This window comes from Helianthus annuus, chromosome 3 (assembly GCF_002127325.2).
Source record: "Helianthus annuus cultivar XRQ/B chromosome 3, HanXRQr2.0-SUNRISE, whole genome shotgun sequence".
NCBI lineage: Eukaryota > Viridiplantae > Streptophyta > Magnoliopsida > Asterales > Asteraceae > Helianthus > Helianthus annuus.
Window position 1 is genome coordinate 1,412,743 of NC_035435.2, and position 68,053 is coordinate 1,480,795.

Sequence of the window (68,053 nt, forward strand, 5' to 3'; positions counted from 1 at the left end):
CCCTCTGGAACTGCTTGCAGTTCATGATTAAATGATTCAATTTTACATAGAGGATGATCTATCCAAAAGAACCTTCCCATCTCTTCAGGGATTCGAAACTCCAAAGAATATTGATGAATATCTGAAGCTAAAGGGCAAGCAAGCAGAATATCAGGCAAAAGAAGAGAATAAAGGGCTAGGAGACACCAACTTATCAGGTTGCATGCAACATTGGCTTAGTCAAGTCAAGAAGTTAGAAGATTTTGCTAGAGACCTGAGTAAGAAAATGTCAAATCTATCACCAAATGCTGAGCTACAAAAGACATTAAGGAATGATTTCTTGAACATTATCATGGATACCAAGCCCTACGAATCCTACAGGTCTGATTTCAAATACTGGCCCCTTGAAGCTCTTAAAGAGGAAGTTAATAGAATTGAAAAGATGAATAAAGATCCTCAAATGCAAAAATCTGCTCCCAACTGGAAACAATACAAAAAGGTTGAAGTGGATGAAGTGTTGAAGTACAAGAGAATGAGGGCAGAACTTGTAGTAGCTAAGTATGGGACTGCTAGACAAATTCGAAAATGGTCTAGGCAGTATATTGATCAAGCTTACAATAAGCTAGAAGAGCAAAGAAAGACAGATCCATCCCTTCCAAAAATGCTAGTATACAAAGATGAAACCACTATTAGACGTCGGCAGACCATTACCTCTAAAAAGTTGTTCTCATCAGCAGATGTATCCATTGCTGTCTTGAACCAAAGAAAAAGACAACAACTGATTGATGAGGAAGATGAAAAGAGAGAAGCTGAAATCAGAAAAGAGTCTATCAGAAATTAGTTACGATATGGATTGGATGATGCTTCGTTGCAATTACAAGCTCAAGTTGCTCAAACACTTCAAACGTTGGTAACTAGGCCTCAATCGCCAAACTCCTCTCAAATAAAACTTCTCCTAAGAAACCCATTAGACCCAAAAATACTAAAGTGGAAGTCTGACAAACAGACCCATGAATTGACTTTGATCAAGTCTGATAGTAGTGTTGAAAAGATATCAAGGGAGAATGCATTTGGTCTGAATCCAGTTGACCTCCAAGATCTTTTTAACCTTCAGCTTGATAGGGATGATGATACTGATTCCTTGGATTTTGAGCTCCAATTCAAAGGGCAAATCCGGGAAAGATTGATGAGAGAATAAAGATCTGCTGACTTCTAAAGTCTGCCGATTCCTTGATTTAGCTTTGCTGAAAGTTGTTGAGGCAGGTGATTAGTTAATGTTTGTTGAAACTTCAGTTGTATTCAAATTCTATTAAGTTTTGTTAGACATCTTTTATATGTACTTATGTCTATAAACAGTTTATATTGTCTTTTTGGGTAAACAGTTTACATTGTCAATGGGTGGATACGCGCTTTTTTTGGATAAGAGAATGGAAATAATCGTATGTAACTGATATATTAACCGATAATCTTTGTTTGTAGTTGTCTTTTAGCTAAAATAGATAATACGTTTTGATACAATATCTATATAACTATCTATACTTTCTATCAAAATGTGTTATGCATGGTTTTCTAAAAGCCACCCGTGTTTGCACATGGGTCTTACCGCTAGTATATATATTACAATATAAATATATACATAACAACCTTTCTAGTTACGATTATGAGCTTCTCCTCCTTATGTCACATTTACATCGACCCTCTATTTGTTCGGATATCTTATTATACTTAACATCATGCATATCATCATCCTCATCATACTTAGTAAATCCCACCAATAGCAAAGTTAAGGTAGGGTCTTCGGGAGGTAAGATGTAGACACCTTACCTCTACCTGTTAAGAATCGAGAGGCTGCTTCCAGTGAGACCGCGGGCTCGATAATAGTTTTGCATCAAGCCTTGGACATAAGACACATAACACTCAGCAATTAAGACAAAGGCCGATTAGTGCATGTACTCCCTTGTCTTTCGACTATCAACGCCACCACGTGATGCACGATTAACCACCCCCTCTTTTAAGTGTTATTTTCACGAAATTAGTAAAATAACGTTAACATTAGTGCACTTTCACTTTTGCCCCCGAGCGCCCACACATATATACATTAAAATTAGTGCACTTTCATTTTTGCCCCCCGAGCGGCCACACATATATACATTATATATACATCATACGTATTACAATATAAATATACACATAACAACATTTCTAGTTATGATTACGAGCTTCTCCTCCTTCTTTCACATTTACATCCGCCTGTATTTGTTGGGATTTCTTCCCTTATTCAAGACACCCTCTCTCTTATAGTTCTCACAGATGATTTTATCTGGAAACAAATACATGTCCCCCTTCGGCTCATGGACACCCTTTAGAGTTGCTATAAGTAAATATAAAAGGTTCACAAATACATAATCATTGGCGGACCCACCTTTTGGCCAAGTTGGGCGGTCCCACCCCTTAAAAAAATTAGTGTATATTTTAGGCAAAAAACACGGCCACACCCCTTGAAAGTAAGGTTCAAGACCTCATCCGCACCCTAGCAAATAATTATTGAATCCACCACGGTACATAATCAACATTATATTATATTAATGTTCATCGTAAATCATGATACATAATATTTCATATAAGAAAAAAGCGAATAAACAAAAACTACTAGCCTGTTATATTTTCGCTCTATGTCTTCCTAAGAGTTCGTTCTCATCCCACGTATTTTACTCTCTCATTTGACTACCTTTCAGGATAAACATTTTTCAAGCCTCTAAGACCATCTCCAATACAAGATGAAAATTTTAGTATAAAATTTTGCCACATCATCTTCTTATACACTCTTTTTCATGTTTCTCTTTTTTTTTCATTTAATACCTTACTACTCACAAACCTTATTCTTTCTCTCTACAAATGCATGTATTTAGCCAAGAACATTTCTACCCTCTCTATTCTCTCTCCTCCAACTCATCATCCATGTCACAAATACACCTAAAATGCATTGCACTGCATTGGGTTTGGTCTAAGTAACACCACTTTTTGTCAGAAATTTCACTTGTTTTTTTCTGGAAGCAAAGTTTTTCATGTTTAATTTTGGCTTCCTTTGCATTTACTTAAAGCTGGTGTATCAGTATGTTACTTGTTTCCAATAGACCATCCAAAGTCATGGCCCTCAATGGCGATGATATATAATCATGATTTGATAAACTGACTTATAATAATAAATAAATGTTATAGTTGTTATAAATAGATTTTGAATTACATCACTTGCTTGCTTCACCTCTTCTTCCTCTCCTTCTTTTCATTGCCGTCGTCAACCAGGTTGCAGAATCACGACCCTTCACTGCCACTGCACGTTTCATCACATCACCACTGTTCAGCTCATCGCCGCCCTCCAAGACTCGAGTTTTGTGGCAGTCAGTCATAATCCCTGATCTAACATCGTATATATAATATAGGTAAGGGTGGAGGGAGTGGTCAACCACTAGTTGAGTGTTTGAGTTATTCTCTAGCCAATAATATCATGTTATATCAAGTCCCCATTCTACTCTACATTTTGCACTCAATCACTAGCAATGGTCAAACACATGGTTGATCTATTTTTTTTTTTATATATTTTTTATTTCTAGAAATTACGCATTAATAAATAGAACAAATTCTAAACTAAATAAAAGTACTTTTAATTAAAAAAACACATTACATAAAATTAAAATAAATAAAATGACATTAAAATATAAAAAAATAAAAAAAAAACTAATTTAACTATTCTCGTCGAAATCCGCCAAAAGGTGGGGTAAATCTTGTTCTCCAAGATGCTCCACAAGATCATATTTTAGTTTATAATGTGTATCTTCATCAATGAGCTCGTTATAAACAGTGTCTTCGAAAACAGGCTCGACTGGACGATCCTGAATATGTACCGGTGCAATCGTGTTTCCACGTTTCCGTCTCCCGCGTCTAAATCTTCATCCGCCGGTGCCTCTTCTGGTTCTTCTTCAGGATCCTCATCTGAATCCTCTTCCGGCTCTGGCTCAGCTGGAGGTGCTGGTGGTGCGGGTTATAACAACCCTCCTAAAACCCCTTAAAAACAACCCTAAACGTTCCTAGTATACCCCGAATATACATTAACGGGCCTAAATTACCTTAATATTCATAAAAATAAAATAAAAAAATTATACAGGTCGCTCGCGGGCCGCGACAGGGTTCCCCCTGGGCTTTACGGGGCGCGACCGAGTAACACCAGGCGAGCCCTCAAGCCGCAACGTGTCCACCTGCGTGGTGAAGCTACTGTGTAGCCTAGGGTCCTCGCGGGCCGCGAAGAACTGACCTCAGTGGGTCGCGGGGCGCGAGCCGCCTTATATCCAGCCTATAAAAGGGGTCGAAGGCCTCATTAGTTCACCATTCAAAAACTCTTTCTCTCTCTCTCTCAATTCTTTATAGGCGAAAATACTCGGGTGTGATACCCCTAAAACGCGAAGCTTTGCCTCGTTGTAAGTATTATAACCTCCGATCACGTATTTGTTATCCTACCCGATTGATCAAGGGCTCCGTAACGCATGTCAAGACTTTACCTGACTCAGTTCGTTGGAGTTTTGTCTCGTGTTGTATGGCTAATGTGATTTGGGTTATCTTACAAACACGTGTGCATTGTTTAATTTTAATAGATAATAACCAGGAGAATCATCAGGAAGCAATAGTATTATCTAAGTCTACAATGTGAGTACATTCTCTTTTTGTAAACCCTTTTTGTGAGTCATTTTCTACCAAACTGTTTTACCAAAACCTCAAATGTTTTAAATTATACTTAACAGTGATTGAGTCAATGTATTATACAATTGTTGCTGGTATGTTGGGGTTTTGTTTACATTACTTGTAATCTGTTACTATTGGACGACGAGTTAGCCAATGAGTAACATGACCACAAGTCATGGATTTGACAATACTGAATGAGTATATTGGTAGATATAAACATTGTAATCGCTCTCAATACTGTAAAGTTATAAAAGTTGTTTTGATTAAACTGGGATGCACTCGCCAGTATTTCTTGCTGATAGAACTTTTTAAAACGCGTTTCAGGTAACTTAATGTGAAGCTAATAGAAGCCAGCTGGAGAGCACTGAAGGCTTAAAGAAGTGGCTATAAAAGTTACCTAAATAAAAAGGAGATTCTGTTTTCAATAATTAGGGTTTATCCCTATAAATGCATTGTAATGGAAACTTGGGTTTTATCCCATTTATTTATTATAAAAGCTTGGTGTTTTAAACTCCGATACTATTTCCTAACTACGGTCCTCATGTTTAAATTCCGCTGCCAAATTAATAAACACCGATACCACCGGCTCTGTGTGTCTCGCGGCCGCCCACTCCCGGGGTAGGGGTCGGGGGCTGCGACACGGGTGCTGGCAATCGGTTTTCTAATTCGTGAATCCTCCAAGTGGCTGCCTGCAACTTCGCTCGTAGTGTCCCGAGTTCCTCTCGGTCAGCAATTTGGTTCATTCGAAGGCCTAGATTTACCTTACGGCGCTTCTTCGATTATTCTCTCAACTTGAGGACCGGTTTTCCCGGTTCAATGATCCGCTTTTCCATTTCAATGTCCAAGTTGAGGGTAGTTGGGTTGACTCTTGTTGCCAAAGTGGGTGTGGAAGATGCTTCCCCACCTTGAGCAAGGCATTTCCTTTTAGCAGCTCGCGTCTCCACATGATGTGGCGGTGAAATAGGTAACTCGGGGGGCCTTCCCTGGCACCTGTCGGAAGTAGTAGGATGAGGAGGATGACGACATGCCTGTTAAGTTAGTATGATGAGATACGTATAAAATAGAACAATACGTTATAAATGATGTCATGTGTTTGTGTTCGAGAAGGTTAGTACTAGTGTCGTGTTTGTGGCTATAGTCTAGGTCTACTACTATTGCAAACCTAATTCTCTATAACCAGTGGCTCTGATACCAATCTGTCACACCCTCAAAATCCACCCGCGGGGTTTTACCGCGAAGCCGTGACAAACCAGGATCTAGGTCGCCAGTCATATTGAATGACCTCTATATGAGAAAAATGTTTTAAACCAAACAATCGACGAAAGTAAAAGTAATGCGGAAGCGTAAATAAATGTAACGTAAATGTATGCGCCAAAACAAACGCCCAAATCAAACGGAAAATAAATGTAATAATGGATCGTCAAGAAAGAAAATGTTTTGACACCCATGTTGTGCACCTAAACGGTGAGCAAGTACCTTAGCGACCTAAGGAAAACATGTAAGAAACATGTGTCAACAATTATGATGAGTGAGTTCACAGATTGAGTTTACAGTTATAACATAATTCGTTTTTACAAGTTTCCACTGTTTCAATCCAAACTTTAAGTTATAGTATCTAATAGTTTATTGTTATATTAGTATGTAGCTAACCCATGTAACGTCATGAAAGAGTTCGAAACCGAAGCTGACTGTTGTTTCCTTTGTTTGCCAGGTCTATCACTGACCATGGCGATATGTTAGGCTAATTCTACACCTGTTGACCATTACCGGTCTAGCTAGCGCGACTAGCTCGAGTGCGGTTTCTCGGGCCCAGTAGTACTACTCAAAATTCCCCCGCTATCCACCCAATACTAACGGTCCGAGGTTTACACGTACTTCCTTTCATCTCTAACTCTGGGTCTTGATCGAGTCTTGAATTGTACGGATCATTGATCACGTGAGCACACGGGTTTGAGTTTGAGTACTCACCTCCTTGTACTCGTTTCACTCAAACCAGGGCTCTGATACCAACTTGTAACACCCTAAACGTGTTTTGACCCAAAACGACGCAGCGTAATACGAACCATAAAATTTCTTCCTTTATAGTTGTTCTAAGGTACTTTAAACCATTTAAATCAACTTTCTTTAACTTAAGTACATCATTCATTCTAGATTAAGATAACTACGTTAGCATATAATTACAACTACGTGACCATTTCTCCGTACAATCCATGATCTTCAACTTGATCTTCGTCCACTTATCTTCCATGATGATAATGATGATCTGACTAACATGCGGTCACTCTATACATAACCAACACGTTAGTAAAAAGTGACATCATACATAATTAAATGAATATATAAATAATCAATAACTACATAGCGATCTTACTATGTTTACTACTCCATAATTATATCCTTCTAAATTCGTTCTCTACACCGGACCTCGCACCTTTGAAAGCCCAACACTTACATACCTGCATTCCTGTTACATTCTCAAGCATTACGGTTAGCAAGACATAATCTCAACGTATTGAAGACCTGCAACTTCGCATAAGCACATACCATCGAACTCCATTCAATAAGTTACAACATGTGTTTACACTTGCACGTATCCATATACATACATACCCATCGCATACAAACGTCTCACATACAAATACCCATGACATGTACCCACTACGACTCTGTACCTAAATACATACATGCAAGTCACGTTCACTTGTTCACATTTAATTACCGTACTTAAATCATACACTCACTGTTCATCAATAATCACACATGTAAATAAGTTAATCCTTTCATGCCTATAAAACATTTGCTCCATCTGAGTTTTAATCATACAATTACATAATTATATATATGGCACCTACATATGAAACCACGATCATTATGCATATTTCAAGACTCATACTTTCACATGTACTTTTTTTACTTTTCTTTATGTTTAATATTTTAGTTTTACGTTCCTTTTTCATTAAAAGTTATATTTAAGATAACGTTTACGCTTCCATTTCAATTAATTTAACACTGGCTCGTCCCGCTATCCAATTTAAATTTATTTTTATGGTTTTTTGGTCGATGTAAAACATGTGCCAATATTATTTTGAGCATATTTCTTTGGGTTGTACTGAACCAAAATACACATCGACCAAAACCCGCAACGTAGCGCAGGTAATCTTACTAGTTTTATACATATACCATGACATGATGCTTACAACTATAATTTATCTTTGTAGACACCAAACAAGCTATTGTTTATTTATAATATTAACACTAAAACTTATTAAATCGTTTAAAAATTTCTACCTTAACTAATCAGACTTTTTAATTAATGCACCATGTGCATGTATGCGTAGGTCAACCAAAGTTGATATATATATTCAACACCCTTGCCCCTCTAAAAACTTGTCACAAAAATGACTCTTTTTCTCCCTTCAATATTTCTTTTGATACTATCTTCACTTGCCCATTTTTCATCTTCAAACCAAATTCAACACAACTTCCATGAATGTCTTTCTATCATCCAAACCCCCAACACTTTCTTCACCCCTCAAAGCCCTAACTACACCATAATTCTCAATTCAACAACGGAAAATCTCCGTTGCATAACCCCTTCGAATCCCAAACCCGAGCTAATTTTCACCCCCTTGAACGAAAGTCATATTCAAACCGCCATTATTTGTGCCAATAAGCTCAAGATTCAACTCCGATTTAGAAGTGGAGGCCATGATTATGAAGGGATCTCTTACACGTCCGCTATGGACCCTCCATTTCTTCTTATTGATTTGTCGAAGATGCGTGCCATTAACGTTGATCTTGACGACAATTCCGTTTGGGTTGAGGCTGGTGCCACAGTTGGTGAACTTTATTATAGAGTTGCGGAGAAGAGCAAAACACATGGGGTCGTGGGAGGGCTATGCACAAGCCTCGGCGTCGGTGGTCATTTCACAGGAGGCGCGTACGGCTCCATGATGAGGAAATACGGGCTAGGAGTCGATAACGCGCTTGATGCGAAAATCATCAATGCCAGGGGTGAAATCCTGGATAGAAAATCAATAGGCGAGGATGTTTTCTGGGCGATCCGAGGTGGTGGAGGGGGGAGTTATGGAGTAATAGTTTCATGGAAACTAAAACTCGTCCCCGTTCCTAGCATTGTCACAGTTTTCAATGTTCCAAGAACATTGGAACAAGGTGCCACTAAGATTCTTTACAAATGGCAATATGTGGCCCCACAAATTGATGATGATCTTTTCATGAGAGTATTAATCCAAAACATGAATCTACCAAACACAACTAAAAGAACCATAAGTACATCTTACAATGCGCTCTTCCTAGGAGGAGTTGACCGGCTCTTAGAGATCATGAACCGAAGTTTTCCCGAGTTGGGTCTGGATAAAACCGACTGTTTCGAAATGAGTTGGATCGAATCCGTCATGTTCATTGCAGGTTTCCCCAAAACCGTCCCGGCCTCCTTCCTACTCACCGCGAAACCAGCTTTTATTAGCCAGTTCAAAGCTAAATCAGATTTTGTTAAAACCCCGATCCGGGAAACAGGAATGGAAGGGATTTGGAAGAGACTATTACAAGAAGAAAGGCCACTCATGGTGTGGAATCCATATGGAGGAATGATGGGGCGGATTCCAGAATCAGCAACACCATTTCCTCATAGAAATGGGGTTCTTTTCAAGATTCAGTATGTCAACAGCTGGATTGGGGATAGTAAAGATGCAATGAAGAAGCATTACAAGTGGATCAGAAAGTTTTACAAGTACATGGGTCAGTATGTTTCAAAGGATCCAAGAGAAGCTTATGTGAATTACAGAGATCTTGACCTTGGAATGAATGAAAAGAACGGTGATAATACAAGTGTTGTCAAGGCAAGTTCATGGGGAAGACGGTATTTTAAAGATAATTTCATGAGGTTGGTAAAGGTGAAAACTGAGTTTGATCCTGACAACTTTTTCAGGCATGAACAGAGCATTCCATTAGGCTTCTAATAACACATTTTCATGCCAAACTTTGTGTTTTTATGAGAATAAGGAATCATGGTTTGTTTATAATGATAAATCAAATATAATGATTCTGAACAATTCTGAATCAAATATTGATACCTGCTGCTACACTACTGTGTTGCTAGACATATGCAACGTACCATAATTCAGTCAGCAGTTGAACAACGGAGCAACTAGATAGATGTTGACCAGTCCCTCATGACCACTTGCCTGCAACAAGACCAACAGTCTTCCATCAATTAAAATTAACTTACATCACCAATCATTCAAAAAAAGCTAGTTTTAAGCATCTAATTATGTATATATACCTCCAAATATAAATCTTGCAAACTGCAGCCGCAAAAAAAAAAAAAAAAAAAAAAAAAAAAGATACCTGATAACATTTCAGCTGATCTGTACAGAAAACTTGAAGAAGAATATAATTGAACAAAGGGTATACATATGAACCAATAAATTTTATTATTAGAAATATAATTTGTATGTACAAGAGGCACCGAGGCCTGTTCAGTAATTGCTACAATATACTAGGTAGCAAAAAGCCGACATTTACAACCTAAACAAACTATCTGACAAAACCTAAAACACTCGTTTTTCTTCTTGGAAAAAGAATCATAATAGCCTAATGTCACCTGAGCATGACACGTGTCATCTTGTAAGTGAGTATACTATACAACATAACAAAATTTTAAACCATCATATTTAAGTCTGTTAAATCATCCATTGGAATCTCGAGTCCCATGAAATCGTCATCATGTGGAAAAATATCATCATCGATATTTAACCATGAACCTATGTCTTCCCCTTGACCACCAAAGTCAACCATTTCAGGTAGTTGCAGGTGGGACAAATCAAGTGGTTCCTCCTCTTCCGTTAACAGACACTCATCCTTTTCGTTCATGGTGGGCTTCGGAACAAAAGATGCTTTTGCCCTTGGGTGATCTGGAAATTTACCATCAACAGATGAAGATAATTGAGTTGTTTTTTGTTTCAGTTTCGATTTAGCCTTTGCGGGTCGCCCAACTTTAGGACCTCCGTTTCTAGGGTCCCTTTCACTTCTCTTTCCTTTTACACTGTTTATAATTACTCTTCCTACCCCTGGAGAGGTACAAGTCATACCAGCAGGAACATCATCAAGGTACAACTCTCTCTTCTTACTCCTGCTTGACCATATGTTGTTATCTTTGCCAACACTTTGCTCAGATGGATGCATGGAGCTTAATTGTGTACCTAATTTATTTGAAATAGAAAAAGAAAAAACAAAAATTACAAGGCGTAGATATCATATGAGCTCACCTATTGAAATTGTCAAGCACTTGAGTATAGTACCTGAAAACTTTTCATCGGCCTTCCTATATTGATCATCGGTGACATCATCATCAACTTGTGTATGATTTAAGCGTGAGTGGAATATATCCTTAAACAAGGGCTCAGAAAAGCAGCTTTTGCCAGTGGTTTGAAATTCACGGCATCGGTTTAGTGTCCGTTTGACAAAATTCAAAGCGGGAGCTTGTTTAGCCATTTTGCCGCTAGTACTCTTACCCCAACAGCTCTGCAGAGCATTGATTGATTAGCACACAAAAGGATAAATAAAACTACAAAAAAGGCACTTAATGTTCTACAATTAACGCAACAATTACCATGTATTTCTGATATGCCATTTCTGTGAGCTTTTCAAGAGAAAGTCGTTCAAATTCCCTACAAGTAAATGGTCAAGTAAGAATTATGATGCACAGTCCTTTAATAACTTAAGAACAAGCAAAAAAAAAATCAAAAGCATTGAAAGAAAGCACTTACTTCTGATGTTGCTCCCTTGCTTCCTCAGTAGACTTTAAAAGTTTGTCGAGTAGGTTTTTCTTCCGGAAAACCTAATAGTCAACCATATTAGAACACAAACATCTATATTCGGAAACAAAGATAACATCATTAAGCATATTAGATTCTTCACTTTTCCTAATAGTCTTTCTTTCCAAATATATAAGGTTGTTTACCAAATGGATATCTCTAAAATATCAATATATTCTTCACTTTAAAGTTTCCACTTTCCACTATCAAAACATACTTTATACCTGTTGATGATGCTTTTCTTCCAGCCTACTGATATCGTTGTTGATGTCTTCATCTCCACCGTGTACCAAGTCCGGCTGAAAGGACATCAAATAAGAAATCATATGTTTCGTAAAAACTAATCAGAGTTTTTAAACTTTTCACACAGACGTAGAAACAGACAATTACCACAGGTTCTGGGTAGAGTCCAAGACTGTGAATTTCCATGACAAGTTTTTCATCAAAGGACGTGTTACTATACGAATCCAAATGTAAACCGTTGTAGCAATCGTCAAAACCTGTACCAATTGCTGAATCCACCTCATTACATGATCTTAATGTATAATCTATCCTGTAACTGCTTGAAAAGCCTCCGCCAATTAAGTCTGTTTCCGCCTCAAACGCAGATCCATAAACACTACAGTTTAATTCTTCATTGTTATCATCTTCCGAAATAAGGGCCGCAAGAAGCCTCCGACACAGAGAAATTCCCCTAGGAGACGTTAAGTTCCCTGAGCATTCACTACTACTTTCTGTTCCATTTTTTGCATCACAATTATCAATAGGGTTTGTGATGTCAACAGTAGATCGTATGCTTCCCTGTGAAAAGGTAAAAGAGAAAGAAGTAAGAATTTGCATCAAAATTTTAACTAGTTACATATTTTCACAAAACCGAAAAAAAAGAAGCATCACCTCTTGCTTTAAGTAGGTGACTGCTGCATCAGATACAAAACCAAAAAGTGGGTCCATCTGCCTCCAAAAAGGGCTGGACGATGTATAAACTGCAATTAACCAACCCATCACTTAGAATCACATAATAATGTATGTATTCTAACGAGAATCTGGAAGGAAAAATAAAAGCACCAGGATTAATAACAGCATTTGCAGCAGCCAAAAGCTCTTCATGTCCATCATCTGAAGTGTATAACAGAATTTTTTTGGTTGAAAGAGGGTTAAGGTAAAAAAAAAACAATGGAACCCATAAATCAAACACTTGTAACTATATAGTTAGCAGTTATTATACCGACAAAATCCGTAGCAGCAGTAAATGCAAAATGCTTTTGACGGGTATAAGCTTTGCGACCAGAGAGTTTCCTAGTGGGAGGTCGACCTACTTTACTGTGAATGTTGCATGAAATATAAACGTTAATTTAAGGATCACACACGCACACTCACTCACACACATATATACCTTTTTATTTGAACTTCTAGAAGGATACACACACATATGTATATACGTGTGCTTCTAAGAGTTCAAATATTCATAAATCAAATTTACAATATCAAAACACTATAAATATCATATCTACACATTCCATGGTAGATGAAATAAAATCAATTAATTATAAAAGTCTCTTTCACTAAAACATCATTGTGAATAATCTCAACGCATAATGTTTTATTCATTTATTCAAAAAAAAAACAATGTTTTATAAGTCACTAGTTCTATTTTATTCACTATGGAATGGGTAAATATAATGAAGTCATGTTTTTTTTAAAAGAGTAAATAATGATATGTAATTTGAAAGGATAAACACACACACACATATATGTGATTTCGAACCATTAGAAGGACATGCATCCTTCTAAAAGTTCAACATTTCATACATATCGATCTAAATTTCATAATATCATATTACATTTTTTTTTAAAAAAAATCATATTTACCCATTCCATAACGAATTTGATAAAATCACTTATAACTTGTTTCAAAGAAAAAACAAAGAGTTATGGGCTAACAAGTACCTAATTTGATTTTGTTTACAATGGAATGGGTTAAAATGGTATTTATAGTGTTTCCAATAGGTAAATACGATATTATATATATGAAATTTTATTAAAAACATCAAAAGATGTAAAACCTTTCAGGCTTATCAAAGCCAACTCTGTCAGTTCTAAGATGTTTTTCTGTCCCCACATTGCCAACAGATCGCACAGAAGCAAAACTCCTTCCATTTCTATGTTGCTTCTGGTTCATAAACTTATTTTTTCGTGTGGGGAGGACTAAAGTTGACATCTTTTGAACATTAAGCCCATCTTTATCTTCAACTTTAACTTCAACAGACTTGAAATTATCCGTAGGTCGGATTTCAGCCACCCCCGATTCCTCACTTTCTGATGGTGTAGATGACTGAATACTACAAACACCTTTTGATTTAAACTGTTTAGGAGAATTGGTTATAACTCTGTTACCCGAAGGTGGAATTTCGTCATTGGTAGATAGAACAGGGATAAGGTTGGTCCGCCTTGCTGTACGTGAGATCTTTTGGGGCCTACGGTCAGCCCACTGGGCTACAGGTGGAGATGAAGACCGTGTTGACAGACCACGCTTCCGGTTGGTCGAGCCGTTGGAAACAACTGGGTGTTGGCCATGGGTCAATTTAGGGACCACGCCTGACCCTGATCTTGGACCCCGAGCAATTGCATGCACTTTAGGGGTAGATGAGGGTGTACCGGAAATGAAGTCTTCTCGGTCATTGCCCCTGGTTGTCAGCAATATATAAGATAAAAATTATGTCTTTTATCAACTTTTAAGGGCGTTATCATCATTTGACACTTTTTTTCAAGAACTTGTATGAATAAAACCAGGTGGATCTAAATGATGGTAGAGATGAGCTACATACTTGTTAAAAGCTTTCACAACTGTTCTTTCATGCTCCAAGTTAGTAGTTTGATCTTTTTTAACATGCAGTAGGGGTGTGTTCGGGATGGAAGAACGCGTAACTCCATTAGCAACTCCTGGCCTGCATCAAAAAAGAGTTGGTGTCACAAGTCTATCACCCATATATGCAAAACATGCTTGTGTGAAAAAAAAAATTAAAAAATTAAAAAAAATAATGAGTAATCAAGAAACATATTACCTGAACTCGTGGAGATCATTTGACCTTGACCTTGGATGCATCCTGCTACGATCAATAGGTTTTGCCAACACTGAGCTAGTACTTGGTGCCACATCAGTCTTAATTCCAGTGCGCTTTTTCTTCATTTTGGCTTTTTCCCAACCATCAGCTACAATTGGCAATGCTCGATCTACACTCTCAAGGGTATTACTGTTTGGGAGTCTTGCAACTTCTCTAACCCTATCTACAGATCCAGATGATCTTGCAGGAGTGTTTGGTCGCACATCTGTCTACAATTCCCAAAAACATAAATCAGGCTTACGAACAAGAAACTAGTAACAATCATAGAACTTAAAGATTTAAAATGTGAAGATACGATTAACAGGAGGGATACAAACCCTTTGATCCACCATGGAAGTTCTGGTTCGTTTGTTGGGAATACCATTTTTAACCCTCTCTTCTACCTTTTGCTGGTCAAAGTCAAAGACACTAGTAACAGCATGGTTTTGAGTACTAGCCATCTTTCCAATAGCAGAAAAAGCATCTGGTCGAGATCTCTTTCTTGAAGGTATACACGGAAAACACTTGTTGATCACTGACAAAACATCACTAAAAATCTTCACTCTCTCCCTGGCTTTAATTGTTGATTCACGCAAACCAACCTTAAATCGTTTAAGATTTTCAGGTGAAGAAAAAGGCCGCTTGCCTTTGAACAAACCAGATGGTGAATCATCTGGTGCACACAAGGCAGCAGTTGCAAGTCTCTTGAAATCCCCATGTCGGTTACACTTATATTCAGCAGCCATTGACTTTAGGTCAAACCGCAAGCACTGAAAAAAATTAGTCACGTCTCCTTGACTTACATTTACACTACTTCTAGACATGCTTGGAAGGGAAGATAAAATTGGATTTTCCATGTTGTCCCCCCGAAAACTTGCTGATCTGTCCATTGCGGCAACTGTATGGGACCCACGTTTATATAGTGGCCTTGGGCTACAAGATGAAAGATCAGATTTACCAGATGATACCATTGCACCAATTTATATGCTTTATATGTGTTACAAACACTGTCAACACAGTTGTGCATGACAGTACTGAAGTGTCACAGCACATAAAAGCAAAGCTTGAATTTTGTGGCGGCCCTAAAAGAAGAAAATGTATACGAATCAGACCAATAACATAGGCTTCAACACATTATTCATAAGTATACATATGCAAGTAGAGTTATAATGGAAATATACCAACTAAAAAAGACGAACATTGCCAATTTAAAGATTCTAAGTTCAGTCTGAGGATCTACAAATATATCCCCAATTCTCTACTTGTCCATATCGCATCAAACAATGAGCGAACTCATAGGCACATAAAACAGGGTATAAAGGTATAAAGCTTACATTCTCTCTCAGGATCATGACCAAAAGCACAGCTAATGTTCATGCATTCAAAAACTAAAACCGATTCTTTTTCCGCTACTTATCACTTCCAATTCAAACGATCTCGATAGAACAGAGCATGACAATCCAATTCATAATCTCTATTATGTCTATCTAAAAAGCATAAATCTTTGATCAAGACAAACATCCAGTAAATATTCTCCTTAAAACTCAGTAAGTATTTAAATGATGTCAATTCAGGATCAGGAAACAATAATAATAATACATACATACACTTGTGATCTCGGCTTCTAGTAAATAAACGCAAATTAAACATATACAAATGATCAAACAACTGGATACGCCTAAATTCTCCAAATTCGTGCTACTTGAAACCCTAAAAAGGTCCAATCGACCGACTTAAACTAGATTAAACAGAATGATGCAAGTAAATCGGTGAAAGAAAATCAATCAAACAGGAAAAGAATAGAGATAGATATACCTTAAGTTGGAAGTGATTATCGTGTATCGTTGAAGGTAGGGTTTATACGAAGCTTGATCGAATGGTTGAGGAATTCAACATTAGGTTTTCTTTCTTCTTACAATTTGGGGTTTGTTCTGTTTTTGTGAACGATTTTAATTTTAATTTTAATTATTATTGTTATTATTATTATTATAAGATGACTATGAAGCTTCAAAAATTAAAAATAATAAAAATTAAAAAGTTCGTTCGAAGCCATGGCCCTCTATAGTGTTATTAATGAATTTACTTCTTTGCACATCAGTAAGGGATGTGGTATACCGCCCCTAGTCACATCATCTTCGTAAGCGCCTCTCAGCCACCCTCTGCCCGCCAAAGAAGGGAGCCATTGATGGCCCGTCAGCACACTAACGAGCGCTAAAGGGTGTGTGTGGGTGGGCTTTAAACCATCAACCAATCAAATATTTTGTTTAACATGGGACTTTTAAACCATTGCATGCAAGTTAAAGGGAGGGGTTTTAAAACTCCTATATGACTTGACGTTGACATGGCACTATAAAGCCCCTAGGGGCTTTAAACCATACCCCCAGCCTTAAAGGTTGCATTATGCCTAAGGCCTTACGGTGATGTGAGGGTGGTTCATGGGTTGATGTGGCACTCGTGGCTACTAGTGGATGGTGAGGAAGGGTATGATGATTCCCACAAAGGCCATGACAGAGAAAGAGTCATTAGGGGCGAAGGTCATTTAAAAAATGAATTTACCTTTTACGAACTATTTAATCAAATGAACTTTTTTCAAATTTACCCCTTTCTATCCAATTTCTAAACCATTTTTAACGTCACCATTCTACTATATGTATATACAATGAATCCAACCTGATCACCGTTTACACCACCCGTATATTCGTCTATGTATTCATTTGCCGATTTTAATCAAGCTCCAAACCCGTTTCAATAGCATGTGCAACAAATGCAATTGCAACAACAATGCCCATACATCAACCTTCTCATTAAGTCAAGCACGATTTTGTTTCTCTAACCCAAACGATGAAGAAGAAGTAGTGTCCGAAACACAACAACAAAAACCTATGAAAACCAAAGGGAAAAACAAGGACAAGATGAAACGGGCAGCAAAAGAGAAAGCATAAAAGGGACGACGGTCAATGATGAAGTGTTGACACGAGCGTGGGTTAATGTTTCTCAAGATCCAATAAAAGGTTTTTCTTCAATTATATACATATTATTTTTTAACTTAAAATTTCCAAGTAATGTTTATTGTTTTCTATGGAAATGTAGATAACGCGCAAACAGGTGATGATTTCTGGAATAAGGTTACGGACCAATTTCATATGTTGATGCAACGAAAGCCATACCGACAATTTAATTATATTAGCTCGAAGTTTAGAGACATGAATAAAAAATAGGATGGTTCGCCGATTACTACACCAATGCGTTTATCCATCGCCCGCGTAGTGCAAGTGATGATGTCGTGTTGAAAGCGGCTCTTAAAACATACAACATGAAACATGTGGCTTTTCAATTTATTAGGTCGTGGGAATTTTAGAAAGCCTGTTCGAAATGGGCTCTAGTGCCAAACGAAGTGGCATGAGCAAAAAGGTTTAAGACAACGGAGTCGGGGGATTGCAGTGTCGGTAGTACAGATGCACATTGCAACATTAATGTTAATGTTGATCACGAGTTTGACAAGGACATCCCAACTCCCATCAGGATGGACAAAGAAAAAAAGAAGCATGTTTAAAAGATCAATCACCTGGTGAATCGAAATTAGACAAGTTAATGAGTAGGTTCTCTGAATTTCAAAAATCACAAGCGGATAGGTTTCGGATGAAGAAACAAGAGAAGCAAGAAGCGACGGGGAGGGAAACGGAGAGACTTTGGCTAAAGAAATGTAACACCCCGTGTTTTCAAAGTCAAAGTCAAAGTTTGACTTTTATCTGTAATTAGTCTATTTTAATTTTTGTATTATGTGGAGTAAGTGTTGTCTAATCTAAATAATCAAATGTTAATCATTAATCGACTTGGAATAATAGGAAGTATCAATGCGATAAAGTTAATCAATCAATAATCAAACTAATCGAATCAATCATCGAACTCGAACCTCGAATTATGCGAACTTTGGTATTGTTATACGTGTGTGTGTGCCTTACGTGTTACTTGTGCGTGATTACTTTCTGTTGATATGTGTGGTGATCGATCAAATCGAATCGAAACTTGAAAAGCAATCGAACTCAATCGAAATCGAAACCGAAATGTGAAACTAGGATACTTATGTCAGATATAGTAGTTGGGACTGAAAGTAATTTGATTAGGAGATTCTATCGTATCCGTATCATCGTCTATCAAAATCGAAATATCAAAAATCGTCACGAAACACTCAAGGAGGGTTCCTGATCGAACAGGAATCACTGATCGAACAGGCTAGCCGATCGAACGTGTTGTTCGATCGAGCAGCCCAGTCGACCAGAAATCCTGGCCGATCGGTTACCACTTACCTCTTTTGGAAGCCTATAAATAGGGCTGTCATTGTCTTCCTTCCCACTTTTGGAAAGCTCTGACCGAACCAGTCCTTGTTCTTCACCTTTTCTCAGATTTCTCTCAACTCCGGTAAGTTTTCACTCTAAATCTTGTACGTTCTTAATCATTACACGATTCTACACCTTTCTATCTTTCAAATCTTGATTTCTAACCGTGAAATCACCAAGATCTAGGTGTTCTTGGATGATGTCATCATGGTGTTCTTGAAGAACATCATGTTTTGGCCTCATTCAACCATGAATAGCTTAGATCTAACCGATTTCCACATAAACAAACTAAAATCAATCATAGATCTAGACATTTCACGGTGTGAAAGATTGAAAGACGGATTTTCCAACTTTCTTTCAACTCTTTTACACTCAACACCTTAAAACTGGTAGAAACGGAGCTTGAACCAGCTCACTAATCATTCTAACAATCACGTGGTTCAAGATTCGAATTCAAACTAACGAGGTTCACCGATTTCGGGTTAAACGTTAAACTGCCGTTCCGAACAGTTCACTGGCCGGACTTGGGTGATTCCTGTCCGAACCAGTGAAACAAGTAAGAACCCGTGTTCTATGGTTCAACTCGTTGTCAAAATACCTCAAAATCCTATCAAAATAAGCAAACAGCCAAGTGTTAGACGAAAGGCCGACCAGGTCAGAATTGCTGGCCGAACGGCTAGATTGTTTGAACGAACAGTCCAGCCGATCGGACACACCAGCCGACCGACCGGTCCAGCCGATCGGCTAACACATGGACCCACATCTTTCAAATTCATGAAGTATGGAATTGACGAAGCGATGTTCGATCGAATATGCTACTCGATTGGTAAACATTACTCTTCGGATCATAAGATACTATGCTTCAACACTTAACCGTTTTTAAACTTGTCAGGCCTTAGAATACTGTTCGATCGGACATGCCGTCCGATCGAGTGACCATTCATTGAGGTCTTGCAACTGAAGTGACTAACCGATCGGTTGGGCCGACCGATCGAACTACCCGTTCGATCGATCGATCGACTTGAAAGGTAAGAACGCTTCAATGTTTTCAAATAATGCTGCAAAAACTTCAAAAGTTCAAACCATCATACACAAACACATCCTTCCTAAAGGAAGAAACAATCCACTTGAACTGTCCAAGCCGATCGAGCCATCCGGCCGATCGAGCAGACCAACCGAACGGTTAGGTTGTTCGATCGAACGTGTCGTTCGATCGATTAGACTGTTCGACCCATTACATTTATTAGCATTTCCGTGTTACTCATCGTTGCACTATCGAACTATTCAGGCTAACCCTACTCTCAGCGCTCCCTTCAATCCATAATCAATCACTGTGAGTATACTCGATCCCTTTTTGCTTTCAGCACTTTTGGGTGTTACATACGTTACTTATCAAATCACAATCGAACACACTATTCAAACTATTTGAACGCTAACCGATCACATGTATTACTTGACTAAATGAATGCTTGTTTATTATGTTTACACGTGGAATGCTTTCTACCTGCCTTAGCAAAATAGTACTATAGTTTGGACTCAGCACTCGTTCACACGGGGGTTGTTAAGGACAATTACTTGCATGGATTACGGTGGTATTCATGTATTGTGAACTGTCTCGGACAGTAAACCCGCAGTCGTTGATATCGATGGTCCCATGTCGATAATTAACATGCATCGTTTTCCTCTGTGTACGTGCTGGTTATGCGTAAACTATTCGAACTCTATATGCTATTATCAAACTTGTATGCTCACCTTTACATTGTATGTATTGACTTTGTTTTAACGTATGTGACAGGTGTTTAAGGTGTAAGCTTGCTAGGAAAGCGAGGCTAGAATAAGTCTCTAGAGGCCCCCAACAAATAGTTGTGTGTCAAGAACAAGCTTTTAGTGTATAATTGTTTGTAGATCTTGTCAGTCTGGGTCTTTAGGGGTATTTAAAACAATATTCGGTTTCGTAATAACTAAATCTGAGTTGTCGGAACAGGATTTATTTGTTTGGATGTTATCTGTAATAGCTTGTTTATTTATTCGGGATACGGTATGGGACGTATCATTTAAACTGAATTAGTATTAATAGTTGTTGTGGAAACTTCTGGACAATCTGTTTCGCTCAGTGCCATGCCCCGATGATTCCGCCATCGGTTGGGGTGTGACAGATTGGTATCAGAGCCATAACTATAGGGAATTAGGTTAGACACGACCTAGTCCGGGTCGTTGTCTTAGAGACCTAGACTATAGCTAGGAACCATCAGACCAAGTTTATGTGCCTAATTCTGCAATTCTTCGCTATCACTGCACTCGAATTTCCAGTTTAAGGTCAAGTGATTTAGTCAGGATTAGGTGTGAAAATCGCAAACTCCTGACCAAATTGCCTGGCTTATGCTTACTTTATTCATTATGTTCATGTTTATCCTGTTATTTTCACTAACAAACGAGGAGAATTATACCAAATCAGGAGTGAAATCCCCATTTTGATGAAAATTCTTCTTAGATTTTCTTAAAAACAAGGAAGAAATTGCTAAGCCAGGGGTGAAACCCTAACCTTGACAATTTGTTCCAAGCATTATTTCATTCCACCAAGACATTCGACGGACTCCAACGACCTGAACTCACAAGTATGACCTAGGGAACGCGTGTGGAATGCCCAAGAATCGAGGCAGAAGCACGATCCCGAACGTCGAAAGTGACGACAAGTCTACTGTGAATAGTCAAGATGCCTTGGTTAGTCAATGTCTAATAGCCGCAGACAATCTATCTCTCGATTTTATGTGTTTCGATTCTGAGAACCGCAATCGCGTACTCTGATGACTCGTCGATTTTATGTGTTTATGTGTGCATTATCTGTTTATGTGTTTATATTTCTGAAAGGTTATTCGATTTTGCTGTCATTTCCATCAACACACACGACTCGCATTGCTATTCTATCTCAATTTGATATCCAGTTGTTGCAATCTAGGCGATACTATGCTATGCTATGCGATACGACTAAGTTAGGCTATACTATACAATGCTACTCGATATGCTATACGCAATCGCTATACGAACGACACGCGAACTTGGAAGGATAGGTTTCTGTATTAATGTATATGTGTTTATGTGCTTCTGTGAATCTGTGCCCTACTTGTCTACGTGCTTCTGTGGTTATGTGGATTTTGTGCCTTTGGTGACTATGTGCTTATATGTGATTCTGCCTTGTTTGTGTTCCTGAGCTTTAGTAGTCTAGACGTGTGAGGTGAGATTCGATTACGTTGTGTTGAGTCCTGTGACGATGTCTGTTGCAGACCATGTCGTCGTTTGGATCCCGACACCATCTGACTCCTCAAGAGAAGAGAGACAAGCGTCTCGCCGCCATCATCGCCAAAAGTGTGGCAAAAGTTGTGAGCAATGTTTACGAAAACGTCAGCAAGTCGACTGATGAATCACGAACAGACGCTCCCAAAGATGCTAGCAAGGCTGCTTTCAGCTTCAAGCAGTTCAAAGCATGCGGACATAAAGAGTTCACCGGAGAAGATGGCCCTACTGCCATGTTCCACTGGTTCGACTCAGTCGAAGTCACTTTGCGCCAAAGCGGATGTCCTGAAAATCTCCGCACTCTCAATGCTACAGGCGTCTTCCAGTCCCGTGCTCTAGACTGGTGGACGGCCGAACGAAACAAGCGCGGAAATGATGCAGCTTACGAGCTGACATGGGAGGAGTTGAAGGCAATTATGATCGACGAATCCTGCCCTCCTCATGAACTGACGTGACCGTGTCGTCCCGATCAGTCAAAAACCCAATTAAACCTAGGTAGCTAGGGTAAGTCGGGTATCGTATCCACGAAGAGCATGTGGTCAGTATCACACTAGTTGTTCGATTAGCAAAAGTATTTACAAACAAGTGTACAAATTGATTATGAAGTTTGCTAATTTTTTTTATAAGTTTATTTGGTTGGAAAATAAATCGGAGTGACCCGACAATTGATATTATCTAAAACACTTGTGATTAACTAAAATTGCAACTAAATTACTAAATGATTAAAACAAGAAATTAGAGACAAGTTCCACACCCGGTTCGATTATTGCAAGACCTAGGGTTCCTACATGTTTTAACTTGATTCAATTGCATATAGTGATTAACGGATTACTATCACGAAACTTAGGTGCCAATTGCTATCTACGTCATAGACAACGGACCACAATGCACTTCATTACCTCGGACATGTAAATCCTAACCTAAGATAAGGCATAATTGCACATAACCATTTCGCAAAGTCATAACTTTATCATCGTTCGACAATTCACGAATTCGAAACAAATGCAAGACAATTATCCGAGGTTTCAAATACTAAACAATTTGTCACAAAACCAAATTAAAATACAAATGCATAAACCCTAGAAAATCTTACAACATCTACACCGGGGTGAAACCGAAGAGACTAGCCGCTCATGGTTGGATGGACGCGATCACCGGGCGATGAACACGAGCACGGAGCCATGACCTTGAGTCTTCAGGAATGGTGGAAGTTAGGGTTTGAATGGTGATGATGTTAGGTGTGGGTTAGAGATGAAAGAGATGTGTTAGATAGTGTTTTTTTTTTCAAATGAATGGGAGTTGAAGTAATAATAAAGTGTAACTCCCATTTTTCCAAAATTGACTTTTCTCTAAAAAAATCCCGTTTTTACTAATCAGCTGGTGTGCAGCAGATAATGCATCAATTTCTGGCCTTTCAAAACCTTATATTTTGATTCGTCTCGTCGAGCTACCCTAAATGCATATATTATAAGCCCCGAAACTCATTTTCTAGCTCAAGATAAGCCAAAATGAAGTTTGGACTGTTTCTGGCGCAGAGTTCGGCTCAGTTTTGCCTCTTTTTGCATTTTCTTCAATTATGTTCTCTCTAGCATCCACCCAAAGCTTCAGTAAATCTCCAAAATGCACATTAAACCCGTCAATGCCTGCAAAACACAAACCATATCAAAGTAGTGTATTCTAGAAAGTAACTTCGTGTAATTAACCGAAATTAAAACCATTAAGCTATGGAATTTTACCAACACATCACATCCTCACACTTGTCTTTTGCTTGCCCTCAAGCAAATCTGTTTTTCACTTTCACGTGGGTCGCACGAAAAACACACTTCCCATTCTTGAGACGTAAGTTAAGGTCTAAAGTCATACCCGGTTCAAACTTTTTACAATTTACGAAATATCTAACAGTAAAGTGAATAATCACATATAAAATGGTTATCCAAGATTAACTCGCCCTTGAAACCAATAAATCATGCACATCCCTCACAATGTTCTCTCCACTCGGTTTAAAATTTGGCTAATTAGATAATGAATTAACACTTTTAAGTAATCACTCAAAACCGATTAGAACACGTAACCGCATATGCTTGCAACTCAATCATTCTCCACCACCGAACACGAATACTAAGCACAAGTCAAAAGGTCTTTAAAGGGTTGTAACGGGGCTAGGCGAAGGGTAGGAAATAGGATGTTTTAAAGTGGCTAAGGTGATGAAAACTCGATTTTTATTACAACGGCTACTCTAAACAAAACTAAACTATAAACATCAACTACAAGGCAACAACTTTAGCCTTTTATTTCTCAAACTAAGAACATATATTTTTGTTCTTTTCTCAACAATTATCTATTCTTTTTTTTTTCGCAACATTTTCTGATTGAATTTTTTTTTTTTTTTTGCAAACACAACTATACAAACAAATAATCCTACAATCGAATTTTCATCACACGGGTTTAAAAGAAAAGGTTTAACGGTTATGGGCTAAACGGGTTGTTAAACGAAAGGTTTAGGTTCAAAGTGGGCGACTAGGGGATTTGTTTGGGTAAGGATAAATAATTGGTTTTAAAGGAAAAAGGTTCACCTAATGCCTTAATCATTCTCGTGCTTGTATTCAGTCTATGGTCTCAAACGTATCAAAAGATGCAAGTTCTACAATACATGACTAATGGTCCACTCAAACAAAGAAACATAAATATGTAATTCTATGATATAAAAGTGGCTCAAAACCTCACATATCTAAAGGGTATGGTATGTGACATGCATGATGTGCTAGTTTCTTAGGCGAATTACTCCCAAATAACCACCCGCTAAATACCGTTATGCTATTAACTTGAACTTGACCATGTCAAAAGACCAAATGGGTTGTGTCATCCCTCGTTGACTTAGTTACTTGTGCTTTTTAGATTGCTTCAAACAAAGACATTTTTGAAAAAAAATTGAAATTTCCCCCCCATCCCCACACTTGAGGCAAACATTGTCCTCAATGTGTAGTGTTTAAATGAACGGGTCAAAAATCAAAACTTTTTACTAACTCCCCCATCCCCACACTTGAGGCAAACATTGTCCTAAATGTGTGAAAACTAGAGTTTTTAAATCGCACAAGGGATGTGAAACGGTTAACCTCCTCAAAATTTTACCCCGAAAATAAACTACAATTTACAATCCACTTATTTGCTAACTAAAAATCAAAAGTAAAAAGGGAACGTATGCACCTAATTTTTGGAGCTCATTCCTCGTGTGCTCTTCTTCTCTTCAAGAAAGCGGTCGTCCCACGAACATAATGTAACTACAAATCTTAACCCTTGTGTAGAAGCATGCTTCTCACAACCATTAAAATTTATTAGCTACCTAGTTCTATCACTTTTATGAAAAAAAATTACCAAGTCATACATTTATTTACTTTGATTTATGTGGAAAAATAATTTACAACAATAACAAGCCTAACTCACTTTCGTAGGAATCACGGTTGCATTTAGCTTATGCAACAAGCCCTTTTAAACCACCCGATAGCTCGGGAGGACGAGTAGGTCTCGTGAGGGTTATATAGGGAACACACCCACAACGTTCATTTAACTAAAAAAAATAAAATAAACGAATACTAGTACAAACTCTACAACAATAATACCTAATTTACCTCTCATGGTGGTCGAAGTGCACATTTTCCTACCGAGTTGCCTACATACGCTCGGTATTTGGCATGTCGGATCCATTCTCTTTTTATTTTACGCGGCATGCGTATTAAGCTACTTTGGGGTCGTTCCTTGACGAATTGGCCAATGTCTTGCAACGCCACCCTTCGAATCCTTATGCCCGAAACCGCATCCCCAACTTTGTTGGTTGGAGTGATAAGTTTGGGAGAAGGGTGAATATGAATGTGAGCTTCTTTCGAATCCGATTTGTCTTGCGGTGTCATGTCTTCCACTCGGTTCAAACATTCAACTTCTTGCTCCGAAAGATCTCTAACCTCTTCCACCACATCACCATCCACCATTGTACCATTAGCCAAAACCTCCCGCTCGCGTTTAATTTGGGCTAATTCTTCGGCGAGTTGACCCACTTTCTTTGCCAAGGATTCATGAGCTTTATCTCTTACTTCAAACTCTTTCTTCATTTCAATTTTAATTTCTTGATTTGAATTCCGCATTTCAGTTTTAAGTTCATGATGTGAGTTGGTAAGAGCATTCATGATGGCATCGAGCTTGGAACTTATTGAGTCTTGAGGTTCCTCGTATGCCGGTTGAGGGTATTCATTATAATAATCATCATACTCCTCCTCCCGGTAACTTGAGAAATGTGGCAATTCGGGTTTATAGTAGTATTCTTGATAATGTGGTGGTGGCTTGTAACCAGACTTTATTTTTTCTTTCCAAAACACTGGATCTTTCCAAAACACTGGGCAATCTTCATGTATGTGAACTTTTCCACAACAAGGACATGACTGATAAGCGTCATTTTCTTGCTCCGGTGGTGCAGGCGGTTCAAAGTTGGGATAATAGAAGGGAATCCCGTCATCATCATAGCAAACCCTCACATATCCTTTTTCTCGCCTATATTCAGAGCAATACCTCCCACGATTTCCGTATTTAACTTCAAACATCGGACAATCCTCAACCCAGTGACAGTTGCTCCCACAACATATACATGGGTCATCATCTACCCAATTCATGTTGAAAAATGGTACCTGCAAAACATATACCTGCACAAACAAGCTCGACCACCCAAAGTAAAATCACGAATATACAAGAAAGAACGAAAAAAAAAAAAAAACTAAACTAAAATCGAACAAGCAATGAAATACTAAGCGCACTAGCTCCCCGGCAACGGCGCCATTTTGACGTGACCGTGTCGTCCCGATCAGTCAAAAACCCAATTAAACCTAGGTAGCTAGGGTAAGTCGGGTATCGTATCCACGAAGAGCATGTGGTCAGTATCACACTAGTTGTTCGATTAGCAAAAGTATTTACAAACAAGTGTACAAATTGATTATGAAGTTTGCTAATTTTTTTTATAAGGTTATTTGGTTGGAAAATAAATCGGAGTGACCCGACAATTGATATTATCTAAAACACTTGTGATTAACTAAAATTGCAACTAAATTACTAAATGATTAAAACAAGAAATTAGAGACAAGTTCCACACCCGGTTCGATTATTGCAAGACCTAGGGTTCCTACATGTTTTAACTTGATTCAATTGCATATAGTGATTAACGGATTACTATCACGAAACTTAGGTGCCAATTGCTATCTACGTCATAGACAACGGACCACAATGCACTTCATTACCTCGGACATGTAAATCCTAACCTAAGATAAGGCATAATTGCACATAACCATTTCGCAAAGTCATAACTTTATCATCGTTCAACAATTCACGAATTCGAAACAAATGCAAGACAATTATCCGAGGTTTCAAATACTAAACAATTTGTCACAAAACCAAATTAAAATACAAATGCATAAACCCTAGAAAATCTTACAACATCTACACCGGGGTGAAACCGAAGAGACTAGCCGCTCATGGTTGGATGGACGCGATCACCGGGCGATGAACACGAGCACGGAGCCATGACCTTGAGTCTTCAGGAATGGTGGAAGTTAGGGTTTGAATGGTGATGATGTTAGGTGTGGGTTAGAGATGAAAGAGATGTGTTAGATAGTGTTTTTTTTTTCAAATGAATGGGAGTTGAAGTAATAATAAAGTGTAACTCCCATTTTTCCAAAATTGACTTTTCTCAAAAAAAATCCCGTTTTTACTAATCAGCTGGTGTGCAGCAGATAATGCATCAATTTCTGGCCTTTCAAAACCTTATATTTTGATTCGTCTCGTCGAGCTACCCTAAATGCATATATTATAAGCCCCGAAACTCATTTTCTAGCTCAAGATAAGCCAAAATGAAGTTTGGACTGTTTCTGGCGCAGAGTTCGGCTCAGTTTTGCCTCTTTTTGCATTTTCTTCAATTATGTTCTCTCTAGCATCCACCCAAAGCTTCAGTAAATCTCCAAAATGCACATTAAACCCGTCAATGCCTGCAAAACACAAACCATATCAAAGTAGTGTATTCTAGAAAGTAACTTCGTTTAATTAACCGAAATTAAAACCATTAAGCTATGGAATTTTACCAACACATCATGAACGCCAAAAGCTGGAGGACGAGTTTTGGACCATCAAGCAGAAGGATGGAGACAACGCTGCTCTCACTGCTCGCCTCAAGCAGCTTAGCATCATATGTCCCGATCAGGTCAAGACCCCAGATCAAACCATCAAGAAGTACATTCGAGCTTTGCCAGATTGCGTAGCCGATTTTGTTCATGCCGCCAAGCCAACAACAATCGAAGAGACTTACCTACTTGCCGCTGAGATCAACGACAAGCGGGTTAAGTCTGGTTTTTAGGATAAGCAAGCCAAGTCTCTGCATCAAACCACAACAGCACCCACCGACACCGCCACTGCTCAATCCTCCAAGTCTTCAAAAAGGAAGAAGAAGAAGAAGAACAGCTCTAGCAACAAGAGCTATGCCGTTGCAACCACTGCTGCTCCTCTCCAGGCTGTACCAGCTCAGCAGCAACAACACCACCGCTCAGCTCCAGTGATCAATGCATCGCCAGCAAAGCGTGCATACACAGGTCCTCACCCGCTCTGCCCGACATGCTCGTACCATCACCCAGTGGGTCTAGCCTGTTGTTTTTGCGCTCACTGCAACCTTTACGGTTATTTCACTGCAAACTGTCGCTATGGTCCCCGTCAAGCCCCAGTTCAAGCTACTGTCAACCAAGCTCTACTCCCTGCCCCTCAAGGCCAACCAGCAGCTCAAGCACCCGTGATCAATGCTCGAGTCTGCTTTGCATGTGGTGATCCTAACCACTTTGCAAACAGGTGCCCGAACAGGGTGGTTAAACAAGAGCCCCAACAGCCTCAGCAACAACAGCAGCCTCAGCAACAGCAGCAAGCAGCCCATGCCCGAACCTTCAACATCAATGCCCGTCAGGCTCAGGCGAACAACAATGTGGTCAATGGTACGTTCCTTGTGAATGGTATTTATGCATCATGTTTGTTTGATACCGGAGCCGATAACTGCTTTGTGTCATTTGAATTCGAGAAGCTCCTTAGTCGTAAGTGCTCTTATCTTTCCTCGTCATTCGAAGTCGAAATCACTACTGGAAGAACTGTCACCGTTAACTCTGTTCTCCGTGATTGTACCCTCGAGCTCAACAATCACATCTTTCCGATCGACCTTATTCCGATGCAACTCGGAAGTTTCGACGTCATAGTAGGCATGGACTTTCTTCGTGAAAACCATGCTGAAGTTGTGTGTTTTGATAAGATGATCTGATTCTCGCTCGCAAACGGAGATCTGCTATGTGTGTACGGTGAAACAGCTTCGCAAGGTCTCAAGCTCTTGTTGTGTATTCAAGCCAGCAAGTATCTCCGCAAGGAATACCGAGCCTTCTTGGCCAACATTGTAGTAGCGGAGAAGGAAAAGAAAAAGAAAGCCGAAGTCAAGGATGTTCCAGTGGTCCGTGAGTTTCCTCAGGTGTTCCCTGATGATCTCCCTGGACTACCGCCAAATCGTGATATCGACTTTCGTAATGACCTCATTCCTGGAGCCAACCCTGTTGCCAAAGCTCCTTATCGTCTCGCTCCATCCGAGATGCGGGAACTCTCGAACCAACACCAGGAATTGCTTGAAAAAGGCTTTATTCGCCCGAGCACCTCTCCTTGGGGCGCGCCGGTCCTTTTCGTCAAAAAGAAGGACGGGTCGTTCCGAATGTGCATTGACTATCGGGAGTTGAATAAGCTAACCATCAAGAACCGATACCCTCTACCCCGAATCGACGACTTATTTGATCAGCTGCAAGGTGCCCAATGTTTCTCGAAGATCGATCTGCGTTCTGGTTATCATCAATTGCGGATTCAAGAGGAAGACATCCCCAAAACCGCTTTTCAAACCCGATATGGCCACTATGAGTTCGTCGTTATGCCTTTTGGTTTAACCAACGCACCCGCGGTTTTCATGGATCTAATGAATCGCGTGTGTAAGCCATTTCTAGACCGTTTCGTCATTGTGTTCATCGACGATGTCTTGATCTATTCCAAGTCGAAAGCCGAACACACGCAACATCTACGTTTGGTTCTCGAGTTACTTCAGGGGAACCAACTCTATGCCAAGTTCTCCAAGTGTGAATTCTGGTTGGAGGAGGTTCAGTTTCTTGGTCACATCGTGAATAGTCAGGGAATACACGTCGATCCCGCGAAGATTGAAGCAGTCAAGAGTTGGATTACGCCTAAGAACCCGTCTGAAGTTCGTTCATTCCTCGGACTAGCGGGCTATTATCGACGATTTATTGAAGGATTCTCTAAGATCGCTGTGCCGTTTACTGCCCTTACTCATAAAGACAAGCCTTTTGTGTGGGGAACTACACAGGAGACTGCCTTTCAAACCATCAAACACATGTTGTGCAACGCTCTGATTCTTACTCTGCCCGACGGAAGCAATGACTTCATCGTCTACTGTGATGCTTCCAACCTTGGTCTTGGTTGCATTCTTATGCAACGGGACAAGGTTATAGCTTACGCATCTCGTCAGCTCAAGATCCACGAGAAGAACTATACAACCCATGACCTCGAGCTAGGCGCAATTGTCTTTGCATTAAAGATTTGGCGACACTACCTGTATGGTACCAAGTATACGATCTTCACCGATCACAGGAGTTTGCAACATATCTTCAATCAGAGGGAACTTAATATACGTCAACGCCGATGGGTAGAACTCCTCAACGATTACGACTGTGAGATTCGTTATCACCCAGGCAAGGCGAATGTTGTTGCCGACGCACTCAGCAGAAAGAGTTACGTGCTCAGTATCCGCAACGTTCAAGCCCAGCATGACCTCGAGTCCCTCATCCGCGAAGCTCAACATGCTTGCTTTAACGAGCGTACATTGAAGAAAGATAGAATCTATCACGATGGAGCTTAGCTGGTAAGCAAATCCGATGGGATCTTCTATTTTCTCGACCGAATTTGGATCCCTAAGCGGACCGATTTGCGAAAGATCCTAATGGACGAGGCCCATAAATCCCGATACTCTATTCATCCCGGTGCCGACAAAATGTACCAGGACCTTCGCTATAAGTATTGGTGGCCGGGTATGAAACGGGATATCGCTCTATACGTTGGAAGTTGTTTAACTTGTGCAAGAGTTAAGGCTGAACATCAAAGACCTTCTGGCTTACTCGAACAACCGCCGATACCTATATGGAAGTTGGAGAGTATAGCTATGGATTTCATAACTAAGCTCCCGACCACGCCATCAGGTCACGACAGTATTTGGGTCATAGTTGATCGTCTGACGAAATCAGCCCACTTTTTGCCAATACGAGAAGAGTACAAGGTAGAACGACTAGCCCAAATCTACACCGACGAGATCATTTGTAATCCTGGTACGCTTGGCGACATTATCTCAGACCGTGATGTTCGGTTTACCTCGAGATTGTGGGAAACATTTCAATCAGCGCTTGGCACGTCGCTTAATCTGAGTAACGCATTCCATCCTCAAACCGACGGACAGACTGAGAGAACGATTCGTACTCTTGAAGACATGCTCCGTGCGTGTGTTATAGATTTTGGTGGTAGTTGGAACAAATACCTGTCATTGGTCGAATTCTCGTACAACAACAGCTATCATGCCAGCATCCAGATGGCACCATTCGAGGCCTTATATGGAAGGAGATGTCGTTCGCCTATTGTGTGGCACGAGATCGGTCATTCGCAATTAACCGGTCCCGAGATTCTACAAGAAACGACTGACAAAATCCACCAGATTCGAGATGTAACACCCCGTGTTTTCAAATGTCAAAGTCAAAGTCAAACTTTGACCTTTATTTGTAATTAGTCTATTTTAATTTTTTGTATTATGTGGAGTAAGTGTTGTTTAATCTAAATAATCGAATATTAATCGAGTATTAATCGAATGCGAATCGTTAAACGACTTTGAATACTAGGAAGTAACAATGCGATAAAGTTAATCAATCAATAATCAAGCTAATCGAATCAATCATCGGACTCGAAACTCGAATTATGCGAACATTGGTATTATTATACGTGTGTGTGTGCCTTATGTGTTACTTGTGCGTGTTACTTTATGTTGTTATGTGTGGTGATCAAATCGAATCGAACTCGAAAAGCAACCGAACTCAATCAAAATCGAAACCGAAATGTGAAACTAGGAAGCTTATGTTAGATATAGTAGTTGGAACTGAAAGTAATTTGATTAGGAAACTCTATCGTACTCGAATCATCGTTCATCAAAATCGAAATATCAAAAATCGTCGCGAAACACTTGCTGATCGAACAGGACATCCTGATCGAACAGGCCAGCCGATCGAACATGCTGTCCGATCGAGCAGCCCATTCGACCAGAAGTCCTGGCCGATCGGTTAACCCTTTCCACATTAACAAACTAAAATCTATCATAGATCTTAACATATCGCGGTGTGAAAGATTGAAAACGGATTTTCTGACTTTCTTTCAACTCTTTTACACTCAACACGTTAGAACTGGTAGAAACGGAGCTTGAACCAGCTCACTAATCATTCTAACAATCACGTGGTTCAAGGTTCGGATTCAAACCAACGAGGTTCACCGATTACGGGTTAAACGCTAAACTACCGTTCCGAACAGTTCACTGGCCGGACTTGGGTGATTCCTGCCCGAACTAGTGAAACAAGTAAGAACCCAGGTTCTATGGTTCAACCCGCTGTCAAAATACCTCGAAATCATATCAAAACAAACCAAACAGCCAAGTGTTAGACGAAAGGCCGACCAGGTCAGAAATGCTGGCCGAACGGCTAGACTGTTCGAACGAACAGTCTAGCCAATCGGACCTACCAGCCGATCGACCGGGCCAGCTGATCGGCTGATACACGGCCCCACATCTTTTCAATTTCATGAAGTATGGTATTGACGAAGCGATGTTCGATCGAATATGCCACTCGATTGGTAAACATTACTCTTCGGATCATGAGATACTATGCTTCAACACTTAACCGATCGAGTGACCATTCCTTGAGGACTTGCAACTGAAGTTGACTAACCGATCGGTTGGGCCGACCGATCGAACTACCCGTTCGATCGATCGATCGACTCGAAAGGTAAGAACACTTCAATGTTTTCAAATACTGCAACTAAAACTTCAAAAGTTCAAACCATCATACACAAACACATCCTTCCTAAAGGAAGAAACAATCCACTTGAACTGTCCAAGCCGATCGAGCCTTCCGGCCGATCGAGCAGACTATCCGAACGGTTAGACCAACCGAACGGATAGTGCTGTTCGATCGAACCTGCTGTTCGATCGACCAGACTGTTCGACCCAATTTCACTTGTTTGCATTTCCGCGTTACTCATAGCTATGCTATCGAACTATCCAGGCTAACCTACTCTCAGCGCTCCCTTCAATCCATAATCAATCACTGTGAGTATACTCGATCCCTTTTTGGTTTTAGCACTTTTGGGTGTTACATACGTTACCTATCAAAATCACAAACAATTACACTATACAAACTATTTGAACGCTAACCGATCACATGTATTACCTGACTAAATGAATGCTTGTTTATTATGTTTACACGTGGAATGCTATCTACCTGCCTTAGCAACATAGTACTATAGTTTAGACTCAGCACCCATTCACACGGGGGTTGTTGAGGACAATTACTTGCATGGATTACGGTGGTATTCATGTATTGCGAACTGTCTCAGACAGTCAACCCGCAGTCGTTGGTATCGATGGTCCCATGTCGATAATTAACATGCTTCGTTTTCCTCTGTGTACGTGCCTGGTTATGCGTAAACTATTCGAACTCTATATGCTATTATCAAACTTGTGTACTCACCTTTACATTATTTGTATTGACTTTATTTTAACGTATGTGACAGGTGTTTAAGGTGTATGCTTGCTAGGAAAGCGAGGCTAGAATAAGTTTCTAGAGGCCCCCAACAAATAGTTCTCTGAGCAGGAGTCTAGGGCTTAGCTGTCTGTAGATCTTGTCCAGACGTGTCTTAGAAACATTTAAACAATATTTATTTGGTTTTGTAATAATTAAATCTGAGTTGTCGGAACAGGATTTATTGACTAGACGTTTTCTGTAATGACTTGTTATTTATTTGGGATACGGTATGGGACGTATCATTTTAACTGAATTTGTATAATAGTTGTTGTGGAAACTTCTGGACAATCTGTTTCGCTCAGTGCCGCGCCCCGATGATTCCGCCATCGGTTGGGGTGTGACAGATTGGTATCAGAGCCATAACTATAGGGAATTAGGTTAGACACGACCTAGTCCGGGTCGCTGTCTTAGAGACTTAGACTATAGCTAAGAACCATCAGACCAAGTTTATGTGCTTTCTTCTGCAATTCTTCGCTATCACTGCACTCGAATTTCAATCACAACCAGCAATCTAGTCAGAATTAGGTGTGAAAACCGCAAACTCCTGACCAAATTGCCTGGCTTATGCTGAATTTATCCATTTATTCACGATTATTCTATTATTTTCACTAATAAACGAGGAGGATTATACCAAATCAGGAGTGAAATCCGCATTTTGATGAAAATCCTCCGTGAATTTTCTTAAAAACAAGGAAGAAATTGCTAAGCCAGGGGTGAAACCCTAACCTTGGCAGTTTGCTCCGAACTTTATTTCATCTCACCAAAGCATTCGACGGACTCCAACGACCTGAACTCACAAGTATGACCTAGGGAACGCGTGTGGAATGCCCAAGAATCGAGGCAGAAACATGACCTCTAGAGTCGAAAGTGATGACAAGTCTACTGTGAATAGTCGAGTTGCCTTAGGGAGTCGATGTCTAGTAGCCGCAGACAATCCATCTCTCAATTTCATGTGTTTCGATTCTGAGAACCGCAACCGTGTACCCTGATGACTCGTTGATTTTTATGTGTATATGTGTGCCTTCTCTGTTTATGTGTTTATATTTTTGGGATGTTGTTCGATTTTGCTATCATTTCAATCGACACACACGACTCGCATTGCTATTCCATCTCAATTCGATATCCAGTTGTTGCAATCTAGACGATGTTATGCTATGCTATGCTATACGACTAAGATAGGCCATACTATACTATGCTACTCGATATGCTATTCGCAACCACTATATTCGAATACTCGCAAAACTTAGAGGCAGTCAGGATACTGTATGTGCTACTAGGAGAATTATGTGACATTATGTGACTCTGTGATTAAATACGTATGTGTTTGCATGCTTCTGTGCCCTACTTGCTTATGTGCTTCTGTGGTTATGTGGATTTTGTGCCTTTCGTGACTATGTGCTTATATAATCTGTGCTTTACTCGTGCTCCTGAGCTTTAGTAGTCTAGACGTGTGAGGTGAGATTCGATTTCGTTGTGTTGAGTCCTGTGACGATGTCTGTTACAGACCATGTCGTCGTCTGGATCCCGACAACGTCTGACCCGCCAAGAGAAGAGAGACAGGCGTCTCGCTGCCATCATCTCCAAATCAGTGGCGAAAGCTGTGAGTGAGGTGTATGAAAATGCCAGCAAGTCGTCTGAGGGATCTCAAGCTGACATGCCTAAGGATTCAAGCAAGACTGCTTTTAGCTTCAAGCAGTTCAAAGCATGCGGACCCAAAGAGTTCACCGGCGAAGATGGCCCTACTGCCATGTTTCATTGGTTTGACTCGGTCGAAGTCACTCTGCGCCAAAGTGGTTGTCCTGAAAATCTCCGCACTCTCAATGCTACACGCGTCTTCCAGTCCCGTGCTCTAGACTGGTGGACGGCCAACGAAACAAGCGTGGGAATGATGCAGCTTACGAGCTGACATGGGAGGAGTTGAAAGCTATTATGATCGATGAATTCTGCCCTCCTCATGAATGCCAAAAGCTGGAGGACGAGTTTTGGACCATCACGCAGAAGGATGGAGACAACACTGCTCTCACTGCTCGCTTCAAGCAGCTTAGCATCATATGTCCCGATCAAGTCAAGACCCCAGATCAAACCATCAAGAAGTACATCCGAGCCCTGCCAGATTGCGTAGCCGATTTTGTTCAAGCCGCCAAGCCAGCAACAATCGAAGAGACTTACCTACTTGCCGCTGAGATCAACGACAAGCGGGTTAAGTCTGGGTTTTGGGATAAGCAAGCCAAGTCTCTGCACCAAGCCACAACAGCATCCACCGACACCGCCTCTGCTCAATCCTCCAAGTCTTCAAGAAGAAAGAAGAAGCACAACAACAACAGCTCCAGCAACAAGAGCTATGCAGTCGCAACAACTGCTGCTCCTCTCCAATCCGTACCAGCTCAACAGCAGCAGCACCATCGCTCAGCTCCAGTGATCAATGCACCGCCAGCAAAGCGTGCATACACAGGTCCTCACCCACTCTGCCCGACATGCTCATACTAGCCTGTCGTTTTTGCGCTCACTGCAATTTATACGGTCATTTCACTGCGAACTGTCGCTATGGTCCCCGTCAAGCCCAGTTCAAGCCATTGCCAACCAAGCTCTACTCCCTGCCCCTCAAGGCCAACCAGCAGCTCAAGCACCCGCGGTCAACGCTCGAGTCTGCTTTGCATGTGGTGATCCTAACCACTTTGCAAACCGGTGCCCAAACATGGTGGTTAAACAAGAGCCCCAGCAGCCTCAGCAACAGCAGCAGCCTCAACAACAGCAGCAAGCAGCCCATGCTCGAACCTTCAACATCAATGCCCGTCAGGCTCAGGCGGACAACAATGTGGTCAATGGTACGTTCCTTGTGAATGGTATTTATGCATCATGTTTGTTTGATACCGGAGCCGATAACTGCTTTGTGTCGTTTGAATTTGAGAAGCTCCTTAGTCGTAAGCGCTCTTATCTTTCGTCGTCATTCGAAGTCGAAGTCGCTACTGGAAGAACTGTCGCCGTTAATTCTGTGCTCCGTGATTGTACTCTCGAGCTCAACAATCACATCTTCCCAATCGACCTTATACCGATGCAACTCGGAAGTTTCGACGTCATAGTAGGCATGGACTTTCTTCGCGAAAACCATGCCGAAATTGTGTGTTTTGATAAGATGATTCGATTCTCGCTCGCAAGCGGAGGTCTACTATGTGTGTACGGTGAAACAGCATCGAAAGGTCTCAAGCTCATGTCGTGTATTCAAGCCAGCAAGTATCTCCGCAAGGAATACCGAGCCTTCTTGGCCAACATTGTAGTAGCGGAGAAGGAAAAGAAAAAGAAGGTTGAAGTCAAAGATGTTCCAGTGGTCCGTGAATTTCCTCAGGTGTTCCCTGATGATCTCCCTGGACTACCGCCAAGTCGTGATATCGACTTTCGTATTGACCTCATTCCTGGAGCCAACCCTGTTGCCAAAGCTCCTTATCGTCTCGCTCCATCCGAAATGCGGGAGCTATCAAACCAACTCCAGGAATTGCTTGAAAAAGGCTTTATTCGCCCGAGCACTTCTCCTTGGGGCGCACCAGTCCTTTTCGTCAAAAAGAAGGATGGGTCGTTCCGAATGTGCATCGATTATCGGAAGCTGAATAAGCTAACCATCAAGAACCGATACCCTCTACCCCGAATCGACGACTTACTTGATCAGTTGCAAGGGGCCCAGTGTTTCTCGAAGATCGATCTGCGTTCTAGCTATCATCAATTGCGGATTCAAGAGGAAGACATCCCCAAAACCGCTTTTCGAACCCGATATGGCCACTATGAGTTCGTTGTTATGCCTTTTGGTCTAACTAATGCACCCGCGGTTTTCATGGATCTAATGAATCACGTGTGTAAGCCCTTCTTAGACCGTTTCGTCATTGTGTTCATCGACGATGTCTTGATTTATTCCAAATCGAAAGCCGAACACGCGCAACATCTACGTTTGGTTCTCGAGTTACTTCAGGGGAACCAACTCTATGCCAAGTTCTCCAAGTGTGAATTCTGGCTGGAGGAGGTTCAGTTTCTGGGTCACATCGTGAATAGTCAGGGTATACACGTCGATCCCGCGAAGATTGAAGCAGTCAAAAGTTGGATTACGCCTAAGAACCCGTCTGAAGTTCGTTCTTTTCTCGGACTAGCGGGCTATTATCGACGATTTATTGAAGGATTCTCCAAAATCGCTTTGCCGCTTACCGCTCTTACCCATAAAGACAAGCCTTTTGTGTGGGGAACTGCACAGGAGACTGCCTTTCAAACCCTCAAGCATATGCTGTGCAATGCACCAATTCTTACGTTGCCCGACGGAAGCGACGACTTCGTTGTCTATTGTGATGATTCAAACCTCGGTCTTGGTTGTGTTCTTATGCAACGGGACAAGGTTATAGCTTACGCATCTCGACAGCTCAAGATCCACGAGAAGAACTATACAACCCATGACCTCGAGCTAGGCGCAGTTGTCTTTGCATTAAAGATCTGGCGACACTACCTGTATGGTACCAAGTGTACGATCTTCACTGATCACAGGAGTCTACAACATATCTTCAATCAGAGAGAACTTAATATGCGTCAACGCCGATGGGTAGAACTCCTCAACGATTACGACTGTGAGATTCGTTATCACCCAGGCAAAGCGAATGTTGTTGCTGACGCACTCAGCAGAAAGAGTTACGTGCTTAGTATCCGAAACGTTCAAGCCCAGCATAACCTCGAAACCCTCATCCCCGAAGCTCAACATGCTTGCTTTAACGAGTGTACATTGAAGAAAGAGAGAATCTATCACGATGGAACTCAGCTAGTAAGCAAATCAGATGGGATCTTCTATTTTCTTGACCGAATTTGGATCCCTAAGCGGACCGATTTGCGAAAGATCCTAATGGACGAAGCCCACAAATCCCGATACTCCATTCATCCCGGTGCCGACAAAATGTACCAGGATCTTCGCTACAAGTACTGGTGGCCAGGCATGAAACGGGATATCGCTCTATACGTTGGAAGCTGTTTAACTAGCGCAAGAGTCAAGGCTGAACATCAAAGACCTTTCGGCTTACTCGAACAACCGCCAATACCTTTATGGAAGTGGGAGAGTATAGCTATGGATTTCGTAACTAAGCTCCCGACCACGCCATCAGGTCATGACAGTATTTGGGTTATAGTTGATCGTCTGACGAAATCAGCCCACTTTTTGCCAATACGAGAAGACTACAAGGTGGAACGACTAGCCCAAATCTACATCGACGAGATCATTTGTAATCATGGTACGCCTCGTGACATCATCTCAGACTGTGACGCTCGGTTTACCTCGAGATTGTGGGAAACATTTCAAGCAGCACTTGGCACGTCGCTAAATCTGAGTACCGCTAGACGATCTTTAGGTCAACGAAACACTGAATTTCGTGGAAAAGCCTGTCGAAATCATGGATCGCCAAACCAAGCAACTCAGGCGCTCACGCATCCCTATCGTGAAGGTCCGATGGGATGGCAAACGAGGCGCGAAGTTCACTTGGGAACTCGAACGCGACATGAAGGCCAAGTACCCGCAGTTGTTTAAATAAATAGATCTGAAGCATCAAATTGGTAAATCACGGTGTTGTGTAGCTTCCAGCCTAATTTCGGAACGAAATTCCCTAAACAAGGGGAGACTGTAACACCCCGTGTTTTCAAAGTCAAAGTCAAAGTCAAAGTTTGACTTTTATCTGTAATTAGTCTATTTTAATTTTTGTATTATGTGGAGTAAGTGTTGTCTAATCTAAATAATCGAATGTTAATCGAATGTTAATCATTAATCGACTTGGAATAATAGGAAGTATCAATGCGATAAAGTTAATCAATCAATAATCAAACTAATTGAATCAATCATCGAACTCGAACCTCGAATTATGCGAACTTTGGTATTGTTATACGTGTGTGTGTGCCTTACGTGTTACTTGTGCGTGATTACTTTCTGTTGATATGTGTGGTGATCGATCAAATCGAATCGAAACTCGAAAAGCAATCGAACTCAATCGAAATCGAAACCAAAATGTGAAATTAGGATGCTTATGTTAGATATAGTAGTTGGGACTGAAAGTAATTTGATTAGGAGATTCTATCGTATCCGTATCATCGTCTATCGAAATCGAAATATCAAAAATCGTCACGAAACACTCAAGGAGGGTTCCTGATCGAACAGGAATCACTGATCGAACAGGCTAGCCGATCGAACGTGCTGTTCGATCGAGCAGCCCATTCGACCAGAAATCCTGGCCGATCGGTTACCACTTACCTCTTTTGGAAGCCTATAAATAGGGCTGTCATTGTCTTCCTTCCCACTTTTGGAAAGCTCTGACCGAACCAGTCCTTGTTCTTCACCTTTTCTCAGATTTCTCTCAACTCCGGTAAGTTTTCACTCTAAATCTTGTACGTTCTTAATCATTACACGATTCTACACCTTTCTATCTTTCAAATCTTGATTTCTAATCGTGAAATCACCAAGATCTAGGTGTTCTTGGATGATGTCATCATGGTGTTCTTGAAGAACATCATGTTTTGGCCTCATTCAACCATGAATAGCTTAGATCTAACCGATTTCCACATAAACAAACTAAAATCAATCATAGATCTAGACATTTCACGGTGTGAAAGATTGAAAGACGGATTTTCCAACTTTCTTTCAACTCTTTTACACTCAACACCTTAAAACCGGTAGAAACGGAGCTTGAACCAGCTCACTAATCATTCTAACAATCACGTGGTTCAAGATTCGAATTCTAACTAACGAGGTTCACCGATTTCGGGTTAAACGTTAAACTGCCGTTCCGAACAGTTCACTGGCCGGACTTGGGTGATTCCTGTCCGAACCAGTGAAACAAGTAAGAACCCGTGTTCTATGGTTCAACTCGTTGTCAAAATACCTCAAAATCCTATCAAAATAAGCAAACAGCCAAGTGTTAGACGAAAGGCTGACCAGGTCAGAATTGCTGGCCGAACGGCTAGACTGTTCGAACGAACAGTCCAGCCGATCGGACACACCAGCCGACCGACCGGTCCAGCCGATCGGCTAACACATGGACCCACATCTTTCAAATTCCTGAAGTATGGAATTGACGAAGCGATGTTCGATCGAATATACTACTCGATTGGTAAACATTACTCTTCGGATCATGAGATACTATGCTTCAACACTTAACCGTTTTCAAACTTGTCAGGCCTTAGAATACTGTTCGATCGGACATGCCGTTCGATCGAGTGACCATTCATTGAGGTCTTGCAACTGAAGTGACTAACTGATCGGTTGGGCCGACCGATCGAACTACCCGTTCGATCGATCGATCGACTCGAAAGGTAAGAACACTTCAATGTTTTCAAATAATGCTGCAAAAACTTCAAAAGTTCAAACCATCATACACAAACACATCCTTCCTAAAGGAAGAAACAATCCACTTGAACTGTCCAAGCCGATCGAGCCATCCAGCCGATCGAGCAGACCAACCGAACGGTTAGGTTATTCGATCGAACGTGTCGTTCGATCGATTAGACTGTTCGGTCCATTACATTTGTTAGCATTTCCGTGTTACTCATCGTTGCACTATCGAACTATTCAGGCTAACCCTACTCTCAGCGCTCCCTTCAATCCATAATCAATCACTGTGAGTATACTCGATCCCCTTTTGCTTTCAGCACTTTTGGGTGTTACATACGTTACTTATCAAATCACAATCGAACACACTATTCAAACTATTTGAACGCTAACCGATCGCATGTATTACTTGACTAAATGAATGTTTGTTTATTATGTTTACACGTGGAATGCTGTCTACCTACCTTAGCAACATAGTACTATAGTTTGGACTCAGCACCCGTTCACACGGGGGTTGTTAAGGACAATTACTTGCATGGATTACGGTGGTATTCATGTATTGCGAACTGTCTCGGACAATCAACCCGCAGTCGTTGGTATCGATGGTCCCATGTTGATAATTAACATGCATCGTTTTCCTTTGTGTACGTGTTGGTTATGCGTAAACTATTCGAACTCTATATGTTATTATCAAACTTGTATGCTCACCTTTACATTATATGTATTGACTTTATTTTAACGTATGTGACAGGTGTTTAAGGTGTAAGCTTGCTAGGAAAGCGAGGCTAGAATAAGTCTCTAGAGGCCCCCAACAAATAGTTGTCTGTCAAGAACAAGCTTTTAGTGTATAATTGTTTGTAGATCTTGTCAGTCTGGGTCTTTAGGGGTATTTAAAACAATATTCGGTTTTGTAATAACTAAATCTGAGTTGTCGGAACAGGATTTATTTGTTTGGATGTTATCTGTAATAGCTTGTTTATTTATTCGGGATACGGTATGGGACGTATCATTTAAACTGAAATAGTATTAATAATTTTTGTGGAAACTTCTGGACAATCTGTTTCGCTCAGTGCCATGCCCCGATGATTCCGCCATCGGTTGGGGTGTGACAAGAAACAACAAAAGCAACGAGCGACTGAAATGGAAATGGAGAGGCTTTGGTTGGAACTTTTATCTAGAGAGCGGGCGGTGGTGTCGAAGATTAAAGACAAAATTGTGGAAAGATGGGGGTACAAGCAGGAGTGGAAATGGTGGTGATTAGATTATGCATATATTTTTAATTATGTTATTAATTTTTTTGCTTTAAATTATGTATTTTTTTAATATTAACGAAAAGTTTAATTTTATATCTTGTTTAAATATTAAATAAATTGGATTAAAAAATGAGGGATAGTAAACCCCACCCTCGGATAATGGAGGGATGCCGACGTAGCGTTGCGTTGCGGTTAAGGATGGTGATGAGCCTCCACTAGTGAAGCACACTCTTTGGCCTAAAAATGTTCATGGTCCGGTTTTGACGGTTTTTAGTCTTAATCATGAGCCAAAACATTAGTAATGGTTTTTTATTATTGTAAACAAAAACTAAACCGTTGGAATTTGAAACCAAACTAAAACAAAAGTCGGGTCTCACGGTTTACGCTTAATGGGTCTTTATAAAAGTTTTCTAACACTTAAATCAAATGTAGTAGGACATGTCTTATTTTCCTGTAAACACTTCCCTTTGTTAAACTCTTCATTGTAGTTTCATGAGGTTTTCAATACGTCTTAACTTTAAGAGTAAAGTGCAATTTGCATTCATGTGGTTTGGGGTGGAAATTAATCTCGTCTCCAAATGCATTTTTGGAAACTTGAGTCCATGTGGTCAGAACCATCCTTGAGGATTCAAGTGCCTTGGCTGAGCCGAAAAAAAAGCTCATTTGGCCTAATGAATTATATAAACTATTTGTTTTAAAACGAGGATTAATGTTATAGCAATGAACATAGCAAAAATATAGGGTTGCTAAATTCACTTATTTCTAATGTGTTAAATAACTTAAACTTCATATAAAGCTCATCACCAACAATATCCGATTTTTAGTTTTTTTTTTTACAATATTTTGTTATTAATTACATTAGATAGATGTTTGGGTAATGGATATGAACCAAAATAAGAATAATGAGCTCAATATGATATAAGATTTTAGATGTGGATAATAATACAATCATTTTGGCCCAATACTTTGTAAGATTTTTTTTTATAGAAAGAATCCAATAATTTTTAAGTGTCACATTTTTTAAAATAAAAATTTTTAAAAACTAACCCCCATCCCCCCCCCCCCAAAAAAAAAAAAATTAAGCCTCGGTTAGGGGTGCGGCTCGCCCACCCCCCAAGCCGGGCCTGCCTGTGATTTGAAAATCGTTATACCTCGAGTCCCCAGAGCTAGGGACTTAGTTTTTGATGTTAAAAAGTTATACGTTATGGAGTAAAACGTTCTCTTCACAGGACAAAAAATCCTACCTTCATGTTAACACCATTTCCACCCTTCATCATTTGCGTCCCCTATCTACCCACCCTTTTTCTCCGGCGATCACCACCACCACCACACCGGCGGTCGGCCATCGCAACCACAATCATCGATCACCCTCACGATAACACATGCACCCGTTGCAGACCACATGCACCCATCGCACCACCATCCCCTGCACACGTCTTATGATCCAAAGATCACACACCACCAACCCCCCCCCCCAATTCCACCACAGTTGATCCCCCCACAACGGATTATGTGCCATTCCAAACTTAGGCAACCATGGATAACCATCGTGTTAGTGTTATGTTTGTTAATACTCGTTGACTAGTTAAATACGTGTGGATTAGTGTAGTTATTTTGGTTAATACTCGTTGATTAGTGGACGTATTTTGGTTAATACTCGTTGACTAGAGTTATGTTTGATGGGTGTTGATCAGTGGAGTTATTTTGGTTAATACTCATTTTATTAGTGTTATCTTTAATGAGTAGCGTTGTTATTTTGGTTAATAATAGTTAATTAGTTTTTTATTACTAGTGTTACTTTGAAAATTTTAACGTGATACAACTAACTTGAACATTTGTAGCCGGGATTAGGGTGATCGGTACCCTGAGCCACCTCGTCTTGCACGTGAGGGAGGTTTTCATATTTGGAACAACATGACTTTGGATTAAAGGTACGAGCAGGAAAGCAGAGAAGAAGATAGGATCAGGTAGGTGTTTAGATAATCTAACTTTTAATCAGGGTTTTTGCTTTTGCTGATTAATGATCTATGTGTTTGTAGGAAAATCTAACTTTTGATGTAGTCATAACTTATGGTTAGTGCGTTATATATATATATATATATATATATATATATATATATATATATATATATATATAGGAAAATGATCATGTGAGAAGTGATAGGAAAAGGATCATATGAGTTATACACATATGTATATAGTCAATTTTAAACTATACATATGTGTATATTACGAAAGGCTTAGAAAAATGTGTGGTCCAGAATGCTTCTCAAGTTTCTCATATAGGGTGGACTTCTCTTAGGATCCCTACCCTATATATATAAATGTTAATGTTAATGTTATGGTAACTTACTTAACATAAAACAACTAACTTAATACACGCAACAATATACAAGTGCACCAGGAAAACAAACAACAAAACACTACCAACCTATCTCGTATAACTTAAACCCCATCCAAATCTCCCAATCTCGATTTGCATGTTTCGATCTGGACTTCACCCACAAGAAGCTAAGAGACATTATGTCAACCACAATCTATATTATAAATTTTAGAGTAAAATGCAATGTTTTCAGGACCGGACCGGAGGTCGATTCGGTCGCCTTACGGGGTCAAAGGTCTGACCGTTCCGACCGGATTTAAGACCCGGATTACGTCATAGATTATATAAAAATATACAAAAAATTATAGAAAAATAGATTTGTTATTTTAAATCAACGTTCAGAAATAGAATACAACTATAATGATTAAAAATTGAAAAGAGAGTAGCTATGTTTTGTGCTTTTGTATACTTTGCAAAACTAGAACTTAGAATATTGTTTTCTAGTCTTGCTTAGTCAACAATGTTTATGGGCCGTTGGATCTTCATTTGTAGTATATCTAAATAGTTTTAAACTTCACAAAATTAAAAAGCACTGCCCTTCCCGAATCCATATTTCATTCAAACCGGAGAGAGAGAGACAGCAGAAGTTAGCAAAGAAAGAGAGGAATTAGAAATGCATCCAACATACTCACGGCGGAGGCACCGTGCTCCGGGTGTGGACCACCATAATCTCTTAATAGGAAGACACATGAGTTGGTGATGAGGTGGCTTGACCAAATCAGTGATGGCTAGAATCTCCGGCGAAGCAACGCCGGTTCGACAAGTCACCGGTTTTCCGGCCGAACTGCCGGCTGCTAGCCAAACCTCCGGTCGATTGCAGAAAGGGTCTATTGCAGTGAACTGGCCCGGCTTTTGCAGCGGATCCCGGCCCGACCGGGTCTGAGAACATTGGTAAAATGTCCTAAAGTGTTAAATTGGGATTTGAAAGTGCAAGTATTCAGTGTTGTGTCTAAACGATGAACTTAGGGGACTTGTTTAAGCATAACACGAAGGAGCTCGAGTAATAAGAAAAACAATGTGTTGCCTCTAGCGTGTACGAATCTTGTATTACACACGAGTCAAAAATCTGGTATTACCCCCACAAAAATGGTCATACAAGTTCAAATAAATAAACACAAGATGACAATAACATTATCTCAAGCCACAAGTTTCTTTTTCTTCTTTGCTTTCTTTTCTTCAGAATGGTCCGAGCTCTGACCAGACCTGCTAGGCTTGTGTCGCACCTTTTCTTCAGATAAAGAACTTTTACGCCCGCTGCTATGAGTAGAGGCCCGGCCACTTGACTGGCCTGGTCTTGTACACTTTGAAGGGGTTGCAAAATTATTATAAGTAGAATTAGTCAATGATGTTGCAGAAGACCTTTCATAGAGCTGTTTTAGCCTCTTGGTGTCATCTTTTGGCACTTCACTAGGCTCCATATAATGAGCAAAGGAAACTCGCCTTGTAATCTTACCAACTGTCAACATAATAACAAAATATCAAGTGCATGCTTTAATACTAATTTAACATAAAAATGAGCCCATAACACACAGCTTTATATCAATCTATATCTGAATTTTATGCTAAATTGAACGATAAATAAGAATTTAAGTGAAATATATTAATGCATACGGATTTTTGAATCTGCTGAAGAAGTGAGAAACACTGTGGCTTTTGGCTCCTGTGCTGCAAAGCTAACAACATCATACGATTTTCCTGTCAAGATGAAAATATGGAATATGAGGGGCTCTGTTGAAATTATAATTTAAATGACATTTGTTGACCTTAATTATTCGGTCACCAAATCACAAAGTGTTAATTTGGCAAATAGCGACAAATAGCGATAAGGTACCTACATGCTCATAGCGAATAGCGATATATAGCGGGCGCTATTTTATAAATAGCAATACACTAGAAAATCTTTTTTAAAAACATATGTATATTATATCAAAATACCCTGGTAGTGGTACATACGCTATTTCACATGTATATTTACACGAAAACCTAAAATCCAGCTATTTTATAGCTATATTTAATTGCTATTTATATTTAAAAAAAAAAAATTAAAGATCGTTATCTATCAGTACAGACCATATAGCGAGCATGGACCTATACGCCACGCTATTCGCTATAACGACCGTAGCAATTGCTATTGACAACTGTGCATCAACTTCATGTTATGCTTACCTGATTTAGCTTCAAAAGTACCCAACTGCCCATCATCATGATGAAGATCCAACGAGATTCGTTGCCCATCAAAATCAGGAACCTGCAGAGTCCCAATCAACAAGATCTTTACCCAAGAGATATACAGCTGCTGAATGATTCTTTTAACTGAATAACACATAAAAAATGACAACAAAGAGGAATGCGTCTTACTTGATCTTTAGGCCATTGTATGAGCCACAGCTCAGTAGAATCTGTGGAATTTAGATCAAGTATAGATGCTCTTGAATCCTCTTGAAATTCAGCAGCATCAGCCATTACAATTCTGCTTCTGAATGTACACAATAACAAGCATCTTAGTAGTGAAACAATAACATGTTTACACAACGATATAACATGATGCTCGATCTAGAAAGTCCTTAAAATCCTGTTTAATAATAACTTTGATCTGTAACATGGTATTTGAAACAAAAACCACAAACAAATTGAAGCTGAAAAACTAATGTTTAAAAACCGGTTCAAACCGGCCGGTTGAACCATTCGGTAAAACCGGTTAAACCGCCCCGTACACCCGGTTGAACCGCCTGATACACCCGATTAAACCGTTTTTGAGCCAAATCCGGTAGAGTATAAAAACCGGATTTTTTCAGAAAAACTGTAATACTGGTTTCAAAAGGTTACTGCACGCGCCTTCCTTCGACTATTATTGCTAAAACAGAAAACTTTATTGCAAGATTTTTATTATCCTAAAAAGCTTGAAACTTTTTTATCCCCATTGTATCCTTGAAACAATACATCATTAAGAGTTGGCAATAATCAACCAAATTTTGACATAAATCTCTCACAAAATAGCAACAGACATCAATTATAGAGACTATGTAAAAAAGATGTTTAAAAATTTAGATAAAATCAATCTACTAGAGAATTCAAAATAGTTGTCAAAACCATAGTCACATAATTCACTGGTCATGGCACGATTTTCGTTTTGGTTCGTCCGATCCAATTCCGAAAAAACAATTCAAATGTAATAGGGAAGAAATGTTGGCTAATCGAAGATTACCTGCTGGGTGATTGAACCTTACCTTCCCTCCCTGCTACTGAATCGTAGAATCAAAGAAGATCTGTCGGCTCGGCTGTTTGTTTTTTAGGTTTGAGCGAACAAGGGATAATAGACAAGAGGACGACGGCTGCGTTACTTGTTTAGGGTTATTTTAATTTTAATTTTATTTTAGTTTTAACAATATATTATCAGCCAACTAGTATTAAGCTCTCCGTTGCAGCGGTTATCATAAAACTATATTAAGTAATAGCAATACTATACCATTGTCAGCGACCACCAACACTGGAAAAATTCGTAAAAACAAAATAAATAAAAACGGGAAAAAAATAACGCCGAGCGAAATGCAGACGTAAAATCTTTGAATCACGCACGCTCGTTGCTGAGAAATTAAACCAAAACGTAAAACATAGAAAAATAACTAAGTCCATCCAGTACCCGCATGTTGGACAAACTTGTCAAACCCAGAAAAATAGATGTGACGTGACGGGCCAGTCAAACGGGAAAAAATATACGAAAAAAAAATATTGCACCCCATATGCACGCTGCGGTGGGTTAACTCACAAAATTTAGAACAAAACGAAAAACTTGGGAAAGATGAAAAGTATGGTGAACCAAAATTGAAAATAAAAAAGAGTTGGGATTAAATTGCAAAAGATGAAAAACGTTGGGTTAAAAGTAAAGAAACAAAGGGTCTAAATTGCAAAATTGAAGTTATTTATTAATTTTAGATAAAGATAAGGATAAAAATAAGTGATATATATACATATACGTTATTAATTAATGGGGAAGGTTAAAATCAAAAGCACTAGTTATTGTGAAAACTCGAAAACTAACTAAAAAAACAAAAAAAAAATACCAATTTTTTTTTGCATAACAATTTTCGTAGGTTTTTTTATATAAAAAAATTCAAAAAAAAATTGTGTAGTGCACATGTGTAATACTACACATGTATATGTGTACTACAATTTTTTTTTAAAGTTTTTTTTTTCATATATAAAGGTAGAGGATCCTGTAAAAAGTGCTCAAAGTGTGAGAAGTGTAAGAAGTGTATTATAACACTATATATAATATTATACTAGTCTAAGTACCCGTGTAATGCACGGGTGGCTAAAAAAAAATAAATTAAATTTTCACACGTAAATACTTTGTTACAGCTTCGTTCGAATATTATGATGTATTTTAATTTAAATAAACGTAAAGTTAGTACCAGAGAATATTAAGATCAATGATGCCTATTGATAATACACGCGAATGTTGCGGTGTTGAACAATGATATGTTTCTTACATTTTCAAAACAATGAACGTTGTTATCATATCAATTTGAATTTAAAATATATTAAAAAATTTATTCGTACAACAAATGTAAAAAAAGTGGATCGATGATGTGTATGTATGAGATATGATTTTCGGATGGTCAATATAAATTTAAAACCTGTTACTCTAACACTTATGGTTGCTGGAGTTTCGTAACAAATAACTTCGAATACGTTTTAGACCAATTAAAAAAACAATCAGTTGTACGTTTTAGACCAATTAAAAAAACAATCAGTTGTACATTACTATATTTATAACCAGATTTACAATTACTTGTAAAAATATTAAACATCTAATACAAAATTATATCCTAAAATAAACAAAACAATATCTATTTAAAAAGTTTGAGTAAAATTTATAAAAGTAAATATTTGTTACCATAAATTACCGTCCAATTGAATGTTATATTATTAAAGATTTAATGAAAAATACAAATAAGAATAACATTTAAGTAAAAAATCATCATTACAAAGATATCATATCAACTTCTGCAAATCTGCTTACCTTCTTCACAATCTTCAAGAAACATCACCGGCGGTTCAAAAATTAGTAAAGGTAACTTCCGACTTCATCTCCGATCAGTTGTAAGAACGTTGTTAATTTCATTTACAAACTAAAATTATCATCAGTATTACAAACAACTCACGAATTGTGTTTATTTCCAACGATTATTTAAGAATTATACGTGAAATCAGAGTTAGGTTTTTATTAATTCAAAAGTTCTGTATGATATCTGTGTTTAAGAAGGAGTATATGTATTGCATGTGCTTGAGTGTATGTAATTTCGGTTAATACTTTGATTTGGTTGATAGATTTTGATGATATTGTTATGAAGACAAAATGTTTGTTAAGAGTGGGATTTGGATGATTGAATAGATATGATTATAATCTAAAATTTATGATCCAGATTTTTTTTTGTTGAATTGTAATGATCAAGAAAATTTGCTTTAGTGTTGTTTATAGGTATATTGTATATATTAATTGTATCAGGAAAATGTTTGTGAACATCTGTTTAAAATATAATTCTCTTATTGATATGAACATATATGTATCCATTGAAGTTCAACACTAAATGTTTATACCATATGTTGGTATAATGCAGGTTTAAAAAATGAGTCCCTCATGCATTGCAATCTTAGAAGAGCCATCGTCATTAAAACTTGTATGTATAAAGATTAAAAAATATTATATATAACCTGTATTACAAATTATGTAATGACTAACTTTATCCGCAGGTGCTGCCAATTGATTTTGTTAAGAATGTATACGGAGTATATTGGCAAAGGAAAAAAATAATCATAAATCATGAAAGTCGTAGAAGTTGGCCAGTTTCCTTAAGAAGTGTAAGTGGGGAATCTGTTATAACAGACGGATGGAGTAATTTAGTAAGGGATCTTGAATTGACAAAGAGGACGATATTGCGATTAAGGATAATGGAGGACAAAAGTATGGAAATCAGTTGCTTCGTTGAAAACATAAGTGGTGAATCTTTTGTAACATTCAATCGTTACAACGTTTTAAAGATAATAGTAAGTATACTATTATTTCTTAATGATTTTTTATATTGTCATACTTGAAATATAGATGATTTACATAAATATATATCAATTAACTGTTACATTACTTTTCAGGTGCTTCCAGAAGCTTATGTCACAAAATGTTTCTCGTACGAACCAGTGAAAGACTGTTACAACATAAATGCAGCAGGTCATAGTTGGAAAGTTGAGACGGAAAAAATAAATGATAACTATGTTCTTACAAAAGGTTGTCCGAAGTTATTTCATGATCTTGGAATAGAAGAGGATGATTTACTGTTGTTCACGAAAACTGACAACGCAACATTTGAGATAAAGATATATCGTAAAGGAGTTGAGTTAGATGTGAACGTCAAAGAAGAAAGTGTTGATGAATCTGTGCTGGAGATACCTAAAGACACATACTACAAAAACGTTGACTTTGTAAGTATTTTAAACTAAATTATAAGAGTTTAGTAAAAAATCCGACTTACTTACGTATGTTATTGTATGACAGACATTATGTGAAGACGATGATTCAGTTGATCTGTTTAGGTGTGAGGTAATAAGCATCCATTTATGTAGATAAATATAAATTGTAATTAGCTTTTGGGATTTTACTAAGTATAATAGTATGATAAATAGATGAATGAAAGTGGTTACAAAGATGAGGGGAGTAAGAACGTTGGTGGAGAAGAAGTCTCGAAGGGGGAAACGTCCAGTGTGATAAGAGAAGAGATAAACAAACTGCCAAAAAAAAATGTAAGAATTTTATTTTTTACTTCTTGGTTATTGATGTCTAAAATAAGAAATTGTGTAAACAGGTTAAGAAAAAAGGAAAACATATTGAGGGATATTGTAAGGCAGACGAAGGTAAGGCGCTGAGATGCGGAACAGAAGTGGAGATGCAAACCGTTTCAACAGTTGGAAAAAGAACACGGAGTCGGTTGGTACGTATAACAACATTTATTTATGATGAAGTCAAAGAGATTAAAATATATATTACATATTTTATTATAAACATTATGTGTGTCTGTAATTATTAGGAAAAAGATATTAGAAAGATATCAGGCAGTAAATTGAAGATATTAGATGTTGCACCAAAACGTGTTGCAAGGAAGAATTCTGTTGATAAAGATGATTACTGTGAATTTACACAAAAGGGAGGTAACAGAATGGTATGTTTTTTCAACACTAATTGATAAACAGTAATACTATTACATTCATAAGGCTGGTTTAATTGTTAATTATCATATTCATGCAGAGATTGCCTGCTAATGTTGTAAGAGTTGGCGGATTAAAAAACAAAGTGCACGTGTTAAAAGTGAGGAACATGAAGGGAAAAACAGTGGATATGAATGTTAGGCGCCAAAAGAACGGAGATGATGTGAGGTATGCAATCGAAGGTTGGCCAATGTTCATGAAAGAGAATGGGCTTCGTCTGGGTGACAAAATGCATTTCAAATTCATAAGCACAGGAAATCTGCTGATCTTATCAGACGTGGATCAAGTTAATGCAGGTTGAAAGGTAAATGTTTAAGCTAATGAAGAAGGTATTTTGTGTACTCGAATTCAGGACTATATTATGCTACTTATGTTATGTTTACTTTTGTTTTGGACATGTAATGAGTGGTTATGATGGTATGTTTACTTTTATTATGGACATGCAGCTAGTGGTTAACCTTAAAGACAATTAGTTATATATCTTGAAAAAAACCATATTTTGGAATGTAAGTAATGTTGGTATCATCTATAAAAGGTTGTTGATTAGTATGTGTATGTATATATATTAACATAATAAGTTATTGTTGTTTATATCTGAATCGGTTACATTATATAATTTGAAAGTAATTAGTTTGTCGGACGGAGAAATATGGATCCTTGGAATAAAAGATCATGTACCAATATTATTACCAGAAATAACTGTTGATTCAATACTACATAAGAATGTGACTATACTTTAATGCGTAAATACTTCGTTATAAGTTTCTTCGCATATAATAAAAAATGATACAAATAACGTAAAGAAAAAAAAGGACAAAAATATAAAAGTCACAATCCATTGAATATCTCTTTATATACGACATTGGTTGTTTTATTTGTAGGCCTGCCATCATTGTCAAGTATTAGTAACTTGATTCCATCTCGTCTTGTAACCCTGGATAAAGCTACGTACAATTGACCATGTGTGAAAACTGGTTGTCTTAGGTACAACCCAACCTTAGATAGCGACTGTCCCTGGCTTTTGTTAATCGTCATTGCAAAACATACAGTTATTGGAAATTGCCTCCTTTGAAATGCAAAAGGAATCTTTCGGTCCGAAGGTACCAAATTGATTCTAGGTATGAATGTCCGAGAACCAATATTACCACCAGAAATTATCTCAGCTTCAATAACACGGCTGTAAAGTTTTGTGACCTTTAACCTTGTACCGTTACACAAACCATTTCGTTGGTCAATATTTCGCAACAACATTACTGGAACGCCAACTTTAAGCACTAACTTATGATTTGGTAAACCAGACACTTTGAGACCATTGAGCACGTCAGGAGAATATATATTTTGCTGATCAACATTGCCATCTTCAGTAGGGCATAGACTGTCAGAACTAAGATACTCTTTTTCTTCACCAGGGAAAACTGCCAACAATCTGTCGTTAATCTCGTGAACAACCTCATTCTTAGGCGCAAGTATAGCTCTTGTACTAAAGTAATTAGGATCATTGTAATTATCCAAGATTGACGGATAACCAAAATCAATGAGGCTAGAAATTGGATCAGATATGCTATCAATTAAAAGCTCAGGTGGTATTTCAATTATTGCTTCTCCATCATTGGAACCACCAACATTTCCCTCGCCAACGTCCAACAACCATTTTGCAAAATTACTAATCTCTTCAACTTCAGATGATGGTCTTCCAACAGTTAACCTCATGTTTCTAGATAACGTCAACAACTTACACTTACTCCACAGATAAGAAGAACATAATGAGGCATTCACAATTTCTTGACGTCCACCGTTTGGAACAACAGGTAGTATTTGCCTAAAATCACCACCAAATACAATCACCTTCCCTCCAAATAAAACATCAGACCTGGATGGATTAGATATATTGAAAATGTCATGCATAGTTCTATCCAAAGCCTCAAATGCATGTTTATGAACCATAGGAGCTTCATCCCATATAATGAGTTTGGTCTGCTGTAGTAATTTAGCTACATCATCGTCTGGTTTTATATGACAAACGGAATCCTCATTAAGATTCAAAGGTATATGAAACCTAGAATGAGCCGTTCTTCCTCCCTCCAACAGCAATGATGCAATTCCGCTAGATGCAACGTTTAATACAATCTGACCTTTTGACCTAATTGCAGCAGATAATGTTTTCCATAAAAACGTTTTACCGGTCCCGCCATAACCGTAAACAAAAAATACTCCTCCATTGTCTCCATGAACTGCGTTCATAATTTCTTCATATACTGCACGTTGTTCATCCGTTAACAAATTCACCTGACCTTGATAAACATTTTGTAACTCTGTTCTGTCATAAGCAAGCTCTTCGTTAATCAATCGGCAGCGAAAGTTATCTAAAGATGAAGTATCCGGGTAAGGCATTGATAAAAATCTCCGAAGCGATGAATTATTCCGAGTTAAAAACTTCTCTATTTCGCATAAAACGTAGTTCTTTAGTTGCTCATCAGGAATTGATAAACCTGTGAAAAATCAAAACCACATATAAATTTAATGGTAAATTTTTTGTAACTGTCAAAAAACAATAATATGAAATTTATAATTTTACCTGAAACACGATGATACTTTGAGAATCTGTACAGAAAATCATCTGTCATATACTTCCATGTGCTTTCCCAGACAACTTCAGGTCTAGATAATGTGCTTGACAGTAACATGGTGGCGAATAAATTGCGAATATAACCTGCACTACCTGATATATTTGCTTCTTTGATGGCCTCAATATACTCAGAGTCGTCATCCAACAAACCAAGCGCATAGCAAGCATCTCTAAAAGTATCGTACACTCGACCATTAACTGTTTTAATATCATCAAACGATGTTGGTCCTTTAACTTTGTTAAGAAGAATTCTTAAATAGTACGCTTCACCGGTAGAAGGAGAAACGGAATGAATTCTTCCAATTGTTTTTCCTTTTATTCTCGGAACCCATATACGCTTGTCAAGCTTCCAAACATAAAAACGCGGAAACTGTACGTATGTTAGTGTACGTGCAACATGGTCGTTAGGATCTTGATTACGTTGCATCCAAGCTAAAAACATTGATGAGTTCACAGATGGTTTGTTTAGCACTTGATTAATATCTTCATCAGGACCGAAACAAACTGTTTGTTGTCCAGGAAGATGGAAAGGAAGGCGCATAATAGAAGGACTCCTATAATTAACTTCATTAGAAAAAATCCTCCAAGACGCTTCACACGCAGATATATACCTACAGTCATAATACTCTTTAATTTAATCATTTTCTGCTTGTTCGTTTTCATTGTTGCTCGGAACCACAGCAACTGTTGCTCTATCAGGACCTTTATTAATATACTTGAACAAATACTTTATTGACGCCGCTTGGTTGCACCATTCAACGTTTATAGGCGCCTGATATCTTTTCAAAAGCTTTTTGTTATAAGGTACAACACTTCTATTGTCTAACTGAATTTTATTTTTTAAAACGAAGGAACCATCATCTCTTCTTCTGTATAAGGGAAATCCGTTAGAATCCAAGGTTGAGTGATCTTGAAATTTCTTGGGAAAACCTTTTGAGCATTTTCTATCAACCATACATGGAGAGCTCATTCTAGCATTACCACATGGACCGTGAATCATATGGTCTTTCACAAGCGTATATAGTTCCGGATCTTGGTTTAAATCAGGGATTTCTGCAGAAATAAACTGATCAACATGGTCTACAGTTGGAAGTTTGTAATCATTCTCCATGAATAAGCACATATGTGCATGAGGCAATCCTCGCTTCTGAAACTCAATAGTGTAAACAACTACAAAAAAAAATAAAAACCTTGTAAATATAATTAAGGTTATTTTTAAAAAGTAAATTTATAAACATACCAGCAGAAGCTTTTCCAAACAAATCACGGTCTTTCAAATCTTTACAAATGGCATCCAGCTTTATTTTAAAAATTCGAGATAAAATATCAGGCCTATCCTCCGGATTAAGATTTGTGTCCTTAAGAAACCTTTGAACCTCCGGCCATTTGGGATTGCAGGTAATGGTTATAAAAAAGTCTGGATAACCATACCATTTACAAATTGCCATTGCGTCAAGATAGTTTTGCATCATATATCGTGACCCGCCTGTAAAGGAAGATGGAAGGAAAATACGTTTTCCAACCTTAGACAAATCTTGTTGGCCATTATATCTTAGTTTCCGGATATTCTCATATGTATCAGACCTGAGATCTTGTTGCTGAAATCTTATAAAGTTAAGTCGCTCGCTCTCAATCATCGTATAAGCATCAACCAAAAACTGTTGGAATAAGCGTCGAGAATTTAGAATCAATGAAAACTGGTTACTACGATCTTGTACACGATACGCAAAAAACTCTCTCATTGTACAATTCGGACGTTTCTTGTTAGTAACATCAATGACACCCCTATGTGGTATGTCAATTCTGTAACCGTCGTCTCCATATGGGAACAAAATAGGATACTGAAGTGCAAGATAGGATGGATGCAATTCACTTATTCTTTTTAATGAACCTGTTTGTGTCTCGACAACGATATCTCTTTTCTCAAGTGCGTTATCGATATCTCCAACAATAAGAGCAGCAACCTCTGAGGAAGTAGGTAAGTTATAAGTCCGACCATCTTGTTCTCTTTTGCCAATAAGGCGAAGCTTTAAAGTGGTATAAGGATTTTGTTGGAAGCAATCTCTAACCATCCTATAAATTTTCACAAGCACATTTTCGGCATCAAACATTGCTTTGATTTGTTGTATCAGCTTATTATCGGTTTCATCTGAAGTGGATGATGAGGAAGCATTGTCTGAAGTCCTGTTTCATCAAATTGAAATATTAAGTAAATATACACTTAAAATAAATGTTATTAATAAAATAAGTTCATGAATGGTACCTAAAAACTGATTGCCTGTTTGCCAACTCATTTTCAGTATCGTATATGTATAACTGACAAAATTTAGGCTTCACTCCGTTTGGTGGCACAAGACTACCAATAGAATGGTAATTTTCACCACTAATTCTGTAGCAAAAAGGAGCATTACCAGTATTCACGGTATGGTCAACCTTACCACCCATTGAGGTAAACGCGAACATAGAATTGTATCGTCGAATGTTCTTCAAAAAGTGCTTGCTTTCATTGTCATTTGACATGAATAGACTTTTATAATAAGGTGTCGCGGTTTTGTAATCCGGTAACACAACTTTGGCATAACCACAACATAACATATGACATATTTTGCCACCCTCTTTTCTTCCGCTTCCTTTCTCTGCGTCCCATAACTTTGCATAACAAACTTCACAAGTAATAACTTGATCACCGTGATCTAAATAATCTGTTAAAACATACAACATTATAGTTATATATACAACATTCATTACAATAATAAGATATACGTATTTAAGACTTATTATTTTTACAATATGTAGCAGTACTTACGAACAAACCTAACCTGTAGAAACACCTTTATAAGGATCTCGTACTACGGTTTCATCTGTGGTCAAGTCGATCATTGGTATAGGAGACGAAATACGTGCTTTGGATACCAACTTACGTTTGCCAGATGATAGCCTTTGCAAATTACGGTTGAATGATGATGTGCAGGTGGTTGATGTGATGCCAGTTGAAATATTATTCCCAATATCGTTTTTTGTCGTTGTACGATTGCTGGTACTACAAATATTGTTACCTGCTACAATTGACAAAAAAACATATTAAAAATACCGATGCAAAACAATAAGAACATATTCCCAAATATATAAACATTAAGAAAAAGAAATACTTACTTGTTACAATACTTGAAAGACTTGAATTAACATTATTAGTCACCTCAGGAGTGGATTCAAAATTGTGAAAACCAATTTTGTTGACTATGTTATCAGATGTAACACACGGAGTGGAAGTGGAATTAATATTAGTGGAATCAATATTGAGGGATGACGATGTAGTTCCCACATTTGATTTCTTATTATCCAAGATTAATTTTCTTAATTTTCTTCTATGAGATGCCTCGTCTCGAGTAACAATTGGGAGGACAACTATTATAAAATCGTAGACAAATTGAAAAAAATTATAATGAACAAACAATAACAAATCAAAATAGTTAGTTGTAGATAAGGAAAAAATAAGTCTCATTTTGTTAAAAAAAATATATACATAAAATAATACCATTCGTTATGCTTGAAAGGTCTTCTGCCTCGTCGAACTTTTAAGAGACACAAAAAAAAAAATTGAAGAATTAATAAAAAATTCTAGCGTAATAGTGAACTAAGTAAGAAGGTCTAAAATAATATAAATGGACAATAAAATAATTAGTGCTATACCGTTAACAATGTCGGAGGATGTGTTTTCATTCCGGTGAACTGCGTATAAAAAAAATATACATCTCTATCTATGTACTCAAAGAACTAAGAAGGTAAAAAAACTGTAAAACTTTAAATAACTTACCATGCTGAGTGTTTTCTTTATCAACGTCATTGTATACGGAGACAATTTTTGGTCGTTTAGGCATTGCTATGAATTTAGAAAAAGAATTGTTAAATTACATAGTTGGTATGTTGAAACACATGTTAAGTAATATTTAATCAATCAATCGTAAATAAAGATTCATATAAACAATTTAACAAAAAAAATTACATATACAAATAAGATGCTAAATGATTAAATAACAATAGACAAAAATACAAACTGAACAAACTAACCAAGTTGAAATGTTGAATACCGAGGTTGAAATAATCAAGGGAAAATGAGTGTTTTGATCAATTCTTATTGAATCATCCAATACGAAATGAAAGGGGGATATAGAAATCACAAATTGGAAGAAGTCTTTAATAATATATAGAGATAGAGATAGAATATAAAAAAATGGAAATATATTCATGTAATACGTTAATTTTAGAAGTTTTTAAATTGTTATGATTATGTTTCCATAAATGAATTTGATTGCCATATATTAAAATTTTTTTTAGGAAATTGAGATTTATAACATCTTTCAAAATAAATAAAAGATATGAACTGTGTAAATATGAAGATTGTAATTACTTACTATAATAGACATATAAAACACTAACAAAATCTAAAAACTATTACAAAATAAGTCATATTAGTATCATTACAAAAGATCTAAATAAAGTGAACCATGGGAAACGACGCAAATTTTTCATGTTCATAACCACAACCAACAAAAAAAATCCATTCAAAAGACTAACAAACAACTAACCAAACCATAGCTGTTTTAAACACACTTTATAGCAGTCTTCATTAGATTGAAGTTACACCGTTCAACACAATCTTCCTCTGTGAAGTTACAAATGTGAAATGCAACATGTGTCCAAACTGCAACTGGTTATCATCCATAAATTTCCTCCATCCATCCACAGCGTAACGTAACGTACAACGGTTTAACTCTGTCTTTGTGTCATAAACTTCAACATCACCATTCAAGTTCTGGACAGATATAGGTTGCAATCTATCAGACAGGCCGGCTCTATTAACAACCTCCACCGGAAGCCGCTTAATGCGTTGAAAGAATAAAAACTATAAGCAAATATAAACAATAATAAAAGTTTTAATGGTTGATCAGGTATAAAAGAAAAAGTACCAGCCTATATTCAGCTTTACGGCTAAAGTCGAAATATTCTGGATGAATGCCGATACGGGAAACTTTGTTTGCCTTCGTTGAACCCTTCTTTGGATGCTACACATTTTTATCAACAGTTAAGCATTTCTTTGCCTTTTATAAGGAAAATAATGTACAATACAAACGGATATTAGTACACTTAATATAAAATACATAAATTATTTAATACCTTGACAGTTTGATCAGATGTTGTATAACGTTTTCGGCCTTTGCATTGTTGGTTGAAATTATCAACTTTGACGGATCGGTTGACAGAAAGTTTACCTTTTCCCTTTCCTTTGACCTGTTATGAAATAATAGAGTTAGAACATGAAGTTTTTTTCATTCATGTATGTTTTTAAAATTTAAAGCAAAAATCTGTCAGCATCAAATTACAAGTAAAAAATGTAGTAATCTTAAAAAAAAAAAGGAAAATATACATCCAAGACTCACCTTCTAATTGATCTAATAAAGTTGGAGGTTATTTTTCAGACGTAATAAAGATGTTAAATTAATTGTACATTGTCATTTTTATTTAATAAATATTTGACTTGTAAACCAAAGAAATAAACAATGAAGTTCCAAAAAACTCGAATACAACTATTATGATATTTGAAACTATTCCATGGTGTTACTGATAAGGCAAATTGATTAAACTATGTATTTGTACAAAGAAACAAACAAAAAAAGTATAAAAGTAATAATATAAATGCAACCATTGGTTTAGTATCAGTAATAATGTTCGTATGGGTTAATTGTAGGTTGAATTCAAATAATTGAGTTATAATAGGCAATTGTCATAAATAAATTAATATAACAATATAATAGAGTCTGTAAACTTACATCTTGTCTTGTCGTGAAATGTAAGCCATCACCTACTTTCAACGTCTCTTTAACATGAACCTTCTTCGGTGTACTTGTCGGGACTGTTACTGATGTACTTTTAACAGATGTGGGCTGGTTATCATCTACCTCTATGTCCTGAAAAAATCATATTAAAAAAAAATTAATAGAAGAGTAAAAATGGATACAAAGTATAATACCTAACAGATTCGAACCTCCAAAAGCGCTTTATCGTAATCAGCCCTAGATATCTGAATTACATCATCATCATCATCATCAGATTCAACCTTCTTGCTCAACCTTATCTCAACCTCGTCTCGATACACCGTTAAATCAAACATAACATCATTAAGTTTTTCAAAAACCAATAAATCATCTTCTTGAACGCCAAGATCGTTGCAAAGTTGAGTCCAACCTTCTGAGAATACATAGTTTGAATTAACCTTACTTGTTGACACCGTCCACGGAGAACCCTTATAATTAACCTCATATGAGCCAGCCATTCCATCGTCTCCAAAACATTGTTGGACAAAAGATTCTTCAATCATCTACTTAATATGAAACATAACCAATTGAATGTTGACTATGTAGGTTATATTATTAAAAAAGAAATACATGCTAAATATAAAGTTTAAGGAAAACTTAATGAAATTACGTACCGTATAACCCAATGTTAGATGACGATTAATTGTGAAATAAGATTGCTCACATACGCCATTAACATAAGATGAAAGATAGAGACCAAAATGGTTCATGGGACGAAATGACAGGAGACAATCTTTCTGAAGTTTGAGATCTGAAACAACTTCTCCCCAGCCGTCAGTTAAGACTGGCATACGTTTTAATCGTTTCAACATTAAGACCCAAATTTTCCCACTTGAGTGATATATACGCATCTTCCTATCGGCCCAATCCTCTCCGTAGAATTGATTAACAAACATGATAGGGACATCCTGTATATATATTAATATTAATATTAACTATATTTAGTATTATAAGTTTAAAAATTAACTTAAAAATTATATTAGTCTAACAGCGGAATTATAGATTACATAAAGATTACTTACTATACTCAATGAGGATGGGTTTAGAAGATACTTTACAAATGAAGTATACATTTTGATACCTGCAACAATAATTTATTTTCAAATTCTCGTAGTTTATCAAACACTAATATATACAGTATACAACAAAAAAACAATATATACATAACACTGCTTGGACTACAAAAAATGACGACTAAAATAATTAAAAACTCAAATTTATATGATTAACAAATTATAATTTTATATGAATATAGATACAATATTATAAATAAATTTAGTGCATCAGCAATTTAAATTTTTAATACCAGTATCTATCAAAATTTAAGTAAATGATTACATACTTCTTCATGAACAAACGTTTATGAAAACTATTGGATGGGTATATAAACACCTTTTGAAGATAGCATAAACAAAACTAAACTACAACAGTATATTTCAAACAAAAAAAGACTCAATCTTACAAAAAACAACAATATTAATGGTTAACTTTAGAAATACATCAATGAAGTGGTATAAAATCAAAGATGGAAAAGATTTAAAGTAAAGTTTATGACCGATCACAGGAACATAAATGTTGTTACATTTAAGTGAAGATTAGAAACCCTAGTTTCGGTTGCCGGAAACCATTATGTCTGATGATTCCGGCGATAATCCGATATATAAACAACTTTTGAACATAGCATAACAAAACTAAACTACAACAGTATATATTAAACAATTAAAGACTCAATCTTACAAAAAACAACAATATTAATGGTTAACCTTAGAAGTACATCAATGAAGTGGTATAAAATCAAAGATATAAAAGATTAAAAGTAAAGTTTATGACCGATCACAGGAACATAAATGTTGCTACCTTTAAGTGAAGATTAGAAACCCTAGTTTCGGTTGCCGGAAACCTAAATGAATGATGATTCCGGCGATAATCCGATGATAAGATCCGGTGCCAATTTGAGTTCTCCTAGGGACGATAAGAGTGATAAGAAGGATGATTTGATGGTAGAGTATGGTAAGGACAAAGTCCTTATTTAGAACCGCCATATTGAATTTTACATATACATCCCCTATAGTTTGATTTCTGACAAAAATAAAATTGATTTAATCTATAATTACCACAACAACCTTTTACATTACATAATAGAATAGAATAATAATTATATGTTTTTAAAGATATGAAAAAGGAAGATAACACAAATAAGTAAAGTATTAGAAATAATTTATGGTAAGTGTATATTAAAAAATTTATAATGTATTAAATAAATTCCTTAAATACATTACATTACATGTATAATAAAATTTAATTCAAATATCAACCAATAATAAAATTTTACGTTATATTTAAATAAAATAACAAATAATATTAAAATTTTATATAATAAAAAAATATATCTAAGTTTGCCAAATTAACGAATTATCATATTGGGTACTATATTTTAAGTAAGATTCATTATTTAAAGAAGGGATTATTTTTTTAATATTTAAATAACGTAAAAAGTTGTTATCTTATTACTATGTAATTTTTTCTAAATAACAATTAATACATACGTAAGTATTAAATCATAGGTTCTTAAATTAAGTTATGTTACACAAAATTATATTAGCTTTTATATTTTAAACAATAATATCAATACTCAAACGACATATTATTAAAATGTTATACACCAAAAAAGAATAATGATGTCATATGTATAAGAAACAAAAAACGGGATTAGAAAAATAATTTAGCAAAATAACAATTGATATACATAACAAACAACTAAACAATAAAACAACCATGTTCATAAAAATCAACCACACAGTTATAACCATTGTCAAAATAAACATAAATATCCAAATACTTAAGAAAAAAACAGCCGATTTAATCAAATGTTCGAAATATAGGTGACTACTTTTCTTTCTTTGGAATTAGAAGAACTGCATCCACACCACCATCTTTACGCGACTTCGAAGAAGACTGCGAAGATACATCATCCACGTCATACACGGTTTCCAAATTGCGCTTCAAGTCACGCTCGCTGCTCGTATCAAAGTCAGCATCCTTCTGATCCAACGATGTTGTAAAGCCAACTTTAAACACATTTGAGCAAGGGGTTACATCGTCTCCCGTTTGGGATATAGAATCCTAGTTAAATAAAATAAACAAATAGGTATGAGTTATAAACATACAATTAACATATAATGAGTTAAAGTTGAATAATAGATAAGGTAAACGATACTAAACCTTAACAGGCAAATCATCATTACGATTTGAATCGGATGGTTCGACATTGACGGCTTCCTCATCAATAGGCTGATTTTGTAAATTTTTTTAAGTTAAAACAATATATGATATTAATTAGTAGTTAAACATTGTTGGAAGATTGTAATAATAGTATAAGGGTGAATTGGAATAAATATACCTGAATAGTGTCGAAATGTTTATCCAGCTCGGACAAAACAACCGGGTTATCAGTCATCTTGGAGACTGAGTATCCATCAGACTTCTTGCTGATGTTAAAAGAAGAAACAGCAATCTTGAAGGCAAACTTCATATTGAGTAATGAATTTAGCTCCTTTGGAAAGCTTCCTTCGTTTGCTAACTGTTGAAAAATAAAATATAATTAATATTTTTAAAATAAAAAAAAAATATGATAAAATGAATTATTTACTACATACTTCAATGTTGTTGTCTAAAAGCTGATTAGCATTAACCTTCAAAAGCTTTGTCACCTCACGCTCAAACAATGTTAGACTCACAATACCAGTGCAATCTTGGACACGTATATAAAGCCTAATTCTGCAAAAAAATATAAATGAGATTAACTTATTTTGACAAAAAAAAAAAACAAAAAATGGTTAATACTTACCGTGGAATTGATGTAACGGTCCTTGTATTACAAATATCAGTCTTGCATTCTAAGACAGTAACCTCTTCAGAACCATCAGTACCATCCTGCTTTTCTTTAACAACAGTAACGGTTGAAACCTTTTTGTTGCAGTTTGTGCACGCGTTGTAAAACCACTCATTGTTCGATGCAAAACTCTTGATAGTGCCAACAATGACAACAAACATCGTCTGTGTTTAAGATATATATAATGTATTAAAAAAATTGATAGTGTAAAACATATAAAAAGTATCTGTTATCCGTGTTACCGTATCTATTGAGGTTAACGACCCAATGGGAAAAAGGTGAGGTCAGAAAGGAACTCTTCAGTGGCAGACTTCGCAACAGAAGAACTTAGGCCAGAATAACTGGAAGACATTTCGGGAGAAAGTTTCTCGATAAATCTAGTAAAAAAATAAAATTTAATAATTTAGACTCACAGAAATGCATAGGAAATTTAAAAAAAATTATTAGGATAGTGAACCTTTGTTTAAAGTCAGCAACCTCATCAATATCACTGTTAATTAAGACTCGGGTGACAGTATACAAATTTGAAACAGACAAATGACCTACAGATGTATACATTTATTTTAATAAATGTAAACAATTATGCAAAATGTAACCATAAAGAAAAAAACACAATATATTTGAAGTACTACGATACCTCCCCAGAATCTGTATTTCCCAAACTGAATGATTACGACGACATTTTTTTCACCTCGATTGCTGCTCTCATACTCCATTATTTGATCCGCATAACCGTCCCAAAGTGTCACAAAGATCTGCTTATTGCTGAACATTATTGAAATCAATACAAACAAAGTAGCTGTTCAGAATACATAATATAAAAAAATATATTAAAGAATAAAAGTGAAGAAAAAATAAATAAATACTTCAAGTCTTCAAGCATAAAGGTGACTTTCTTCTGGTTTTGTCCATTATTAGTTTCCGTGTCTATCTCGAAGGGAAAACTTTTGACCACAAAACCAATTACATCTGTGGATAAAAATTAAATAGTGTCAACAAAGTAAAAAATGTGTTATGTTTAGTTATATAGTTTTAATTGTATATCATACCAATTGGACTTTTAAAAAACTTGTTGTCAACTGTTGGATCCTCCACAACTGAATCAAACGGAGTAAAATCAAAACCCCATTCAGAACCAATAGCCTCGTGGCATTCTTCAACAAAGGTGTTGTTATTAAGGTTAATCTTCAAACCACCTTTAGCGTACTTGACCTTCTGACGATTCTCACCCAATGAAGGATTTCTAATCGTCAAACAACGCTTTTCTTCCAAAAGATGTTGATATCCAGAAGCGTTTTTAGCTAAGACAAAAGCTTGCATTTTTGTTCCCTGACAAACAACAACATTATGTTAGACAAATAATACGTACTTTGACAATTAACAGTATATAAACCTAAATTATAACATACGTATATGAACACTTACCTCATTGTCCATGACTATCATATCATAACAATACACTTTTCTAGCGTTATTGAAATCAGCTCTTGTCCACAAACGAACAATGCGTATTCTTATGGTATAGTTATCAACATTGAGGTCCAAATTATTCAACAATGTGATTGCACCTTCTTCCATTTCTGTATAAAATTCAAAGTAAAGCTTAGAAAAAAAACACTATATACTAACACATTGTAATAAATTATAAATCAATATCGTATAGAACTGTCAATGGTATTCTTACCAAAGATTATGAAAAATGATAGAAAAAATGATGAATAGATAAGACTGCTTAAAATGTGAAATTTTTAAAGAATATTTATAATAGGTAGGCAAAGTTAATTAAGTAAACATTGTAAAGTATAAAAATTTAAAATATCGAACACAATCAATTATAATATACGATGAAAATGGAAATATGTAATATGAAGGTATTTTCTAAAAATATAGTCAATCAATCTAAATGTCCAAAAATATGGTATATGTCTTAAAAATTAGAAAATGAAATGTAACTAACCAACTTAATATACGGATTGTCAATATTAAATTCCTTCATAACCTTTAATTGAATTTGAAACTATGGAACATTCTACAACTTTAGCAGTTTTAAACACAGCATTGAACTATGACATATCACACATTGAAGAACATATCCATATAATGGCCATAACTAGGGGGGGGGATATTCCACGGTCCTCCCAACCGCCGAGGTGATCCCACCTCGCAGACCGCCACCCAGCAAGCCTGAGTCTGGGGGTAAATCCGCTACCGTAAGGGCATTGGGAACGAGCAAGACTCGAACCCGCCACCTCCGGGTTAGAATGCGGGCTGGTGGCCATTGGGCTGACACCCAATGGTTTAATGGCCATAACTACGTATACTAAATTTGTATATTTTTTTGGCTTATTATACATTTGTAAACGATTACACTGAATAAAAAACACATGGGGCATATTAACAATTTCAATAGTTATTAATTTGAAATTGCAAGGAATGGAGGGAAATTTGATGATTAGTAAATTTCGAAATAATGAAAACATTTATAAATATGCAACCTACTATGTAGTACCTGACTTCCTGCAATTATTATATATAATAAAGAAAACTATTCTGGAAGGTTTATAAAATGTTTATAATGTAACAAATTAGTGTAATATGCTGAAGATATAATACTAAGTTCATAATACTTTTTCATATATGCAAAGTTAGTTTATATATTGTTTTTTTTTACATATTTAGCTGTAAACAATAATCAGCAATGTTATATAAAAGTAGTTTGAATATCGTGGTTTTATCTATGATAAAATGTTTTAGTGGGAATATAAATTACTAAAATTATATATTATACTTTTAAGTATTTTCTTACAGTGGTTAAAATAAGAAATAGATTGAAAGATACATAAAAACTTGAAATTAAAGTCCAAAAACCAATGTTATAACCAAAGAAACTTGAAAGGCCAAAAACATGCCCTAATTGTCATATATCTAATTACTACGGTTAACGTAAGGTACAACCCTCTCAATAGTCAAGACCTGCTCATTTTCATCAAAAGAAAAGTGAACCTCGTCACGGACCTTAATTTGAGCGGCTTTCATGAACTTCTTCCAAGAGGTTAAAGCGTATCGATAACCACGACCATTGGTTCTTCTTTCACGTCTGGTACCATTAGTAATCTGCATTGGCGGGTCCAGATGCAAAAAATTTATGGTCAAATCTTTTAACCCTTCATGAAGCCTAGCCATGCGTGAAACGTGATCAGGAATTCTCTGTATTTAAATAAA

The 68,053-nt window shown here is 37.4% G+C and overlaps 6 protein-coding genes across 7 annotated transcripts; 1 reads left to right on the plus strand and 5 right to left on the minus strand.

The window, feature by feature from the left end:
* Positions 1-8,092: 8,092 nt before the first annotated feature.
* LOC110928445 (berberine bridge enzyme-like 13) lies at positions 8,093-9,785 on the plus strand. Its single transcript, XM_022171470.2, has one exon. The coding sequence runs from the start codon at positions 8,112-8,114 to the stop codon at positions 9,690-9,692; it is 1,581 nt and encodes a 526-aa protein (XP_022027162.1). The 5' UTR covers positions 8,093-8,111; the 3' UTR covers positions 9,693-9,785.
* Positions 9,786-10,143: 358 nt separating this feature from the next.
* On the minus strand, positions 10,144-16,594 carry LOC110928446. Its single transcript, XM_022171471.2, has 14 exons — positions 16,466-16,594; positions 14,989-15,732; positions 14,612-14,880; positions 14,375-14,494; positions 13,613-14,233; positions 12,775-12,869; positions 12,615-12,665; positions 12,444-12,532; positions 11,940-12,350; positions 11,774-11,848; positions 11,502-11,572; positions 11,345-11,402; positions 11,034-11,256; positions 10,144-10,934 (listed from the first exon to the last, which is right to left on the minus strand). Exons 2-14 carry the CDS (start codon positions 15,619-15,621, stop codon positions 10,393-10,395), a joined length of 3,258 nt encoding a protein of 1,085 aa, XP_022027163.1. The 5' UTR covers positions 15,622-15,732; positions 16,466-16,594; the 3' UTR covers positions 10,144-10,392.
* Positions 16,595-46,184: 29,590 nt separating this feature from the next.
* Positions 46,185-48,528, minus strand: LOC110928447 (mediator-associated protein 2). 2 transcript variants are annotated; one of them, XM_022171473.2, is made up of 5 exons: positions 48,411-48,528; positions 47,542-47,659; positions 47,350-47,431; positions 46,795-46,878; positions 46,185-46,639 (listed from the first exon to the last, which is right to left on the minus strand). In XM_022171473.2, the coding sequence occupies exons 2-5, from the start codon at positions 47,644-47,646 to the stop codon at positions 46,320-46,322; spliced, it is 591 nt and encodes a 196-aa protein (XP_022027165.1). In that variant the 5' UTR covers positions 47,647-47,659; positions 48,411-48,528; the 3' UTR covers positions 46,185-46,319. The 2 variants fall into 2 exon arrangements, with proteins under 2 accessions (XP_022027165.1, XP_022027164.1); XM_022171472.2 differs by having other exon boundaries at positions 48,389-48,528.
* Positions 48,529-53,268: 4,740 nt separating this feature from the next.
* On the minus strand, positions 53,269-55,607 carry LOC118490095 (ATP-dependent DNA helicase PIF1-like). Its single transcript, XM_035987306.1, has 2 exons — positions 55,016-55,607; positions 53,269-54,929 (listed from the first exon to the last, which is right to left on the minus strand). Exons 1-2 carry the CDS (start codon positions 55,605-55,607, stop codon positions 53,269-53,271), a joined length of 2,253 nt encoding a protein of 750 aa, XP_035843199.1.
* Positions 55,608-55,700: 93 nt separating this feature from the next.
* Positions 55,701-58,944, minus strand: LOC110928400. The gene is made up of 6 exons (XM_022171415.2): positions 58,881-58,944; positions 58,220-58,471; positions 57,886-58,122; positions 57,345-57,768; positions 56,307-57,250; positions 55,701-56,236 (listed from the first exon to the last, which is right to left on the minus strand). The coding sequence occupies exons 1-6, from the start codon at positions 58,942-58,944 to the stop codon at positions 55,701-55,703; spliced, it is 2,457 nt and encodes an 818-aa protein (XP_022027107.2).
* A 4,881-nt stretch (positions 58,945-63,825) lies between these two features.
* Positions 63,826-64,992, minus strand: LOC110928401. Its single transcript, XM_022171416.2, has 5 exons — positions 64,787-64,992; positions 64,596-64,716; positions 64,340-64,519; positions 64,162-64,230; positions 63,826-64,062 (listed from the first exon to the last, which is right to left on the minus strand). The coding sequence occupies exons 1-5, from the start codon at positions 64,990-64,992 to the stop codon at positions 63,826-63,828; spliced, it is 813 nt and encodes a 270-aa protein (XP_022027108.2).
* Between the last annotated feature and the right edge of the window lie 3,061 nt (positions 64,993-68,053).

Coding starts and splice junctions, on each gene's coding strand:
- LOC110928445 (XM_022171470.2), top strand. CDS start 8,112: ATGACTCTTTTTCTCCCTTCAATATTTCTTTTGATACTATCTTCACTT.
- LOC110928446 (XM_022171471.2), bottom strand. CDS start 15,621: ATGGTATCATCTGGTAAATCTGATCTTTCATCTTGTAGCCCAAGGCCA. Junction 14,495..14,611: donor AATGATCTCCACGAGTTCAG/GTAATATGTTTC, acceptor TTTTTGATGCAG/GCCAGGAGTTGCTAATGGAG. Junction 11,573..11,773: donor AAGAAAAGCATCATCAACAG/GTATAAAGTATG, acceptor GTTGACTATTAG/GTTTTCCGGAAGAAAAACCT.
- LOC110928447 (XM_022171473.2), bottom strand. CDS start 47,646: ATGGCTGATGCTGCTGAATTTCAAGAGGATTCAAGAGCATCTATACTT. Junction 46,879..47,349: donor TACTTTTGAAGCTAAATCAG/GTAAGCATAACA, acceptor TCATCTTGACAG/GAAAATCGTATGATGTTGTT. Junction 46,640..46,794: donor TTCAGCAGATTCAAAAATCC/GTATGCATTAAT, acceptor TTATGTTGACAG/TTGGTAAGATTACAAGGCGA.
- LOC118490095 (XM_035987306.1), bottom strand. CDS start 55,607: ATGCGCCTTCCTTTCCATCTTCCTGGACAACAAACAGTTTGTTTCGGT. Junction 54,930..55,015: donor AAAGTATCATCGTGTTTCAG/GTAAAATTATAA, acceptor GATTTTTCACAG/GTTTATCAATTCCTGATGAG.
- LOC110928400 (XM_022171415.2), bottom strand. CDS start 58,944: ATGCCTAAACGACCAAAAATTGTCTCCGTATACAATGACGTTGATAAA. Junction 58,123..58,219: donor TCTTTCAAGTATTGTAACAA/GTAAGTATTTCT, acceptor CAATTGTAGCAG/GTAACAATATTTGTAGTACC. Junction 57,251..57,344: donor GAAAATGAGTTGGCAAACAG/GCAATCAGTTTT, acceptor TTGATGAAACAG/GACTTCAGACAATGCTTCCT.
- LOC110928401 (XM_022171416.2), bottom strand. CDS start 64,992: ATGTTTGTTGTCATTGTTGGCACTATCAAGAGTTTTGCATCGAACAAT. Junction 64,717..64,786: donor ACCGTTACATCAATTCCACG/GTAAGTATTAAC, acceptor ATTTTTTTGCAG/AATTAGGCTTTATATACGTG. Junction 64,231..64,339: donor AACATTTCGACACTATTCAG/GTATATTTATTC, acceptor TTACAAAATCAG/CCTATTGATGAGGAAGCCGT.